Source organism: Fragaria vesca, linkage group LG2, assembly GCF_000184155.1.
Source record: "Fragaria vesca subsp. vesca linkage group LG2, FraVesHawaii_1.0, whole genome shotgun sequence".
Lineage (NCBI taxonomy): Eukaryota > Viridiplantae > Streptophyta > Magnoliopsida > Rosales > Rosaceae > Fragaria > Fragaria vesca.
In genome coordinates this window covers 33,185,525-33,237,702 of record NC_020492.1, presented here as the reverse complement: position 1 = coordinate 33,237,702, position 52,178 = coordinate 33,185,525, and the positions used below count along the sequence as shown (strand labels likewise).

Sequence of the window (52,178 nt, the reverse complement as noted above, 5' to 3'; positions counted from 1 at the left end):
AGAGAGAGAGAGAGAGAGACCTCTGGTGGAGGGGCTGCAGGTTGATGCTGGTAGTAGAGAGTTGAGTTGAAGAAGGTGGGTTTTCGTTGTATCTGCTGGTGTTTCTGTCAAGCGCAAAGCGAAGCCCTTGTCCAAAGATGAGAGAATATCAAGGCATACAAATACACAAACTAAAATGAAGTACTTGTTCGCGATGAAGGCGGGAGTTGCCATGGTAGTCTACTCCGGCTTCACTCAGTACGAAGAGTTTTTACTGGGTATGAATGTATGATACAAGTTGCCGGCTCTGCAAGAAGCAAGCACGCTCTTATAAGCTAATTGGACCTCAGTTCTCACACGTCACCCATTACATGACACCAAATGTTATGCACCTTCCATAACATTATCTTCCATAATTACATTATTATTAAGAGAGAATGCACAAAACGACGCCACCCATCGATTCAGCTATTAATCTATTAGACAAACATATAAGCTCAACATACATTGACCCCCACATAAGAATCCACGGGAACCTATTCAAAAAAGATAGAAAGAAGCCATGGGAAAAGAGATGAAATGAAAATATTAAAATTTGAAAATTGATTTATGGTGGTGATGAAAAAAATTGTTCAACCATATACATCATGTGATCAGAAATGACGATAGTATGGCATTTCATTGATTTCAAAGTTCACATCTCAGAGGACTAGAAATGACCAGGGGCCCATCGGCCCAGCAATAATCAGAATGAGTTTTATACTAGGTTGCTGTCAAAGACAAAGACGAGATTTCTGGGTATTTGTTTCACACTGGACTGGAAGAGATTATTCCGCACTTGAGCACAAGTGGAGACATGCTGGAATGAAAATGGAGAGGGCATCATGTCAAATCTCCCATGCTTTTACTGCTAGCTCCAATGGAGAGAGGTCCGAAGAAAAACATTAGTTTTTAAGTGGTTACCCGCCAACCCAACCCCACCTACCCACTAGTCGATCACTACAAACGTACTCAACAAGTCAAGGTCCACTCTAACAAGGGAACCCTAGAAAAGCAATACAACTGTATTATTGTTTTCTCCAGTACTGTAAAACAAATAATACAAGAGCGCAGGGAAATTTATCACTGAAGAGAAAACAAAAAAATCAGATGGTCGAATTAAGACATCATCGTGATAGTGGTGTGTTTGCCTGGCCCAAATGCATGTGGGCAAGCTTGGTCCAGCAAAACGTATATATGTATGTATGTGTTGCATGTCGCTCTCTGTTTAATTAGTTGTACAACGGACTCGGCTTCTCTGCTTGGAGAAGCAATGCTTGGATCTGCTTGGACATGGCTCTTCATCTATCAGCAATCCAAAGGACAATAATCAAATCACCCTAAAATAAAATTTTTAGAGCATCTCCAACAGCTTCCCCAAAATTTCTCTAAAATGGGGAAACAAAAGCTAAATTCTCTAAAAAAATTATGATCAAAATCCAACAGCTTCTCCATTTTGGAGATTTCGGCATTTAATACAACAATAAAATATAATATATCATCATGAATTATAACAAAAAAACATTATATATTTCATTGTAACAATAAACTACCCAATCAAATATTTTATTGTTGTTTTAAATTTGTTGAAGTACATGAAGAATTTAATTTTGGGGAAGGAAGGCTTTGCTGCAAATTTGGGGAATGAAGACTTTTTTTTCTTCTCCATCCCCATTTTGGAGAATGGGATGGGGAATCTGTTGGACCTAAAAAAAGCTCTATATTCCCCAAAATTGAGAAGTTCAAGAAAATGGGAAAGCTGTTGGAGATGCTCTTACACCATACATAGTATATCATTCTCTCTCTTCTCTCTTTCTGGTGTTGCTTCTGTTGAGTCCATCTGCGGATGTGCGCGGTGGTGATTGTACGACGCCGGCGAGAGGGCAAGTCTCTGACTTTGAAAACAAGAGAGAGCCGCACGCTGGAGGAGCTTCGACGCAAGCCTTGACGAGTTCTAAGGATACCAGATGTTGTGTTGCAATATGGAGATATGATCTGGGTTTCACTGAAATTGGGTGGCTGTTGCTTGATTCAAATCAGAACGGAAGCTACAAAAAGCAGATGATGATTGATGATGATAATTATCATTTCCACCAAATTTAGAACTTACACACACGATCATGCATCTAGAACCAAATCAGAAACCACAAATCCCAAAACCCCTAAATAAAGCTCATTCACAAAACACCCAAAGCCATATATTCCATTTCAACCAAAACCCAGAAAAATTCCAACTCTTTCAAACATACCCAGATCACAAACATCATAAAAATCCAAACTTTCCAAGTAATTCACAGAGATTGATACAGAATAACCCACCTCAGGCCTCCCTGCGTTGACTCTTTGAGAACATACCCACGATTTGTGAGAGGTAAATTTGGATCACTAATAACTTTACCGAAGCAAAAATCACAGAAGAATTTGGATCCCGGTAAACAAAAAAGGAGGATCCTTTGATTAGAATTGTGTTTACAATGATTAGATTCGGTGTGGCAATGCAAAATTGTGTTTTGAAGTCTTTTGATTATTATCCGTTGGATTAGTTCTAGATGACGTGTCAGTTTTGGAGCTGTGTCCAAGCAGATCCAAGCTACTGCTTGTCCAAGCAGACTAGCCGAATCCTTGTACAACACCGTCGATCACGAATTGAAAAACTCTTGCAGCGATCATAATCGAGCATAATTAAAAACTAGCAGCTGGAATCTTTATCGGAAAGCGAGCGATGATGCATGATTAGAATCTAGTTTGGGTGTGGGGCGCACATAAGTTCTAGTGATTGATTGATTGGAATGATATATTTCACCCACAAGAGGATTATGATGGGTTAACGTACTGGCAATCAGCGACAACAAGCAATACCGAAATTTGATAGACTTCTTTTCTTGTTTGTTACCCAACTTTTGATCGAATTGGTTTCATTTCCCATTTCACTCTCACGCATGCCTAAATAATTTTTCATTCTTGATCACCACTTACTTAGTGCAGTGTGCACCCCATTAGAAGAAGAAAAAAAACCGTGGCCATTACACATACAGGTTTCAAGTACAAGATTGAATTAGAGTACTTTGGATTCGACTTTTTTAAATCAGCGATGCTAACTAAGATTTGATTCCCCATCGTTAGGGTTGGGGGTTAGATAAGATTGATTAATAGTCATGTTGATTGATCTGATCCCGACTTTGTGAGAGCTAATTCTAGATTGATCGAAAGTTCAATTATGCGAGATATAAAATTGTTATATCAAAAGAATTTATACAACTACGTTAAATAGAGGCATAGCCTATAAATATATAAACGAGACGAAACTATTGATACAAGGGAATCAACTTTGCACAACTCATAACAGAGCTCAAAACTATTTTTGGATACTTTTGCCCTACCTATAGCTCAAAAGTATATTCACTCTCTCCTGAGTTCCGGGGCCACTGTAGCCCACTCTGATGAGATTTGGAGGCTTTGAACCTGAAAGCAAATGATGTCGAGACCTCAGTGGTCTGTCCGCAGAAAGATTTGAAAACTCAGGATGCTTGAGAGCAACAAAAAAATATACCAAATAATGTGGCCTATGCCACATCACTGTTTTTATTTTATTATTCTAATGATGTGGATTTATTTGTGATTTCTAAAAATAAATACAAAGAAATTAAAATAATAAATCTCTATTGTTCCTCAATTCGCAGCTGAGCTTCTCAATCCAATGGCCAATGGCCACAACTTGTACTCTTGTAGGATGAATGGATTATTCCTTTCTCTTAATAAAAATGGTATTTGGCTGCCCTAGCATTGTTTGTGTGTGTGTAAGATTAAGAGATTGTCAATCTGATGCTATCAATTAACAAGAGATTCACTTGTTGTTGGCAACTCAAAACTTTAGATCAAGAACAAGGTATATGATTTCTTAAGAAGATTTATATAAACTGACTTCACAAATAGATGATTCCATTGCCTAAGAGCTTTGTTTTGATATTATTTTTTTTGTACTAGTAGGGCAGTAGATTGAAAAATTTACAGATTTGCATGGACATTTGAAGAGCTGATAAAACACTTGATTTGGAGAGGAGAAGAAATTTGTGAAGATCCTTTTGTTATTTAAAATAAAATAAGTAAATAAAAAATCCACATCATATGAGCAATGTTAAATTGAAATTTATGTGGCATACGCCACATCATTTGGTATTGATTTTTGGTATAATCTTTTGGTGTACGTAGCACTACTCCATAATAAAATCTAAAAGTAAAAAAAAAAAACAAATCTAAAAGTTCAGATAAAAACTGATTTAAAAATATAAAAAAACCGAAGCCATACCAAAGCATAGCTTTTTTTTTTTTTGCTTAATAAAAAAGAAAAAGAAAAAAGTATAGCTTATTTATCAAAAGAAAAAGGAAAAAAAAACATATCTTATTTCCGAAGATAGTTTTACCCTACCAAATGAGAGGGAAAAAGAGAAAAAGGACCAATACAATCTCTCTGGTCTTGCGAAAGGAGTGCCAGAAAAGAAAACGCAGAGAAACCCTTCTAATGGACAATACCATCTAACCATACGCATGTCGAAACCTGATTCATGTATTAGCTGTTGCACAAAACGTTCGAATTTCCCCTTCATCACCTGTCTTAACATGAGTGCTAGTAAGCTTCAAGAAGGACTGAACCCAACTCTCAAAAAAATTAACTTGGTCTTCTGCAAAATTCTCCACTTGCTGGCTTGATCTACTGTCGGTGAACAGTACAGAATCTGATTGAAACAGCCCTCTATGGGCCAACAGATTGCGGTAGTATTGATTATCAAACACAAAGGATGTTCCAGGATCATTTTTTACTGTTGTAGATGGGTTTGCGCCTGCAGGGCACTGTTTCATGAGTTTCTCTGCATAACCATTGTCTAAAGATGTGTCAATGAGTCTGAATTTTCCTTTCGAGTCTTGTTGGAATCGGTCACTGAATGCACTGCAGTGAGCGGCTCCTATAGTGTGAGCTCCTGTAATGTCAAGGCATCAGCTTGTATGAACTATGAACTAATAACAGAATACAACTTGTTAATGGTTGGCGTAAACAGCAGCCAAGTATTAACACTTCAAGAGACTGGGTCACATATTAGTTTTTTTTTTTTTTTTTTTTCAACGGAAAATGATTGATTTTTTCATGTACACTAAAACTGCGAGATTCCATAAGTAAATATTGCAGAAAATGACTATACGGTATAATGTACGCTATGCAGCAATATTCCCCCAATTTAGTCTTCGAGTTTAAGGTTTAAGAAGTACCTACCTGAGAGGGTTACAAGGTCATGCAAAGACAACCCTTTAGAAGAGAAGAGCTTTATCATCTCATTCATTGTAAAGCTTGTATCTACAATATTTGGCCTGACATTTGAAGCTGATGAAACCTTCCCATCTCGCCTACCAGTTGGAATATGAACCAGGGGCCCTCCAGTCTGTTGGTCATCACAATTAAATCCAATTAGCAAAAGATTGATTGAGAAATATAGCAATGAAATGATTCAACAGAACACCTAATTAGTGAGGGGGAGATCTAACAATTTCAACTGCGTCTCTAGCAGCCAAAGCAACAATGTCAGCACAAGAAACAGTTCTTGGACATAAAATTTCAAGCAGTCTCTTTGCTGTATCAATAACTGAAAATCCTGCCAAAGATTGGTTCGCTGGATCACTTCTCTCAGTTCCATTTCCTTGTAGAAGCACAGAGGCATCACAACCCTGTAATTGAATTCCATTAATCAATTAGTCAAGCATAAATCAATACTAAGATAAAATAATTCAGATCAAGGACATCTAAAAGCTAGGAGAAGCTCTATGTTAGCACATGACTGTTTACCTCCACAAAGCAGTCATGGAAGAGCAACCGTAAGAGCTTCCCTGGGACAGTAGGGTCAATGTTTGAAGCTGATCTGACTGTGCCTCTGACCATGAGTTCAGCAGAAGGGCATGAAGTTGAGTAGAAGTTCAATGTGAGGTGTGCACTTGCACAGGAAGCCTGACATAACCACACTAACAAGAGGATTTTATGTGTAAAGGAGAAGGTTGTTTGTCTTTCCTCCATAGAGGGTTACCTTTCATGGAGTCTAATACCATTCCAGAGATGAATCATATCAGGGCCTCAGGGTAGATAGAGAACTAACTAAATAAGGGAGATGCTCAATAATGATGTACAAGTCCATTAAAAGCTGCATTAATGTGGTTTGGTAGTGTCAGGAGGTAGACGGTTGACCAAGGAAAAGAAAATGAATAGGATTTTGTTGAGCTCAATGAACGCAGCATTCAAGACATCTCAACTCTGTGACTTGTGAGTTGTGACTGTAAACCAACTGTAAGAACTCATTTCCTCTTTTAAATGGAAAATTTGAGATTACATCTCTTAATATTGTAGAGGCATAGGTTTATCCCCTATGTTTAGTATGCTTCTTGTTCTTACGGGACAAATATAGTATTAGATTTACTCGCTCAAGAAAGAAAGAAAGAAAGAAACTAGAGACTGAACAAAAGATATTTTACAATCAACAGAAGAAGAAGAAAAGAAAAGAAAGAAGGGCACAAAGCTGGAAAGGGACGAGTAAAAGGTCTAAACAACCTATCCAGGCATTTACATTAAATTAGAATACATACACCTTAACTCAGTGAGAGACTAACCGCATTGGTCAGACACACTCAGACCCAAATGTTTTGAAACTAACAAAAGCTAGATGTTCCACTTCCACAGAAAAAAGAAAAAAGAAAAAGAAAAAAAAAATGCTAAACTCTTTTAGAGCAAGAAGGATGTCTCTAACCAAGGATGACCGCCACACTGGATCTTCAAACATCTCCAGCCTCTTCAGCAAGCTCTTCTAACTCATCCACATCATCAATGGGAATCTCTTCGCTGTCATCTTCAAGAAATTCACAGAAACCTTTATGATTGTTTTAAAGGTAACAGCGTTGTTTAACAACAAGCCGCAGAGACTCAAATACAATATTCTAAGAGAACCTCATCAAAGTTTAAACTATCATTTCGAGGACTGAGAACAAATGTTTACCTCTATCGCTTGATGGAAAAGGACCCTTGAATACTTCTGACGATTCTGATGTGTCATCAAGAAGATAAGGGAGTTCCAGAAACTGCAATAAAGATTCTGTTTGAGGATTCCGAGTATATCCTGCCAAAAGAAAAACACATTAAGACAAAATGTTGTGGTTTTAGCAGCACTTAACATGATATTAGAATAAGGAGACATGAATCCCATTGTAAACTCCTACCAGGCAAAGAAGCATATGAGACAGAATTAGAGGGATTATAAGATGGAGCTGTCTGGCTGAATTCAAAAGGTCGGGCTCCTCTTGCTTGTAGCTTACTCCTTACCCATTGACGATAATCTTGCTTGTCAATATGTACACCCCTAGATTAACAAATACAAATAAACTTAGCAGTTACTTTTAACAAGTAGAAACGACTAGAGAGTTTGGAAGTCAGCACAACTCAAAATCTTTTAGGTAACATGCTCGTTACATTCATAGTAAGCACTCACCCAAAATTTGCACTCCTGATTGTGAGAGGGAAAACAGGGTTAAATCTTCGAGTAATTTCTAGCCATTCTTCATCATACTGAATTTCATACGGCCCTGGCTCTGAGTCAACATCAAGAACCTTAAAACCATGCCACAAAGGAAACCATTAGCTGACTGAAAGGGACATCCTATAAACAACATCCAAAGAATCAAAGCAAACCAAACACCTGCAAAAATTTCTTTCCTGGAAGACACTTATCAAGAGCAAGAAAATTCGTCACGGGACCATCTTGCCCATGTTGAACACGAGCAGCAAATTTGCAGTGTAGGTGAGCTGAAAACCAATAGGGTGGTTTCAATTTTTCTAGCAATTGAGCAGCAGCTTTACTTCCCAGAGTTCTTTCCCGAACCTGATTACATTTTAAACTACATAAGTAACAAAATACCAATCACATTAACAAACTGATGCAGGAGAAGACGCCGCAAATACCTCGGTCTCAAAATGAGGTTTGTATCGGACAAGTTGCTTCCAGTCCCCACAATCAGTGATACCAAGAGGCCAATCATGTGAAAGAAAAATATGGATTGGTTCCTCAACTTGCATGAGTTTGTGGACATCATACTCACGGACATGATATACAGACTTGATGGTATTCTCATTATAAGGAGGCCTCTCATAGTGTCCTGCTCAGGAAGAGACGACATGAATACTCAAAAGCTAATAAGAAGGTGCAAAAACATGAAGAGCTGAAACTAACCAGAACGATAGTCTCGCGATTTATAAATCCCGGAGAGGCCACCAATGCGAATGTTACCGAACTTGACAACCCCAGCAAACCCCAAGAAGTAGATATTAGGGGCCGCCCACCCTCCGTAGTACCTATACACACAAAAATAAACAAGCCGCCTTTGCGTGCATAGATTATCTGAAACTGAAATTGGATACGAACACTCACAATTCCCACAGATAATTAGAAGCTTCGTGATTGCCTCCGATGAATATGGTCGGATACGGAGCAATCTCCTCGCCGGAGTAGTACTTCCAGAACGAGTTCATGGCACGGTACTTTGGGGGCACGCTTAAGCTCTCCAAATCCTTCTCATTCCTCACAGCCTGATAATTCGTCTAATTCAGTTTCAGAAAAAAAAAACAAGAGAATTTGGGGAAGATTGTGAAACCTGAAAGTCCCCGCAGCAGAGGAGGAGGTCGATTTTGATGTTTTGAACTTTTTCGATGTGTTGGAGCGTTCTGTAGACATTGTCGAGGTCACCGTGCATACAACCTTCAACTGCAAATTTCATTCTCAAGGACAGATCGGACTACTCAGTCCTCAATAATACTGTGGGTTTAAGCCCGCATTGCGCCACTATATGAGTACTGGAAAAATGAATAAAGATAAAAACATTTGGCCCATGCAGGTCTCGAACCTGCGACCTTCGCGTTATTAGCACGACGCTCTAACCAGCTGAGCTAATAGGCCACTTGATTGTGGAAAAATTAAATTTCAAAACCAAAAAAGAGACGATAGTGGGTCTGGTTGACTGAGAATTGAGATTGTGTGGCCAGGAGTGGTGCAACAAGCTCACAAGCAACACCCAACCCGTTCTCTGGTATCAATCACACATTCACATGCCTTGTTCCGTCGTCAGCTCAGCTGTGTGGGATCATCTTGTTCCTCTATTAGTTCCTCCATCCATCTCTTAAGCTATTCAACATGGCTTTGTTTCAACCATTTCTTTCACATTATTCCAGCTCTCTCCTAACCTCGTCTGCGCAACCGCTTAAACTAGTCCCGGTTGCACGCAGACCACCACTCAACGTCGTCCCAACACGAAAGATCAAGTGCGGTGCAGTCGCAGACATCAAGCCTGCAGCAGCACTAGACGACGATGACGAAGATCACAAGGTCCTCCTGGTTGGTCCTACCAGCGAGCAGGAGCGGAGAAGAGAGCGGATCGTGGCGGACTATGATTGGACGGAGGAATGGTACCCTCTGTACCTCACCCAGGACCTTCCAGAGGATGCACCTCTCGGTCTAACTGTCTTCGATAAGCAACTTGTTCTCTACAGAGACGCCAAGGGTGTGCTTCAGTGCTACCAGGATCGCTGCCCCCACAGGTAAACTCGGTCTCGTCTTTATTTCATCTCTATTATTAATTCTAGCTACAACTTAGACCCTGATCTCTTCTCTTAGCTAGGTTGGCGAAATTATCAGAAGGCCAACTGGTTGATGGAAGGCTGGAATGTTTATACCATGGTTGGCAATTTGAAGGTGCAGCAGGAAAATGTGTCAAGATCCCTCAGGTCTGTCGTCATCTTAATTAAGGATCATTAATTGAACTGTATGAACTAATTAATATTTCAATGATGATGATGTTTGATGTCCATGCATGTCTTTATTAATTACAGCTTCCGGCTGATGCCAAAATTCCCAGATCGGCCTGTGTGAAAACATACGAGGTGAGGGACTCGCAAGGTGTTGTGTGGGTTTGGATGTCCCATAAGACACCACCAAACCCTGCTAAGCTTCCTTGGTTTGAGAACTTTGACAGGCCAGGGTTCCAAGATACTTCAACAACCCATGAGCTTCCATATGATCACTCCATACTTTTGGAGAACCTCATGGATCCAGCCCATGTTCCAATCTCACATGACCGGACAGACTGGAGTGCTAAAAGGGAAGATGCTCAACCACTGCGTTTTGAGGTCACCGAACGCACCGATCGAGGATTTGCAGGCTGGTGGGGGAAGACAATTGGTGATCAGTCCGCAACCGCCTCCAGCTTCTTGCGCTTTGAAGCACCTTGTTCTCTTCAAAACAATCGAGAAATTGTTGACGACAAGACTGGGGAAACACACTACTTCTCAGGTCTCTTTCTTTGTAGACCAACCGGACAAGGGAAATCCATGCTCATTGTGCGGTTTGGAGGAACAAAAAGGTCTCCTCTTGCAAAATTGTTTCCCAAATGGTACTTCCATCAGAATGCAGGGAAGGTGTTTGAACAGGACATGGGATTTCTATCATCTCAAAATGAGATACTTATGAAAGAAAAAGTGCCCACCAAAGACCTCTACATTAACTTGAAATCCTCAGATACATGGGTTGCTGAATACAGAAAATGGATGGACAAAGTCGGGCATGGGATGCCTTACCACTTTGGCCACAGCACAATATCATTGCCCAAAGAGCCTGCTGTGGTCGAACATGCTCCTGCTGGACTTGTTGCAGGTGTGTCGGCATCTATGCCTGCCAAGGGAGGCATTGGAACCATGCATGCTCCAAATTTGGCCAACCGGTATTTCCGGCATGTGGTTCATTGCAAAGAGTGCAGAAATGTTGTCAAAGCCTTCCAAGCTTGGAAAAATGCCCTTTCTGCTATTGCTGTTGCATTGACCGCATTGGCGATTCTAATCTCCGGAAGACAATGGAAAGCTCTTCTGTTACTATCAGCAGCCGTTTGCTCTGGCGGAGCTTATGCATGTTCTTTTGCTGTTGCGTTGAACACAACAAATTTCATAAGGACACATAGGAGATTGTGAGCCCTAAAGGTGTTACCCCTTTGGGTAATGACTATGTTGCTTGTATCTTATACATTTCTAGATTCAAGTTTCTCTTTACTGTGAGAACAAGGATAGGTTATTCCTTCTGCTAGATAAAACAGTCGCTAGTTAAAACGGAGATTACATTTTTTTTTTCTCGACATTTTCCCTATTGTTGGATCTATATGTAAAAGTAATCGATGACAAACACCAAATAGAAGTTTACATCTCAACTTGCATCACAAGGCAACAATCCTCAGTTAATGCAATTCAAGGTATACATCAAAACTCCCAAGGGCAACTAACTTCAGCTTTTTTGTTAAATACTCATCATACAAATGAATCAGTAACTAGAAAAGGGAATTCGCTGTACCGCCTGGTAATCACCGAGGAAAATGGCCAGTTATAGTCTAGCAAATCCAAAACCGTTCGAGTTAATTCACAACGCCTGTTCTTGCTAAATTGATCTTCAAGCTGTAGAGTTGGTAACAAATGATCTGGAGTGCGAACGGTATCTAAATTGACTTATCTCACCATTGGGTGGTGAAGTTCTTGTAATTCTTGGAAGTTCAGTGGAAGCTTCAAATATCAAACTTGACGTACGGGAAGAGACATCAGATTCAACTTTCTCCAGTGTCTAGAAGAAAGAAACATGGTAAAATAAAACCAAAAGAAAATTAGATATTTCACATAATGCATTTCTACAGGCTAAAGAACGATGTGTGTAATATAAATTCTTCCTGGAAGGAGGTACAAGGGTGCTCCCCTTGAAAGTTCTACTATTGAAAATATAAAGAAGCAATCTACTGTCTAAAACAGTAAAACTACCTGCACAGATTGTTCCAAAACTCGGAGCAATTCTTGGTTACGCTTTCTTTTCAAAACAAGTGCATCCTGCTCCTGCAACAGTTCTTCAAATAGGTTTTCTCTGCATAATAGCAAGATAAACCATCATCATAAGTTTTTAAACTAATCATCTTTCTCATCTTTATACTGTGAACATATTCGTGTGATTCGAGAAGTGCTCTCTTTGTGAAAGCTTCTCAAGAGAGCTTGAGAATAAGATTTGGAGTAATACATCCTTTACAATGGAAACCTTATTCTATCCTCACAAAAACATCAATCCCATCATCCAATTCAACAAAGTATCTTATAAAGGCTTCCTTGGGCTATCAAGTATTTTCCACAAACACACACACACACACTTTGAATACGGGTAGGGCATGATACATCCACTCTATGATTCGTGTTTTCTATTTGGTAAAGTGTCTTCAAGTATCACAAAATACATGGCAAGGACGCACTTGGACAAGGATTATTTGAAGCTCAATCAAGAAATGAATAGATTATACATCAATGAGGATGACCGGTTAGAAGAAAACAATGACCGGCTTATAAAATAATGACCAATGGCCCATAAAAGAAAACAAACCTATTAGTAATAAACATACCTGTACAAATTTTGAATGAAGGTTCGATGAAGGGTCCGTTTTGTAAGATTGACCTAAAGTATATTAAAATGATGCATGTCAATCAACATTTAGGAAGTCAAAAGGAAAACAGAAAAGAAAATCAAGGATGCTTGAAGTAGTATGAAGATATCAACAAATGTAAGAATATAGGTGTACCAGAAAGTGCATAATTGCTTTTGGAACAAGATCTTGAATGTTTTTTCGGACTATATCATAATATGACCTCAAGAGTAATTTGGTTACAATAATTTCCACTGCTTTATGCTCTGTCACTTCAACTGGCCTTAAGACGGACGGGGGCTGAAATCAGCAAGAACAGAGAGAAATAAGGAAGCATTTAAATCATCAAAGAAAGAAATAGATGACATGAAGAAGAACCTAAAAATAAGAAATAAAACCCAGTTAACCACACTATTACCTCTCTCAATTGGATTACAGAGGGCATCGATTGTGAATGATTTTGTTCACCAATAGATCTGCTATCCAGGGAGTCTCCAGACGATCTCCAATTCCCAAATAATAATGGAAGCGCCCAAGTCCTTGTGGAACTTCCTAAATTAGATATAAAAGAATTATTTTAGACATTGCAGAAAAGAGGGAAGATGGCTGTACCATTTATCCTAAATCTATGCACAGGAAAAATGTTAATGAAATAAGGCAACTTAGTATTAGCATTTTAATGGAAGTATGCTTTGCAATAATGGAAACATGACTTACCAGATATAGGTTGATCGTTATCCAGCTGTGCACGACTTCCCTGTAAGGAATCCATTTCCCAAAAAAAAAATCATATCAGTGAGGTCATCCAAATACTAGAAAATCTTTCAGATTGGAACAAAGCTGGTTTAAAAGGAAAATAAAGGACCATAACCATGGAAGAGTCGAAATCTGAATTTCTTTTTGCATAAGAGTGGACTTTTCATTTTTGTAAATTCATTTTAGAATTACTTTTGGGGCCCAGGCTTTTACCCCTACGAAACAGTTTACTAGCTCATGCTTATGGGACAGGAAAAGTTCTTAGAAAGTACAGATGCACATCAGTAGCAAGCACCTCCAACTGCATGGGGTGAAGTCATCTGTCCTACAGACTATTGGCTCTTTTTTTTCCGTTCCCTATATTTTTTTTTTCTGATCAAACATCAAACAACAAAATTCACTTCCTACAATACTGATAACCAACTGAACAAAATACATACCTTATTTGGTATTTGTACATTCTTTGCCCGAACCACTCGAGAAGTTTGGGCTTCAGAATCCGTTATGCCCAGAGATATCTAAAGTATAATAATACACCCTTATATTATTAGATCTCGCTCATTCCAGAAAAAAATGCAAAGAAGCAATAGAATACAATATACTACCACTCAGAATCTATTGATATGAAGTCCAAGAGGCTCAGAATAAACCCTAAGACTAATAAACACACTCAACAGATGATAAAACAGAGTATAAAATATCCTTCTCTAAGATATACGATTAGATCAAATCTGAATTTCCCAAAATCAGATTGACTTAGATAAAACTAATAGGAAAGTCTAAGTTAGACAATACATAAAATTACCAAACATAAAACAAAACAAAAGGCAATTGACACGATTAATCCATCATGTCCAAAATATAGCTGCTTGATAAAAAGTATAAACGTCTTTTGCACTAGTGTTGTAGCATTTACCTGTGGTGATTTCAACTGATGCATAGCAAGCTCAGCAGCTCTGTTCCCACCTAAAAAATTTGGGTGTGAGGTGTTTATATAATCTACCTGTGTGAAAGAAAGTACATCTGTCAGCATAGGTTCAAATCAGCATCAGAACAATCATTTGATATGAAACACAAAGCAGTTCTAACAGAAGCACAATTTCTCTTCTGATGACAAGACCAATAGATCGAAGAAAAGAACATTACTGGTAGAGAGATACCTCCATCTCAATAAGATTCTCTATCATTCTCTCAGCAGGCTCTGCACCTCCACGCAAAAAGTTTACCATGACTTCATCCAAACGCGTTCTTAATACTGGAAACCTTTGCAACTCAGTTACCTCACAAGTGCGACTAATCTGCAGAGAAAATTTCAGTTATAAACATTACTTGATTCAAGGAAACGTACAATTATAATTCTATAAGTACCACATAGATGTGTGTCTATAATTTACCTTAACCAGTTCCTCATAAACAAAACGTAGGCACTGAAGGCTTGGGTCCAACAAGCGTGCAATCTGTCTTCTAACTAAAACTTCAAATGGGACCTGAAAACAATCAAACACAACGCTTATCAGCCACTGCGTGCAAACCCTGCAACTGGTTTAAAACTTTTACTTTTAAACAAGGGAATGAAATGTAGGATACCATATGGCATCAGCATTGTAGTCACTTAAACTCACCTCGGGCACAAATAAAGCATTTCTTGCACCAGATGCATTTTGAATGGCCGTTTGAATATCATCATCAGTTACATCGTCACAGGGATCTACTTCCTACAATTATGGATAGTTCGTAGGCATCAAATGATAGCATATAACTATGAAAGTATTAGAGTTCAAAGCATGCTCGCATTATGCAGGAAGGGAGAACATAGTAATACCACATTCATATTTTTAGTAAGAAACAGGCCTTTTCATTTAAGTATGTAGAAAACAGACAACATAAAAATAGTAAAATACACATAACAAACATCGAGAAAACCTGTAACTGTGTAATAAAACATGGTACCTGCAAGCTCTTTACAAAAATTGACTGGAAAATGTACTGGATCCTGGCTCCTCCTGTCAATTCTTTAGTTGACATGTCCGGATTTTTTCCATCCAACATACTAGTAAAAGCTGTCAATTAGTGAAAAAGAAACAGGAACGTTACTATCGTTAAGAAGAGTGACATCAACTCAAACAGAAAAAGTTAGTAACATGACACTAAATACCAAGAAGTGAAAACGATAAACAAAACACAAAATAATACAGATATCAGGGCATCAGGCTCATAAAAATTACAAGAGATGAAAGAATACTAGAAGAATTGACACAAATTTTTTCAGTTTTAGCACTTGATGCCATTATTGATCCCTATGGATGCAGAGTCTCTCACATACACACAATAGCACAATAGCACCAGGAAATTAAAATAACTTTCAAATTTAATCCTCTCCGAGTGTCTTAGTCTTGCTTAATTTTCTTTAGGTGATCATTTGAGTAATAAAATGTCCACTACCAGGAAATTAAAATAAAACCATACCAACTCTGCCATGAAACTGAAGTCTCACCTTCACAGTATTTTGACAAAATACTTAACATAGTTGCTCCCAGATCTGTCTGGTTCAAAGAAAGGGACAACATACTTAGAGCAAACTATAAAGTCAAATACAATATATTTCACATGTGTATGTGTGGGTGTATAGACAGAAAAAGCATAGTGGAACATTTTGATCATGAATGCATGTTCTCTACATCTATCTACATACAAGATCAGTAGTAGCAATAAGTTGTAAGATAATGACAAACAATTGCTTATACAGACTTATAACTACTCCATCATCATATTGTAGCAAAATATCTTAAATGATGATGTTTAACAACTAAAAGGAGAATGTAAATGGTTCTTGATAATATGGGTCGTATAGAGGATAAAAGGAATGCAGTGATATCCCTATTTACAAGGCTAGAACCTACATATCATGTTCTTAAGGTATACCAAATATCAAGAAAATACAATGACCCCAACTGAAAATTGAGTTGTAGAGATAAGTAATTGAAGGTTTATACAACATATATGGGAAACCTAACTGTCCACATGCAGTAAAAGCAACAGAGAACTTAAAAACCTCATCTAAGTAACTGAAACTTACTTTAGATTCCATAACTTTTCCATAGGTTTGTAGTTCCTTATAAACAGCATTCATCTGAGAATTCAACTCAGCCTTCAAACCAGGGAGAACAATCCTGATATGGTGCTCCAGAATCTAACACAGAAGAACAACATTGACAATAATTGAAATAAGAAGTACCAAGCACAGAAGAGGCTAAAGCACCAAAAAATTGTAGGATGCATACCAACCTGATTCAGTTTCCTTGCTAACTTGGGAATGCCACAACGATCAGAGAGACTGCTATATACCTTTATCATGCATGGCACACAAAAATTACATTAAGTACCAATACACCATTAACATTATTTTCTCAATAGTCAATAATACAAAAGGAATGTGAAAATTACTGGATTATCACGAAATAATTTCTCCTCATAAGCAAGTGCTGCAGCAATGCTACGGTTTTTATTTATGTCCTGTGACAAAGAGAAGAGTAAAAATGCTAGGTGAGTACTAAAGAGATGAACTATTTTTTAAACAGCAGCATAACTCTTGAACAGATTTCACACTTGCAACCAACTAAAAGGTCATACCAGTTCCTCAAATCATTAGAAAATAGCCAATGAAGTAGCCAATTAATATTACCATGTAATTGGTGGCAATGTGGTATACAGATTAACTAGTTGAATGATTTTTACCTCTTGACAACGGTTGACAACACCAACGTAGCCAAGCTTAAGGGGAACAACTTTCCCAAGTAGAAAGTTGCTGGCATCGGTGCCCCTGTCCATTATATCAAGTTTGGTGATGACACCAATGGTACGAAAACCAGTAGGGTCAGCTTCTCGAGCCAGTTGAAGTGCATCAGAGGTGGCTAAATCAGCGTTGGCAGGAGTAACAGCCAATATGATGCAATTTGGTTGGCGAATATGGGACATTATCATCTTCCTGATCCTTGATTCTATATCACTAGGTTGATCTCCCACGGGAACCTTAGTGATGCCAGGCAAATCAACAAGAGTCATATTAAGGACATTGGGAGAGGAAATCTTGAGCCGAATTTGTTTATCCGAAACCCCTTTGTTCAATCCTGCCTCTCTATCAGTCTCAGCCTGAAGTAGCATTCAACAAACAAACAATGCTATTGTCAAAACAAGAAAGAAGAGAAAAAAACAAGAAGCGGTGGTACAGTAAGTACCTGAATCTCTCGGCGGATCATGGTGAAGTCGTAGAAGCGCTTTCCAGGCAAATGACGGAACTCGGCCCAGTCGGAATCTCCGGCGGGGCGGTTCTCGAGCATCAAGACGAGGGGTCTACGAGTGCAGATATCGCAGCCGCGAGGGAGAAAGTCACGGCCGACGAGGGCCTCGAGGACGCTGGATTTGCCGCTGCTCTGGCTTCCCACAACCGCCACTTGCGGCAGCGATATCTCGCTGCCTACGGCTACCGGAGCCAGAATGTCCTGCAGCTTGTTTATTATCGGTATCAGCGACGAACCGATCGTCACTGAACTACTCGCTTCACAATCCACTGCCTCTCCCATTGATCTTTTTTTGTTTTGAATTTGAAGAAGAAGAAGAAGAAGAGACAGGGTTTTAAAAGTTACGCAAGTTTATTTAGAGAGGGAGGAATGGAATTGTCACACTGACAGTTGCTACTTCGTGGAGAAGAAGCAAACACTTTCATTGGGAATGGGTTTATTCGGTCTTTATTTCCGGACCAAGCAAGGACTGACTTCGGCTTTTTGGGCCTGGCCCATTCACGAGTTGTACGGCCCGAGTAGGTTGCTCCGAGTGTTGATCCATACTCGAATATTAATTTTAACTTAAGGCACAACATTACAACAATATCCCTGTGATCACATACCAATCGTGACCTACAAACCCTTTCATAGTTCCACAAAGTTAGCATATTTGTGTGCCTATGCCTGCAAATGATATACAGATGCTGATCCTAAAACTTAAGCCATCTCTTCTCTTTTTCTCTACTGACAACCGCATTTGATGCCGAAGCCTGAGCTGTCTCCGCCTCTGCTAAGACTTTGCGAGTTTCAATCAATTTTCTCATTGCAGCTTCATAAACCACCTTCTCTTTTTTGTTTCTACTCACCATCTCTTCAAGTTTTCCTACTCGCATCTTCAGCTCCTTCACTTCATCCTCGTAGGCCACCAAATCCCGCCTATCAACTTTCTTCCCCTCCCCTGACCCTTTGTTCTGCTTCTTTGATGTTCCACCGTTTGAAGCTTCACCATGAATAGCAAGTTGGCTATTAATAAAACTAAACATATCAGGTGTTGACTCCACTTCTTTCGCTGCTCTTGTCAATGCAGCAAACTTCTTGTCACGTTTTCTTTTACCACCTCTGCTACGCTTCTTTCCTTGAGTCCCTTCACCCTCTTCCTTTTCACAAGATTCCACTGCATGATCAAGAGATTGCTTTGGTGGAAGGACCTTCACAGAGATGGGATCTACAATACCCTGCCCAGATGCGCCTAGACCTGTCCCTTCAAGGTAACCCATATTGGCCATCATCTTGGATGCAATACCACGGGTGTGGTTCTCCCACTTAGCAAATATGCTCGTTTCAGTCTGAATGCCCCTCTGTAGTAGGGTGCTTTCAAGAAATCCTACACCCTGAGGGGCCTCATCTTCATACTCACTATAATCAGAGTTTTCTGAGCTAGAATCTTCTTCATCACTCATTTGAGCAAACTCAGATAATGTTATAGATTCTTCCCCAAGATTTGCAGAGCTTCCATCATCTTGGAAAACAACTCTTCCAACCCCAAGTAAACCATCCCATGATTCAAGTTCAGCTTTCCTCCAAACACCATCTTCACCGTCTGAGGCCGCCCAAATACTTGACCCTACTAGTGACTCCTCCCACATAGTTGGGGTATACATCTTCAGAGAGGAGAGTGGCACATCAACTCCTGTAGGCAATAAATATAGGTGAGAAGATATAACTACTGCAAAGAATTGTTTCAGATAAACAAAGGTATCGTCAGCAGTTTTCATAAGCATGCATTATATTAGTATAACAGAAAGAAATCAAATAAAGCTAAATAAAACATCATGCCCAAGCTGGATAATACATATTTCCAATCGCTAAAAAAAATAGAACTAAATAAACATATGAATAAAAAAGTTAATGACCAACAATCAGCTCAAATGAAGATTTAAAGATGGAATACACCAAAGCATACACAGCCTGGTAATGCCCGTGAACCTAACCTAAAGTAAAGTTTGCCTATGCTCACCAACCTAAAATATAGCCAACCAATCTATGTCATAACCAATAAATTTCTTTGAATGCTAATAACGATGCGAAAATGGTAGCAAGGAGACTTTAGAGAGTACAGACTAATCAATTAATAGACAAGAGTACGACATACCATGTGATAAGCGGCAGTTGCTAGCAAATCGACATCGTTGTTGTAGAAAGAATTTGCAAATCTGCACTTTGGTGGTGTAGCATTAGTATATGGAAGTAGTATTTGTATATTGAAGTGGTTATGTAGCATTAATATATTGAAACAGTTAGATAGAGCAGTACTTTGAAGTGAATCTATAGCAGTAGTAATATTGACAGGACACACATCATCATCAGGCTCAACTTTACAAGAAATCATATAACCATGGATTATATATTAAAATGAAATATTTCACCCAGGGGATAGTTTTGCGCTCACAGTCACTAAAAATAGAACATAGAAATGAAAATTATAATTGACAAGAAAAACATAGGATGAGTGAATTGTACGCACCAGCATATTTTCAGAAGTAGGAGTGAGGAAAGCAATCTTTGCATTGTTAGAAGCATCCAGTCCTATAACTTGACCATTGTACCAACGTCCATCAGAGTGACGGAACCTACACTTTGATCCAACACTGTAGCTTGGTTCCTCAAGAGGCTGCGTTGGATCAAGAGTCTCTGCCTTAGCATCCTTACTGGCATGATGAGAAGGAGCCAGAGCTGAATCGACTTCTCGTAATAACCTTGCACGTTTTAGGTGCAGAAGCCCTTCCTCAGCATCTTTGATTGCCTGAATAACCTCCTCTTGAAGCTGATAAAATGTAAGCGCAATAGCAAGTTATGAAGAGCTTATAATATAAAAGCTGATCCCTATGCCATGACATTACCACAATCTCACTTGCTGCTAATAGAGATGATTACTTTGCAAAATGAAATCATATTTCAAGTACACAAAAACCTAGCTAGGCGTTGAAAGGGGAAAAGCGTACGTACAGCGCGGAGCTCGGGATTGGTGGGGTCGGAGGCTAAGGCGTCGTTGAGGGTTGCAAGAGAGTCTCTTTGCTCCTGCAACTGAATCTCTAGCAGGTTCTCCAGAACCCTCTCGTCCTCGCTTCCCATCGCTGCCTCTCTCCCCTCCGCATTCGGCAACCTTGTGTTTGTTTGTTTTGTTGGAAGATACTTGGGCTCAGCATGTTTATGGGCCTCCCCGGCCCATTCAGGTTTTTCTCTCTTTTTTTATGAGTCGAAAAGGAAAATCTTTATTCGACCGGAAAATGGGACAAGAGCATCATGAAGCGACGGAGGGGTTGGTGAGGCTGCTGACGAAAGCGAACCACGATCTGACAGCGGTTCAACACAGGCTCGACAAGGAGTTTCAACAAATCTATCCCCAGAATGCAAACCCGATGAAGCTGGTTTCCAGAATAAAGAAAATTCAGCAAGACTTGTCCACTTTGGAAGACCAGTGCCGTCACCTTCTAACAGCCAAGCAGGTATCTCTCTCTCTCTCTCTCTTCTCTGTAGCTGGGAATGGGATGGACTTTTTGTTTTTTGAATAGGCTTTGGCTTTTGGGTTCTGCAGGATTTGATTGACAAGGCTAGGACCACTCTCGTCGGTAACAGAAATCTAGTGCAGAGGATGGAGGCTTCCATGGGCATTTCCCCCACTACTGATTCTCATGATTCTGCTTTTGCCAACTTCAATCAGGTAATCTTTTTGTTATTTGCACTACCAAACTAGAGTATTTGGCCACTATGTAGTTCTACGACTCATAGTTATATACTAAACAAAAATCTAAATGTTTGCAATTTCCAAAGTTTTTTATAGTCCTTGTGATTATTGGATGTAGCCTGCAATATTTCGCATGGTTTCTATCCTTATGGTAATCAAAAAGAGTGTCTTGTACTCTGTGTTCTAATCTTGCTCAGTGTTGCCATACCTGCATTGTGCTCGGTTGTCTAGTTTCCAGATGGTGTCTCAAGTATTTGCACCATTTGCCAGCAAGCAACCAATATCAACCTAGCTTTTGGCAGGGCTAAGATAATGACCTTTTAACTGCGGGTAGCTTTGTTCTTCTGTTAAATCAAAATTTAGCCTTGCTACATTGCCCCCAGCAACTTCACATGTGTTACAGTTTTGCTGATTTCATGTACAAAAAGGGTCTATAACACAATCTTAAGTGATTGATTCAGCATCGATGAATGTGCTATATTGATTCCTTTTGCAGATCATCGATGAGTGGAAGGTCCAAGCTAGAACAAAAGCAGGTAATGATTTACAGTCCAGTCAACTCTATTTTCATATGATCAGTAGCAACATTTTGAGGCAATTGATGCTTCTACCAGTATGAGTCACCACTTTTCACTAATAATCAAAGAGGTATATGTAACGAGGCTCATATTATCTACTAATTAAATGATTGGGAGTTTCATTTTTCATGTGAGATTGATGTTCAGATATAACTCAGCTTTGTCACAGATTGCACATTATCACTGAGTAGACATTTTTAAATGAGTTCATTTGAATAAAAAAAAATATGTTTCCGCAAGTGAATTCTGTATTAGGCGGGTTTGGAAAAGGAGGAATTTTTTATAGCTTCTGAGCAATTTTTAGTTTTTCCCCCATTTTATTTCCTCCATCTGTTGCGTACTTCTCCATCACCTCTCTGTTTTTTTTTTTAGAAGAAACGTAAAACTATCACCTCTCTGTTACTGTTGCAGAAAACCTCCATAACCTATATCGAGCAATAGTTTAGGTAGAGTCAAAATACTGACATAGAGTTGGTGATGCAGGTGATGAGATGGAAACAGATGTGGACGATATTAATACATTACTATTTTCAACTATAGTTTCAAGCAACTGAAGATGCTGAGCAACTTTCATGATCAAAGACTCTGGGCATCACATTATCTCAAGCTCCTTCTCAATTTCAGTACCTTACCATATTGTGTTGTAGTCGGAGAAACAACTTATTTTCTTATGGCAAGCTGTACAAGTGTACGACAGCGATTCTAAAGCCCCAAAAACATGTTGATTTCAGACATATTTCATTGTAACATTGTGTCAAGTGTGAATCTGCCTGGAATTATCACTGCAATTTTTTATCAAATACATTGTTGATGGAATACAAGATACAGCATCTGTATTATGAGCACTCTGCAGGCAAAGAGAGAAGGAAAGAATGGCATAGCACACAAAACACAATTTCACTGCATCTTGAGATTTAAGATGAACATGTGAAGGTGACTTTAAGTCTAAAACTACAGACTTGTTAACTATCGACTATAAAAAAATACAGGATGTGACTTTTATTGTGCTGTAAAGAATATGAAATTTGAACAACTAACAGAATGTATGTTACAACATGAATTCAATGTTAATACAATTCCTATTTGAGCTTTGATACTTGAAGCTTCACGGTATCAGAAAGACAGCAATCTCTATCAAGCAAAGCTGCTACTTGGAAATAGGAGGCTGTCCTAACCACTTGGCACGAAAACCTGTTCCCTTACAATCTGAGCATCGCATTGATCCCTGGATGAACATAAGATATGGGGGCTTTAATTATATGTTACATGTAGCATGTGCATTAGGAAACTGAGGGATGGTACCAAAAGATATTGAATGGTATTAGCAAATTATAATTCGATATACCTTCCCAGTACATATGACACAACTAGTACTTTTTGAAGGGACTTGACAAAGCATGTTATCGCCAAGAACAAAGAAGCCTGTGCCAGCACACCATTTGCATTCAATATGCCCATTTGAGTTGCAAGAAGAACAGGCAACAGGCCTTGGTTGCTGTAAGTGATAAACAAGGAAGATATTAGAATACAACAAGAGGCCCTCATCAGTTCATGGTCAATGGCTGAAACCGGCTACACCCATGGTTCTAAAAAACGCCGCCCAGGGCCGCCGCCTAGGCGCTGGGCGGCAGGGGACCGTTCCAATTTTGCCCAAATCGTCTAAGCTGGGCGCCAGCTCAAAAAACGGCCGCCTAGGCGGGCTAGGCGGCGCCTGGGCGGGCTGGGCGGCCCAATTATGCTTTTTTCTTTTCTTTTTTTTTTCTATTTTTAACCTATCGGATGAAGAGGAAGAAGATGAAATAGACTTTGAGTTTGAGACCGACACAGAAGAAGTGCAAGAGGGATATGGAGAAGAAGAATTTGAGGCATAGGCTAGTAAGAATCTAATTTGTTTCTTTCAAATTGTTTTTTTTTATAATTTCTAAGAACCTTGTTGTTGAACATTTTGTCTATTTTTGAAGTATTTTGCTATTTTAGAACATAATAATGATTTTATAAATTTTATTTATATAATTATTTGAATTAAATAAATAAAAGTTATAGAAAATAAAAAACCGCCTAGGCGCCTGATTAATCCTCTAGGCGCTAGGCGCTGGCTGTCCGCCCGACTAGCGCCTAGCGTTTTTTAGAACCTTGGCTACACCTTAGCATTCACTAAGAACCTTGCCAGTCTATGCCGGAAAGTATTATCTAGACATTACCTTGTAGCACCAAAGAAATCTGAAATCTGTACTTAAGCACAGGTAAAAGCCTAAAATAATTCTGTACTTCCTAATATTAAGACTCCTGCATCTTCTTCGGCAATAGCAAAGGCATATGAACAATAGCCCATCAAAATACGACAAACCAAACCATCCAACAAATCAAAACTCGAAGTCGCCTCAATTGAACCTACTATAAATTAAGAACTGGATTGATACTTAAACCAAAACCCACTTAGTAGCTGCACATCGCACAATCGAATCATATAACATCTCAGAAAGAACATAAAAGTACCTTGGAGATTAACCAGGCTTTTTCCATGCGATTAACGAAATTAGAGGAGCCTTCATAGGATTCCACAGCGGAAGCTCGCACGCCACTAACCCTTGAATTGCGGAGAGGCCTGGTTCTTGAACCATAAGGTACAGACACTCTGACACGATTTAGCGCGGTGCTCAACGATACAAAACCATCGCTGTGAATCGGATTGGCCACAATCGATGTCCTGCAACACATACGGCTAATAGTCATTTTCGAGTTCTACGAGTCGTCGAGGGGAAAAGAAGGAAAGGATTTTGATCTCCTCAGGCCGGTGATTTTATAATCACAATTTTATATATGTTCCCCTGTGGGCTAATCGAAATTATTTCCCCCTTTCTCCAATTCCTCCAAAGTCCAAACGTATCGAACCCACCACCCCTGTTTGGACCTGGCACCTTTAATATTGAGCAAAACCAGCCCACTCGATTTTTTGTTTACCGATAACTACAATGAGCTTTAACTTAGGGTACCCTTAACTTTTTTTTTTTTGACAATAATGAATAATTCATTAAAGAAGAAGGAAACCCAAATTACAGAACTTGCAAACGCAAGGCCGAAAAACTAATAATAAAGAGCATAAGTCTCCAACTCAATCAACATAGAAAGAGTAAAGGGAAACCAACAACTCACTAATCTATGAACCGAAAGTCCTACAACAAAAAGAATAAACACAATAATACTAACAAATCTACCACACACACCACTCATGCACGCCGACATTGTCATCGCCATCGCCGCCAGCAGTTGTGAGTAAGTGAGGAGTGCTAAATCAGAGCATAGCTGCCCGAGTACCCGATGCTTACCTAATCTCAATGCATAAATCATATGGAAACCCATGACCAAGAGGAAGAACTCCCTCAAAACAACACCATGCAATCCACCATCTAATCCAAAGCCATGATAAAGCTGAGGCTGCCGAGAGAAGACCGAAAACCATATCTAAGAACCAAAACCAGAACCAAAGAAAATGGGGGGTGGTAAACCCAAGGATTAAAATCTCTGTGATATATCCGATATATCCTCCGATATCTCCCTTTTTTGAAGGACCGATATATCTTTAGGGGTCAATATCTTATCTTCCACCGTATCTACGATATTTCCTCGATATTTAGGAAATATCCTCAAATATCACCGATATTTAGGAAATATCTCCGATATTGAGGAAATATCTCCGACATTTATGATATTTTCGATATATCACTGACATATTAAAAAAATATCTGTAAAAAATTGAAATGTTATCCGGAAGAGAAGTAACTAATTCCCTCGAGGTATATCCCAATGACGAGTGGTGGTCTCGACTTGAACTGTAACTGCCAATGGAATCAACGTACAAAGGGTATTATCTGAAGAAGTTGTGGAAACCCAGAAGATAAATTTAGAACAGTGATGATGCATGGGCGGCATAACAATCCGGATAGTTCAGATGATGATGAAGATGGTGGAAGCGGAAAAGGTGGTGGAAATACTGGCACCGGGTTTGTATATGGACAATCTTCTACAGTTGGTGGATTGAACAATTTTTCATCTGAAGAAAATTACGATCATGCCTCCCATGATCATGGCTATAGAAGTACTAGGTATGGAGCGCAAGAGGATACCATGTATGGGAGGAGGACTAGAGGTCCAAATGATGATCAAGATGTTGCTTCAGTTGCGCTAAGTTTTAATTATATCAGTTTAGGTAGTGGGACTGGAACCTCAAATGAATCTCAAGAAGGCAACAATCAATATGGCTATAATGTTTATGGCTATAATCAATGTGCGGAAGTCAGTGATCAGTCATCCAGTTTCCATCATTCTTACTATCCACTTATAGGGGAAACAATCGGCAGCTCCAAAGACATATATGATTATCATATTCAACACTACAATTTGTACTATACGAGTCATATGTCTTGGTCTAATTATTGTACTTTGTGGATCAGCGTGTGTCTTATGACTCTTATTAACAACCTAGATTCTTATTCTGGATGTAGATGAAGTTGATATTTGTAATATTTATATATAAATCCAATAAATTAAATATTTCAGAAAAAAAAAAATCTTCCCAAAATACCGATATTTTTTTCTGGGTTTCCCCGATATATCCCCGATATATCCGAAATCTCCCTTTTTTAACGGACCGATATATCTACCCATACCGATATTTTAATCCTTGGGTAAACCCATGCATGAGCACCCATAATCAGACAGGTAAGTGCCAAACTGCACTTTAAGCGTACAGACACACAAGCTCTCATGACGGTTTACAATGGTAGTTGACGAGTTGTTTTGGTGTTGGGTGACCAAGTATCTAGAAAGAGTTGAGATTGGTTGACATCGGTATGAGGAACCGAGTCCTCCCGATCTGGACAGAGCCAGTATAATCCACAATACACCTCAAGGGTGATATGGGCTCATAAACTAGAGCTGAAACTTAAAATAGTAAATAAAAAAGCAATTGAACATAGGTACCTCATGAGGGTCACAAACCCAGACCCAAGCCAAGGCCCAGGTCCAGACACAAGTCCACTGATCATGAGGCCAAAGCTCAAACCCACTGGCCCAAAATGGGTATGTCCAGGCCCAAAATGGGTACCCTTAACGTATAACAAACAAGTTCATAATGATTCTTACGGTTGTCGGATGAGGTGAGGTTCAACAACATGTTGATGGTCCTGCACTATAAATGTTAAAATAGCTTCAGAATTTCATTAAAGCTATTCGTATGATTCATATGTTAATTTTTGACTCTCTATTTTAATTTTCTTAGGTCTGCTTAATTTGATTGAATCTGAGGATGTGTGTGATAATCTTATAAGTGATCGCTTAGTTCAAATAGTATACGTTTATCGTGTGTCATTATGATTTTCACCACGAATCCTTGATATAATCTCTACTCGTCAGCGGGAAGGTATATGATGGTCCACTTGACATGAATTCTAGCAATTGAATTATGATATGTTCATCAAAACGAAAAAAATATTATGAATGGTTCAAATAATTCTTCTATACTAACAGACACATACGAAGGACTTAATCTTTGCGAAACTATAATTTACAATAATTTCCCTCTTGGAGACGGCCGCTACCATTTTTTTTGCCTCGTCCGACAGTACGCCACCACGACGTCATCGTCAAACGAGCTCTTTTGCCTCATCATTGATCTTCTAATCTTAGAATAGGAGGTGAGTGGTGGGAGAATAAGTGCTTCAGCGCCAGTTTTTGTTTTGTATTTTTTGTTTTCTACAGAAGATTTTGTAGATCGAGGTTCATGAGATGGTGACTATGGTGAGGTTGAGCATGAGACATGGTGGATGGGGGATCTCTCAGGTACGTATGGTGTGCTTTTCCTTGGTCCTACTTGCTTCCTCTGGACGGCGATGCGGTGTGTGTTGTGGTGAGGTGGTGTGCGGTGGCATGCTACTTTGACATCCTCATTGCATGGCGGAGGGCTGTATATTTGGTCCGGTTCCAAGTCGATCCGATCTGAACCGATCCGATCTGAACCGATCCAAATAAGGTGGTTTGGATCGGATCTTGATTATTAAAAATGCAGCTTTTCATGGATCTAATCTGTTTAAGGAAATTCAAATCTGATCAAATCCTAAAATAAAAAAATGCAAAAATCCGAATAACTGTTAGATTGAACTAGATCTATTGTAGGCCGTTAGATTGTTAGGGTAATGAAAAGATAAAACACAAAACTGACTGAGATTGTTAGGCCGTTAGATTGTTGATGGAGTTTTGGACGTTTGAGGAGTTTGTTTACGTAGTTATTTGCTTGTTGCCGCTTGTTACTGTCGAGACTTGCATTACCTAGCTAGTTTGCTTTTTATTTGTCAATACCTTGCTAAGTATGAAATTTTGAATTGCCTTAATGCTTAATGTTATTTTGCGTCCAAGTTTTTTTTTTTTATTTTTATCAAATGCACAATTAATGTGCTACAATATTATGAGTCGAACTCACGACTTCTCATTTATAAAGAAAGACTTATGTCACAAAACCAAACTGTACTGGGCATTTTGTGTCCAAGTGGGTATGAAATTTTGGAAACTTGAAATCTTGGAAATGTCTTTTTAGACTTAACAAAGTGTTGTGGAAAATTAAAAATGGTATTATGTATCCGAATGAAAAACCAAAATCTGAACAGGTTTTTTTGAATCCGGATCCATTCGGAGCATGTGTTTAAAAATATATGATATGAACCGTATAAATTAAACAGTTCGGATTGCGGATCCTATTTTTAAAAAATAGATCGATCCGAACGCAACCCTAATGGCGGTGGCCGGTGGTGACTGGCTACTGCGGCGTTTGGTGTCCAGGTGGGATTGCCGGTGACTGGCTAAACGATTTAACTTTTTATGGATTGACACCTAATTCTCAAAATAAAATGGACGGTGTTGTTGACTTGTTGACTACTGGACGGTTCTCGGAGTCCATTTATAATAATAGGGCTCCAAATATACCACATGGGCGGCACACACTGAAGACGTTGTTGTGAGTGGTTTGATCACAGAAACTAAAAATTGCATGAAAGTCGCACGGTTTTCGCTTGTGCAGCGAACATGCACTAAACGTGATGGGTGATATATCCATTAAAACCGCTCAACCCAGCCCGGCCCAGTAATACCCGTTTTGTCCTCTTTTATTATTCTCAGAATCTTTTTGTACTCTCTTTCAGTCTCTCTCCCTCACGCGCGCTTCAGGCTCAGAGCGCACACCAAAATCCTCGCTCTGTGGCCACAAACCCCCTCGAAGATTTCCCCCAAAACCCAGAGACTCTCTCTATCTGTCTACTTTGATTAGTGTTGGTCAAAACGCATTTGTGCTTGATGGCTTAATAATTCTTGACCCAAAGTGGAGCGATGCATAATTCTTCGATTACAACCACGCAGGAACCCGGTCCTGTTTATGACCTTGTACCCCAGTTGAGTTGTAGGTTTCACGGCCTGCGCTCCGAGGGCCCCTCCGCCCTTTTATCTAGTTTCCTCTACTTTGATGGCCCCAGAAACCCCAAGGTCACTGCTTCTCTCAGCTTGAGTAGCAGAGGCGGCCGTTCCAGCAGCATTCGCACATTTGTTACCGAGTTCAATAGAGCTATTAAGTTCCACTGTCACAAATTCCCTATTGGCTTCGCTTCTCTTGGGTTTGGTGGTGGGGATAGCAATGGCGCCGGCGCAGGAGGGGACGACAGTATTAATGGCCTGAGGGATAATGGCTGCGCTCTTAGTGATAATGGAGTAGCCTCCAACGATGCCGTGGCAGGCAACTCCAAGAAGGTGCTGATTTTGATGAGTGACACCGGTGGCGGTCATCGAGCTTCTGCAGAAGCTATTAAGGCAGCCTTCAATCAAGAATATGGAGATGAATATCAGGTCAGTTAGATTCCTTGGCTAATTTGGAGATGAATACCATTTTCATTTTTTTATTCATTCCAGATCTTCTTAGCATCACGGACCATGATGAACTAGCAATATTGTTTGTCTGGAATTATACACCACTGTTATCAAGTAATACCATCGGATGTAACACTCAAATATACAATTTCATTAGACTTAAAATTGAAAATCCCTATCTTCAGTGAAACATAATACTAGGGGGAAAAACTAAATGGATGTAGTATAAATTTGTTGATCATGTTTTGTGTTAAGAGTGCGTGTCGCAGGTGTTTGTTACAGACTTATGGTCGGATCATACGCCTTGGCCATTTAATCAACTTCCCCGGAGCTATAATTTCTTGGTGAAACACGGACCATTATGGAAAATGACATATTATGGAACTGCTCCACGCCTGGTGCATCAATCCAATTTTGCTGCCACTTCTACATTTATAGCTCGGTAATACTCGGTCATTGCTCAATCCATTTAGTCTGTTTTCTGTCGAGTATCGTCCATGCCTTTTCTTCTCAGAAAGTTTCCATCAGTATCATTCTCATAACTTAAACAAATTTTGGAATTATGGTATAGGATAATGTATGAGGAAAGTACTGACCTTGAAGACTTGGTGTCATTTTACAGTACTTATTTTATTTTTTCTGATTTTTCTTTGTATTTTTTTCGTAGGGAGGTTGCCAAAGGGCTAATGAAATACCAGCCAGATATTATTATCAGTGTGCATCCCCTGATGCAACATGTACCACTTCGTGTACTGAGGCAAAAGGGTCTGTTGGAGAAGATAGTTTTTACTACAGTTATCACGGATTTAAGCACTTGTCATCCTACATGGTTGGTTATTCACAAAACCTTCCCTAATGTTGTCCTTTCATAGGTGTAGTTTCAATATTTATTATATGTCTTTATTCTCAGGTTTCATAAGCTTGTAACTAGATGTTATTGTCCGACATCTGAGGTTGCGAATAGGGCATCAAAAGCTGGGCTCAAGCCTTCGCAAATCAGAGTTTATGGCCTCCCCGTGCGGCCTTCTTTTGTTAAGCCTGTCCGACCAAAGGTTAGTTTCTTTGTTGTTGTGTAACTCTTTGGACCTCCAGAATAAGTGTTTGTGTGACTGAAAGAAAATGGTTGTGACTTTACGACGCAGTTCAAATCGTTATTGCCTCTTTATGTGATGATAATGCATGTAATCATATAAGCAGCAGGCTGATACATAGGATTATAAATCTGAAGTTTAGGCTTGGAAACCATCAAATTGTTACCATTTTTTGTTTGGTTAAAGCAAAATTATTTTTCGTGGAAAAAATAATAATAGTAAAGATGATGTAGTAGGTCTGGAAATCTAGTGGAATTTAGTAGAGTTGAGATAAATGCTTTACCTATGTGCTACTGTAGGCTGAACTTCGGAGAGAATTAGGTATGGAAGAGCATCTTCCTGCTGTGTTGCTAATGGGAGGAGGAGAAGGGATGGGTCCTATTGAGGCAACAGCTCGAGCACTTGGGGATGCATTATATGATGAGAATTTAGGTGAGCCTATGGGTCAGGTCCTTGTGGTATGTGGCCGCAACAAAAAGCTTGCAGAAAAGTTGCGTGCAATCAATTGGAAGGTTCCTGTCCAGGTATATTTTTACAACCTGAAGTGAAGTTCCAAGCTCAGCATGTGTGTTGTATGCCTTTCGTTTTCTACCAGATTTGTGGCCTAGGAATTCCTTGGAAATACTCGTTTGTGATTTCTTTTCTCCTGCAATTCAATTCTTTCACGACATCTCTCTAGGAACAAATCACCTACGCAAGCTTTTTGACTATGCAACATTCATACAGATGCATGCTTATATATCTATGTATAGAAGTCAATGGCCGAAACTGTGATATTAGAGGGATTAGAGGGTAATGGTTTGTCAATGATATGTACGAATGCATGGGAACAGAAGTTGATATCTGAAGTTACTTGGTATTTAGGTGAAGGGATTTGTATCTAAAATGGAGGAATGCATGGGAGCTTGTGATTGCATAATTACAAAGGTAAGTTCCTCAGCTCTTACCATCATGAACATTATCCTGGCAATCTCTGCTGTTGTATTATCAGCTAATATAGTAATAACTATCTTCTTAATAGGCGGGCCCAGGGACAATTGCAGAAGCAATGATAAGAGGCTTGCCAATTATTCTGAATGATTACATTGCCGGGCAGGTAACGACGGTCTTAATTTTCACAACAATCTTATTCCATTGATAAACAATTTTATTATTCCTTTTAAATTTCATTTCTTATAATAAAAGAACGTCCTTACTGGAAAATATAGTAAACTATTGTTTTCTTGTGGGTAATAGGAAGTTGGAAATGTCCCATATGTTGTCGATAACGGGTGTGGGAAATATTCTAAATCTCCAAAAGAGATAGCAAGGATTGTTTCCGAGTGGTTTGGTCCAAAAGCTGATGAGCTCCAGGCCATGTCGCAAAACGCATTGAAGCTGTCAAGGCCTGATTCTGTGTTCAAGATTGTTCATGATATGCATGAGCTTGTTCGACAACGAAGCTGTGTACCCCAGTATTCCTAGACCCCCTCCCGACCAATTTTGTCATTAGGCTTGTAATGTTGCAAAAATTATTATATACGCTGATTCTTCCCTCGTGTAATTTTTACATGCTTCTGCTCGAATAATGAAAAGATGTTGCCCTATCGTAGTTAGCTTTTCAATATGCAATTGCTTTGTTTATATGAACTCTGGTAGAAGGTAGTGCATCTCGGAGAAGCAGGTCTTTTATGGCTTGAACTGATCGGCCTGGAGAATCATGAAGACATGTGTACGAGTTTAACGAGGTCGGTTGTTTGTCATTAATTATCAAATCAAGATGTGATCCAAGGTCTATGATTTTAACAGGGTAAACATCCATTATGTTGTGTACATGAAAATAATACGTAATATCCATTATGTCGCGCTTACGAAAGTGAGACATTTGATGTAATTTGATGTTTTTGTTTTGGAACAAGTAACTTGATGCATTAACGAAATAAAGATTTTAATAATATTTATTTTAATTAGAGTGAGATAGGAAGGCATATCGGTTATGTTAAAAAATTAGTAACACATCTACTCAATCAGTATTCAGACCGAGGTCCAAAAAAGTATCCAACAAAACTAGACTAATCTCTTGTCGTTGAGACACAAACCTAGAGACCCCTCTAACTTGCTAGTCACAAACTAGTAGGAGTTGAGACTCAAACTTTTAACAAGAGAGTTTCATACTAAACAGCTCGACCAACTATACTACAGTAAATGGTTAATAATGAATAAAGGTTGATGTTATTAACACACCCTCTCAAATTTTCTATCTACACATTTTTATTTTATTTACAATTTCACCGCTTGAATATGTTTCATGATTGGTTCTTATCATAGATGAAGTGTGTGAATAACACAAAAAGGTGTGTTAACAAGTGTACAACACCAACCTAAATAAAATATTTGAATACATAAGTTTAATAAGAAATATGGGGTGAAAATCTTTCAACGCTAGGTGGCTACTCAAAATTTTTCCAAGCCAACATCAAAAGGAAAATTCACTTATCTCTATCAAAAAACAGGTCACAAGCCCCGTGTGATGACATTTTCGTAATTATACACCTTAAACCAAAGAGTAAAATATCGACGATTATGGAAATTTCGATAGTTCGAAAAAAGAAATCTCGATAGATATATTGAGATAATATCGAATATTGATGAAAATTTTATCAAATTTTATCTAAAAATTGTATATTCAACTAAAAATAGACTAAATATAAAATATCAGAAATATATGAAAATTAATATCGATAATTGTAAAAAAAAAAATTTCAAAGAAATATCGATGATATTTTAGATATTTTACTCCTTGCCCTAGACCCATCAACAGGAAAATTCACTCAAGTCTCTCCCAAAACCCGCTCCTTTCTTCTTCTTCTTCACTCTGAAACCATCGGAGCCAGAGAGAGGACCCCGCCTTCTTTCTCCTCTATACTCTACTCTCTCAGCACAGCTCAGCTTAACAATGGCGCACAGAATCGGCTCCGCGGCAAAGCTGGATCTCTCCGTCGGCAAGCTCCCGCCCTCTCCCTCCCCCGGATCCGCCCTCCGCCGCAGTGTCCAGTCCGGCGGCTCCGCTCAGGGAGGTCAGTCGGTTCTAAAACCTTGTTCTTATTGAAATTAGTGAGGAAAAAATGTAGGATTGTAATTTTGGTTGTTGTTGTGTTGAATAGTCCCAGATAGGGTAAGAGTGGCCCTCAGACTGAGGCCCAGAAATGCGGAGGAGTCGGCCGCCGACACCGACTTTGCGAACTGTGTGGAGTTGGAGCCGGAGGTGAGATAGCTTTGATTTTTTTTAGGGTTTAGGGTTGTGTGTGAGTAAAGTGACGATGGTTTGGCTTTTGTGTGCAGCTCATGAAGAACAATTGTGACACCGATACATATGAGTTTGATGACGTGCTTAGTGAACATGCGTCCCAAAAACGGGTTTGTGAGGCTGTTGCTAAGCCTGTTGTGGAGGTTTGTCCATTATCTTTCATTATTGGGTCTGTAACAAGTGTTAATGTGTTAAGTGATATTTTCCTACCTCTTATGTGACATTGTGCAGCAAACTCAGTACGTTTTGATTTTTATCTTGTAGAGTGTTTTAAATGGTTACAATGGGACCATGATAGCTTATGGTCAGACGGGTACACGGTTAAAACATTTACCCTGGGACAACTAGGAGACGAAGAAACATCTGATCGCGGAATCATAGTTCGTGCAATGGAGGACATTTTGGCTGGTATATCTTTGGAGACTGATTATGTCTCTGTCTTGTATCTACATGTCTGCTTTTTTTTTACTTTCAACAGATTTAGTTTTCTATATTCAAAGTTTATTTTTATTGTTCAGAAAATTTAACGTTAATTCCCAGCCCAAATTGTGTAGCTTTATATGGATAACCTCCAAGACCTGCTGAAGGCAGCAAATGATGATATTCCTATTTGTTGAAGATCCAAAAACCGGAGATGTTTCAGTCAGTACTAGGGCAACTGTTGTAGATATCAAGAACTAGTTAAGTTTCCTGGAGCTGCTAAGAGTTGGTGAAACTCATTGAGTGACCGCCAACTCAAAGTTGAATACTTAATCTTCTCGCAGTCATGCAATTCTGATGGTAAATAAATGACTAGTTATTCTTGTACATATCTTTTACTTTTTAATCTGATGGACGAAAAAGTTATAGCTTCTTGCGAGTGAACTGTTTGAATGTCTTTGAACTTAATTCTTAGAACATGCTTATACTTTCATTAGTGCAGGTAAATGTTAAGAGGTGTGTTATGGGAAATGAAGATAACGTTTCGATTGAAAATGATGATTCTTCTCACTTGACCAAGTCTTCTAGACCAATTGTCCGAAATAGTAAACTTGTGGTTGTTGATTTAGCTGGTTCAGAACGCGTAAAAAAATCAGGTGGATATCCAACTTGTGATCTTCTATTAGTCTTTTAAAAATTTTGAAGATATTTGGTGCTTGTCAATCTGGGTACATTGCATGTGTAATTCATGGTGATCAATTAAGGAAGACACACATACACATACACATGTAATATACCCAGATTGACAAGCACCACATATTTTTAAAAGATAATAGAAGATCACAAGTTGGATATCCACCTGATTTTTTTACGCGTTCTGAACCAGCTAAATCAACAACCACAAGTTTACTATTCTGGACAGTTGGTCTAGAAGACTTGGTTAAGTGAGAAGAATCACCATTTTCAATCGAAACGTTATCTTCACTTCCCATAACACACCTCTTAACATTTACCTGCACTAATGAAAGTATAAGGCATCAATGTTCTAAGAATTGAGTTCAAAGACATTCAAACAGTTCACTCGCAAGAAGCTATGACTTTTCCGTCCATCAGATTAAAAAGTAAAAGATATATACAAAAATAACTAGTCATTTATTTACCATCAGAATTGCATGACTGCGAGAAGATTAAGTATTCAACTTTGAGTTGGCGGTCACTTGATGAGTTTCACCAACTCTTAGCAGCTCCAGGAAACTTAACTAGTTCTTGATATCTACAACAGTACTGACATCTCCGGTTTTTGGATCTTCAACAATGGGAATATCATCATTTGATGTTGAGGTTATCCATATAAAGCTACACAATTTGGGCTCGGAATCAACGTTAAATTTTCTGAACAATAAAAATAAACTTTGAATATAGAAAACTAAATCTGTTGAAAAGTAAAAAAAAGCAGACATGTAGATACAAGACAGAGACAGAATCAGTCTCCAAAGATATACCAGCGAAAATGTCCTCCATTGCACGAACTATGATTTCACGATCAGATGTTTCTTTGTCTCCTAGTTGTCCTAAGGTAAATGTTTTACCAGTACCCGTCTGACCATAAGTCATCACGGTCCCATTGTAACCATTTAAAACTCTCTACAAGATAAAAATCAAAACGTACTGAGGTTGCTGCACAATGTCACATAAGAGGTAGGAAAATATCACTTAACACTTGTTACATACCCAATAATGAAGGATAATGGATAACAAACCTCCACAACAGGCTTATTAACACTCCAAAATAAGGAAGCTGTTGGAGTTAGACCAAATCTCTTTTTGGAGATTTTGATTTTTGCTTTTACGTATCATTTTCATGTACAAGAATGGATGCTTACCCTATTAAAATCATAAACCTCATCTTGAGTTCATAATTAATGACAAACGACCGACCTCGTTAAACTCGTAAACATGTAAAATCATTATTGAAAATTATGAATGCTAAATTGTACTATATACTAAACCATGGTTAACTGTTCATATCATAAGCATATGAACAGTGAAAAGTTTTTTTTGTTTTTTTGTTTTTTCTGAAACAGGTAATTTAAATATTTTTAGATAGGCTCTCTCTCGGCAAAGATTTTTTTGCCCTCCATTGACTTTTCTTCTACATCCTGAATCTTATAAATCAAAATAATTAGAGCATTTATATTTTGGGTAGAATACAAGATTAGATGTTTTATTGTATAAAAATTATTTTTGTGATAGCTCTTATACATATGTAGAATATGCATAATGTGGATATTACACCGCGCCAAAAGGCGGGTATACTAACCATTTTGCCTCTGTTATTTTTAAGAAACCACAATATTGTCATTAACCTTAGATATATAATCAGTATAACAGCTGGGTATAATGTGTATTAATAATATGCTATGAAGTATATATCAGAAACATTTCTATCAATCAATTACCTCATTGACCAGCTTTATAACGTTGTTTTTGAATAAAGTAATTTTAATGTCCATAAAAATTTTAAAATTATGGGAATTACAATTTCATGAAATTTGTGATAGCTCTTATACATATGTGGAATATGCATAATGTGGATACTACACTACGCCAAGACGCTGGTTTACTAACCCTTTTGCCTCTGTTATTTTTAAGAAACCACAATATTGTCATTAACCCTAAATATATAATCAATATAACAGCTGGGTATAATTTGCATGTATAACATTCTATGAAGTACATATCAAAAACATTTCTATCAATCAATTAACCCATTGACCAACTTCATAACGTTGTTTTTGGATAAAGTAGAAATTTCAAAATCATGGGAATTACAATTCTATGAATTTAAATCCTATTAATTGAGAATTTCATTATTTGAATTTCATGATGTGTCCGTAGAAATTTTAAAACCATTAGAATTACAATTCCATGAATTTAAATTCTATTAATTAAGAATTTCATTATTTTGGATTTCATGATGTAGAGTTTTAAAATGACAAGAATTTGTATTCAGACTAACCTTAGTTAAGGGAATTGACAAATGACGCTTATTTTGTGAGGAATTCAAGTCGGGAATTTAAACTCTTAAATTTCACGATTATTTTCCCGTGAAAATTGCTAATTCCACGGGATAAGTATCTAAACGAGGGAAACCGTCCTAAGAAATTGAGAATTCATTATGTTTAATTAAATTCTCAAAAATTCACCCACATCCAAACACACCGTAAATATATACACCGCGCATAATTCTAGTATACCACACATTTCGATTATTCAAGCAGTATAATATAGTTGTTTCAAAAAAGCAGTATAATATAGCAATCAACGAAAAATATCACTCTCGAATTCTCAAAGAGTATGAAACTTTATGTTATTTTTTGTGTGTATCACATACCACGCTGTCACCTCTAGAGCCACCTGTCACTATCATTGACTCTCCATGGCTCACACTGACGTCCTACAAAACAACTAAGCTGGAAACTTGAATCGTACTCTTCCCGAGATGAACCATTTTGATGCCTTGAAGCTTGCCAGAAGCCAGAGATGTTGATTTAGAGATAATACAGTAGCAATTCCGTTGATCTTGGTGATGGGTTTGGGTTGGAAGTACAACGCAGGATTGGGGTTGATTGGTACCGTCGTCTTCATATGGGTCGCCTCTGCAGAGGTTACTCAGGTTTGGCTTCATTTACTCATTCTTCCGCCTTTCTTTTACATTTAGTGATGTGTTCTGTTCGTAGGAGGGAAGAAAGTTACGCTGCCAAATACAGTATCCTCCCATTTCTATGATTAATTATTTATTTTGGGATATATCTACAGAATCTTTAGGGTTTAAATTTTGTTTGAGCACTTATTTGGGGAGAGCATTAAGCATTTCATTCTCTGCTGAAATATTCCTCCATCAAACTTCTCTGCTGATTTTGTTTGTTACTGTCGGATCAAAGCAGATATATGAAGGTTGTTTGCTTATTATGATTTGACACTGCAGAGAATTTTCACAGAGTACAAACAGCCATTTTCACTCACCTATCTCGGGGTGTCTCTGATGGTCGTCTATCTACCTATAGCAGCCTTTAAGGACTGGATCTGCAGCTTCCTGAGCTTTTCAAACCCTCTTCCAACAAATGAATTTCATCACAGTGCAGAAAAAGATATCACAAGTTCCTTAATTACTGATAAAGACCTCAGCGATAGGGAAGAAGGGTTCCCTGAAAAGGATAAGAATCAAGTAGATGAGCCTCTGTTTCTTGCACAAAGAAATCAACTTGGTCCATTGGAAATTGCAAAATGTGGCTTAATTCTTACTCCAGCATGGTTTATCACAGAGGTAACATGACGTATTTGAGACTTCACTTGCCACTTCTTTGCAGTGCTCGATAGTTAAAATTGCTCAAGCACATTATTATATTGCATTAACAGATCTAGAAATCTATTGCAGTACTGTAGATATAGTTGTATGATTTTGGTCAATGTCTCAATGTGCCTTAAGAGAACCATGAGTGACTTGGTGAGATCTCTTTGATTTCGTGCAGTATTTGTCGAACTCTGCACTGGCAAATACTAGTGTTGCAAGTACAACTGTGCTAACTTCTACATCGGGGCTCTTTACACTTTTGTTCGGAGCACTTCTTCGTCAGGACTCCATAAACATTCCAAAGATGGTTGCTGTTTTCATCAGCATGGCTGGTGTTGCCATGACCACAGCTGGAAAAACTTGGGCACCTGATGAACCGCTCAGCATATCTGAGTAAGTCTTATTGTTTCTTAAACCAGCAGTTGTAATTTGATGTTTGAGGATAGTCTTCCTTTATCTTGTTTGCCTGTCTCATGGGTTTCAAGTACCACTATATGTATTCTACTTCCACCTTGGCTTTCCTACCGTTTGTGAAAGCTGTAGCTTATACAGCCTTTTAAGGGTTTTAAAAAGGGGGGGGGGGGGGGTGGTTGGTGGGGCGTGGGGCGGGGCAGATAGGTGAAAGCCTTCTTTGGTAAGAAGCACATCCAAGTTTCAATATTAAGTGCTAACCATCTTTAGTTGGAGTTTATGTGATGGATATAGTCATAGATTCTTCTATAGCTAGATCAACTAAGTTCCTTAATGTTATGCTTGTTTTTTACTCGCATATTCTTTACTGAAATCTGTTTCTTTCCTCTTGCCAAGGACTAGAAAGCACTCAATAATAGGAGACATTTTGGGTCTTCTGTCAGCAGCATCATATGGATTATTCACAGGTATGGCTATTTCATCCACAAATCCAGTGTCACTGGAATTTTACAACATAACTCGTAACTGAGATATATAACTGATATGCAATCAAAATATTTAAATACTGAGTTGTGTTATTCAGTGTTACTCAAGAAATATGCTGGATCAGAAGAGGAAGGGGATAAGGCTGATGTGCAAAAGCTATTTGGATATATTGGTCTCTTCACTCTTCTTGGTCTGTGGTGGCTTGGTGAGTGGAATAGTACTTCCATGATCTATTTTAATTTCTACATCATTTCAAATATTTTGGCTGAATTAGATTACATTGGCTTCATTTTAAGTGAAACTTCTGATAGCTTGCACTTTGTTCTGGATTAAGGTTGGTTATATGCATATTGCTCTGATAATTTCTAGAGCTAGTTAGTTCAAAATCATTTTATTAAGGAGGTTGTGAGAAGAAAAGAGAATAATTTTCTCCTTTTAAGGTCTTACAACTGGAGAGGAATTATAATGAAGATATACCACAGGTTCGTTACTGGCATTTTATTCCCTGGAGTGAAACTCTCACAGCAATGTTGTCACATGCAGTCTGGCCGCTGAGTGCTATGGGGATTGAACCTTCTTTTGAATTTCCACCATCAGGATCTGTTGGGGAAGCTGTGCTGTTAAATGGCTTTGTGGGGAGTGTTCTTTCAGATTATTTTTGGTATGAATTGTATGAATTGTAAAGCAGCCTTCACATGCATTGTGGTGCGCATACAATTTACCAAATTCTTGTTAACACCGACTCAAATTTGGACAGGGCTCTTTCTGTTGTTTGGACATCTCCATTAGTTGCAACGTTGGGCATGTCCTTGACAATTCCCTTTGCTATGGTTGCTGACATGGTGATTCACCGCCGTCGTTTCTCTGCAATCTACATCTTTGGTTGCATTCAGGTATGTTGTACCCAGTGACTATTGTATCGCAACCATAATGCAGATGAGAATAACTAGCTTTTATTGGACTCAGGTTTTTGCAGGATTTGTCATGGCAAACCTTTCGGACAAGTTTTCTAAGCAGGAAGTTGTAATAGAATGAACAAATCTCAAAAGTTTTGTAGTTTGTATATACGCTACATGTGTAAGATATAGGACACCTCTACTACGTACTTACCTTAAATTGTACTTGTAGTGCAAATGTTCATATTGTGGTATGGATTTTGGTGGCTTCTCTTATGAGTTATGACAATTGGCTTCCCCCTTTTGCATTCAGTAATGTCACTGAGAAATAACTAGGCCTCTGTCATTGTTTGATGTCTGGTTGTTTGTCTTACTCAAACCATGTATCTCATCGTTCTGGTCTGGCTTGTTGAAGTTCCTTTCTTTTGTCAGAATATATGAAGGAACAGAAAACTAAGCACTTGTTGCAGTTGTTGGGGGGCATAAGCGTCATTGCAGGGAGCGATAAGTAATAAAAAATTGTTGGGTGATTAATAATTGTGGTGGGTGCGGAAGGAAGGAAACGCAAAAAGAAAAAGAATCCGGTGGCGATGGAGCTAACAGCGGAGGAGCTGATACAATACAACGGCACGGACCCATCGAAGCCCATATACGTGGCAGTCAAGGGCCGCGTCTTCGACGTGAGCAACGGCAAGTCGTTTTACGGTCCTGGAGGTCCCTACGCCATGTTTGCCGGCAAGGACGCCAGCCGAGCTCTGGCCAAGATGACCAAGAACGAAGAAGACATCACCGCCGACCTCCAGGGCCTCTCCGACAAGGAGATCGGCGTCCTCACCGACTGGGAGAACAAGTTCGTAGCTAAGTACCCTGTTGTTGGCCGTGTTGTTTCTTGAATCCAATTTTAGTTTAATTTCAATCCCAATAAGGGCCTTTTGCTTCTGGCTCCAACCATGAGATCTTGGATGTTTACTATGCTTATAAGTGGATGAATTCTATTTGCTTTTGTGTATTCTAATCAAAATACTACTGAAATGTGTAAAATGCTGTACCTTTGCTATCTGGTTTGGGTGTGTCTACAGTTCAGACCCTTTCGTTTTTGGTATAATTTACTAGAACCAGTTTGAGCCCTGTGGCTCTGGCTGTTCCTAGTGTTGCGACTGGTGATGGATCTAGGCATAGCCGCATAGATGATTATCTGATGCATATACATAATACAGTATATGCTTATGATTGTGGTCGCTTCTCAAATGCCTGTACTGCAATCTCCTCTCTTTCCCCATCTGGAGATTGGCAGAGCATCAGTGGACCAAATGAACCTAGATATACATCCAACTATGAAAACAAAACAAGTATACTTAAAAATACTTATTTTCATCGAGCAGAATTTCTTAATCAAGTAGTGATTGGGTGAACAAGAGTGGCCATAGATCACTACTTTACTCTATAGTAAAGTACGAACAGACCGACGTTCTGTTCACAAGGGACCCCTGGAACTTACCTCTTCCTCCCTGATTCCAGTTCAATCACAGATTTGCCATCGCTGCTCCACTTTTTTTCCCCTTTCTGTCTCAAATCTACCCTCTTATTTCTAGATATGTTTCTATGTTTTGTTTATTGAGGTTGATTGAGGTTCAATGGGTTGCGCGCCTTTTCTAGATTTAGTCTTCATTTGGTGTTGCTATCCCCCATCTACTGTTTTGGATCTGGAATGGGGATCCCTGATTCCAGTTTGGGTTTTTGTCTGAGTTTCAGCTAACTAAAGAGGATTAGCGCTCTCATGGAACTTAGCAGATTCAAAGGTGGATGTTTTCTTCTTTGCTTTCCTATTGTAATATTTTTTTTTTCAGGTTGCTATTTTCCTTCATGTTTCTTCTATCAATTTCATATTTCACTAAGTAGTTGCTGTTCATTTTCTTATTTGTCTTATGTTGTCCGATATTTTTTTCCAGGTTGCGATTGAGCTCGCTTATAGTATTTCCCAAACAATTCTCTCTTTCTTCGGAGCCTAGAACAGTAGAATGTACTCATTTTCTCATACTACAATTCTTAATTTGGGCTACTTGCAAGGAAATATATCCAGCCTATAAAACTGAGCATTTCTGGAATGTTATGGTCTTTAATTTGCTCATTTGGTATGTTGGTGTTGAAACGAGATTGAATAATGGTGTTGGAACACTATAATGGGTATAAAGTATTTAAATGGAATTGTTGTCTTATTCTCAAGTTAGGATCTTGAGTACCATGATATTTCTCCACCTTTAGGCGTTGATCACGCCGTTTCTTCTTGCCGAACGGACACCAAACCTTGATATGGAGCTTCTTCTCGCCAGTGGACTCGTCGGCTACAAATTTGCAGCCAGCCTTGATCGATCTTGAAGTTTTGGGTGAGGTTGTTGCCCAGACCTTCAATCTCGATCTTCTTTTTCATGAGAACAATTAATGGTAAGTGAATAGCAGTTCAGAGGCAATAATTCCTACCTATTATTATGTTCTTCTCAATTTCATTGATCTTCATCTGCAAATTGATTGTCTTTGCAATTTTTCTTCTTCCTTTGTTTTTATTGATGTGCAAGGTGAATTGGATTTACATGTGTTCTTAATCAGGTTTATAACCATTGTTCTTTGACATTGAAAGCTTATCCGAATGATCCAAGTCTGGGTGCTCAGGTTTGTACTGGTAATCAAGCAAAAATAAATATATGTATCGTTTTTATTTCTCTCATTAATTACTGGAATACTGCAACGAAAACTTATCAAAGAGGGGTATTGGTTTTTCTTTTGATTAGAACTAATCCAATCCTTTATTTCAAGAAACTGGGAGAAATATAAAGACAAATATATGATCTAAGTTTCGCTATTCAGGGTAGTACTGGTGATGAGCTTTTGTGAATTATAATCGAGCTAGCTTTTATTATTGCAGTTTGTGAATTATAAAATCTGATGTGAAATATAAAATAATAGAGATATGTATTAAAAGATTAGAAATGTGTATTTAAATTTCTCAAATACAAAATATAATAAGGAAAAAAAACAAAAACAAAAAGTGCCCATAAGAGGACATTAAAAGCCTAATAAGATATTCCATCACACAGTTATTAAACAATCAAACATGACCCGTAAAATCCAAGTAAGATGCATTGAATCCTTGAATTCTTTTGAAGCCCCGGTTCCATCAAATGCTTCATTTAGCACTGGCAAGCTGAGTGCGGAGTTGCTTGGCAGCAGCAACCATAGCACTAAGAGCTGGTTTCACCTCAGCGTACTTGCGAGTCTTTAGCCCACAGTCAGGGTTGACCCACAAGATATTTGTCTCGAGGACCGCAAGCATCTTGTTAATCCGGTCAGCAATCTCCTCAGTTGATGGTATTCTTGGAGAGTGGATGTCATAAACACCAGGACCAATACCAGCACCATACTTCACTCCCTCTCGGAAGACTGACAGGAGCTTCTCATCAGAGCGAGAATTCTCAATGGTGATCACATCAGCATCCATGTCGATGATTGAGTGGATGATATCGTTGAAGTTGGAGTAGCACATGTGAGTGTGAATCTGCGTGATTTGTTTAAAAACAAGCAGTTAAGACAACAAGGCAAACAAAATACTAGAATACAAAAATACATGTCAAGTGGGAAAAAGACCTGAGTAGTGTCCTGGACACCAACGTTAGTGATCCTGAATGAGTGGACAGCCCAGTCCAAGTAGTGAGCTTGCTCAGACTTCCTGAGAGGCAACCCTTCTCTTAATGCAGCCTCATCAATTTGAATAACATTGATACCGGCTTTCTCAAGATCCTCCACTTCATCCTTGATGGCCAAAGCAATCTGGTAGGTAGTCTCAGACCTGGGCTGGTCATTTCTAACAAAGGACCAGTTGAGGATGGTAACAGGGCCTGTAAGCATTCCCTTCATTGGGCGAGCAGTCATACTCTGAGCAGTAGATGACCAGAATACAGTCATTGGCTTTGGGCGGCTCACATCACCATAGATGATTGGTGGTTTCACACATCGAGATCCATAAGATTGCACCCACCCATTGACAGTAAAGGCAAACCCTGATAATTGCTCTCCAAAGTACTCAACCATGTCGTTTCTCTGCCATGAGAATAAACAATAATGAATCGCAGTCTCACATACAAAAGGAAAACCAACGGTTCAACATCCAATAGTAGAACAGATTTCTCTGTATCCAGTTTGATAAATGAAAACTCACCTCAGGCTCCCCATGAACAAGGACATCAATGTCAAGCTCCTCCTGAAGCTTAACAACTTTGCTAATTTCCTCCTTAATGGCCTTGACATACTCCTCCTCAGAAATCCTAAAGTTCAAAAAAATAAAGCGCATTTATCAGCAACAGTTTCTACAATTTGATATTTTGTTAAGATAATAAAACATTCGACTTTATTACTTTTTGGCCTTGTATTCACGGCGGACCCTTCTGAGTTCAATGGTCTGAGGGAATGATCCAATGGTGGTAGTTGGGAGAACTGGAAGATTAAGCTTCTTCTGTTGAGCATCAAGTCTGGCACTTACATTAGTAGCACGACGGTGGTCAGAACCCTTCAAAGCCGCAGCCTGAAAATACCCAGAAAAATAAAATAAATAAATAATAATAATAACAAGTATCAAAGAAAAAAATCTGACTGCAAATACAGAACAAACTTAGCATATCATAAAAGGGGCAAGAAAGGCAATAAGCACTCACAGCCTTTTGCACAGCCTCATTGGTCACCCTTGGGGACGACTTCCTTGAAGCCTGAGCTGCAGCATTGCTTGAGAAAAATGCCTGACGATGCAGGCAGCACAAAAGATGAGCAATCAAATTAAAACGGCAAGTGAATCATATAAGCACTGTTGTAAACTATTATAAATATAGCATAAGCCAGTTGCATTCAAGGAGGTATAAGCACTGCTGTAAACTATTGAACCAAGATTCAGCAATACATCCAACTTTTCTATCTTTATGGACATCACACTCGGTAATGGCCCCAATCTCTTTCTTTATCAGTACCACCAATTTTAATAGAAAACCTAGACAAGAAATTTGCTTTATAGACAAATTAGGATTAGCGTAACAAAAGAATACAAGGTTATACCTCATCCTTTTGACCGGCCAATGCCTTTGCCAAAGCATTAACTTCAACAATTTTCTGGGCAGCAAAGGCAAGCCACGATTTGATTTCATTGTCCAGCTTAGTCTCATTAACAAGATCAACAGCAGTGTGAAGAAGAGAGCAGGAGGTAGAGACGACAAGGTGGTCTGCACAAAACAGATAAAGAATTAATGAAATGCAATTGCTTGTCATCATTTACCAAAAACTGCAGAAATATCGTATACCTTTGCCAACAATGCCTTCAAGAGCCTGCAATGTACTGAGGGAAGCAGAAAGATCATTTGCCCAAATGTTCCTTCCATCAACCAATCCAGCAAAGAGGTACTTGCCTTTAGGGAAGTCACTCTTAATCAAGTCAAGGGTCTTAGTACCACGAACTAAATCAAAACCATAGGCAGTGACACCCTTCAAAGAAGTAAGAGTCTTGAATGCCTCAGCAGGTACATCAGCAAAGTAAGTCTCAATAAGAACATTCAAGCCGGATAGAGTTGACTCTAACTGAGAGTAAGCATCAGTAAATGCGTGCAACTTGTGAGAATCAAGATCCATGACAAGTGTGGGCTCATCAAACTGAATCCATGAAGCTCCAGCTGCCTTGAGCTCAGATATAACCTCCCTAAAGAGTAAATAAAATTAGAACAATACATAAAGGATAAGTCGCATACGATCCGGAATCTGAGATAGAAGGACAATGGGATATATTACTTGTAAATAGGAATGATCTTTCCTAGAAGAGAGAGAAGCGAAAATGTCTTTTCAACACCCTTCGCTGGTTTGGACAGCAACAAGTAGGACACTGGGCCGACAAGTACCGGGACTGTATCCACTCCAAGCTGCAAAAGATGGAAATTACAAACAGTTCTGAAAAAAAGTATAAATGAAATGCAACGTAGCATATACATCGAAGCAAAACCCAAGACTGCCTATCAGGCTATCATACATCAACCAACATAATTCACTTGACCACATGCAGAACAATGAAATAAAATATAAACATCATAAACACACCGCTTTAGCCTCCTTGTATTCCTTAACGGCCTTGTGAGAAGCATATGAGAATTTGACGTCAGGACCCAACTCAGGGACAATGAAATGGCTGTATCAACGCATTAGACAAAGTCAGCATTGATCATTCCCATTCATAATATTAGAAGAATAAAATTTCAAAAGTGTAGAAAAGGATAAGGTCACATACTAGTTGGTGTCGAACCACTTGGTCATTTCCATAGCAGGAACAGAGGCATTTCCTCTGGCCATGGAGAAGTAAGTGTCAAATCCAATCTCACCACCATTCCAACCATATCTTGGTGGAACAGCCCCTAGCAATGCGGTGGTGTCAAGCACCTGATCGTAGTGAGAGAAGGTGTTGCTGGGAATGTGCTTGATCCCGGCATCAGCCATCTGCTTCCAGATGGAACACCTGAGATCAGCAGACACCTTTTGCAAATCTTCGGCACTGCTCTTGCCATCCCAGAAAGATTCCAAGGCAAACTTGAGCTCTCTCTTGGGGCCCATACGAGGGTATCCAACAATGTGAGACGCCATTTCTCTGTAGGATCAGATCAACAAGAACCACATTAGTTTCCTTAATCAACACTATAATCTGTGATAGAAACTGCTCAATATTTTCATGACATATCTGCAAAGTAAAATCAGAAACGGTATCTGTGCATTGAGGTTGATGAAGGTTGATGAATCAACGAAAATTTTCTAAACAAGTTTTGAAAGCCCACAAAGAGTAAGTGATTTGTATTCAATCGCAATAATAATCTAAAATCACACAAGAGTTATTACGGAATGTCATTATTTATGACATTGTAACGAAATCAGATAATCATGCAAAACAAAAGATGTCATACTAAGATGTCCGGATAGAGCCTAAGTTAATGAAATACAATCAGAGAACACATGACCTCGAATGAAAAAACTTGGCACTAATAGATCTAATACTTAGAGCACTGAATTTCATCATAATTTGTAACAGAGGTTCAACGAGAAGCTGTAGATCTAATGTTTAAAGGGAGGAAAAGGAGTTCCAAGAGAAATGGAGCGTCACTTAAACACTCCACAGAAGCCAGTGAACTCAGATCTACTACAAAAACCATACAAAGTACCAAAATCAGTTCTGCAACAGAAAATGCAGCGCAAAACAAAAGCCTAATGGCGGGGCAGTATACTCGAGGGCAAACAAGTAGAAACACAAAACCGAAGCGGGAGTTGGAGACTGACCAGTACAGATCATGGGCGGATACATGTGAAAGGCTTTATAGGCTCAAGCCTAGAGAGAATTTTTGGCCAAAAAGGATCAAGTAGGGGTATATATATTACAGCATACAATACCACTAGGTGAATTCAAAGTAAACTATTCATGATCAATCCAGTAAAACCAAACCCACCAACACTCGTGATCTCTTTTGTACACATCCAGCTAGCTAGCTTCTTCAGATATCAAACCCCCATCCACGAACAATTAACACCTTTTAACTAATTAATCAAACATAAAATTTCTTTTATAGAAGAAAAGAAATGAGAAAAGAAAAGGCTGTTTAATTTGAATGAAAAGAAGGTTAAGAAAAGATGAATTTCTTGATGATTTGATGGTTCTCTACGTTGAAATAGAATATGTTGACAAAAAATGAATATGTGATTGATGAATTTGAAGTGAGCGGGCTTAAAACACGTTTATGTTTGTTATTTTTGATTCACGAGGTTTGGTTTTATGTCTTCCAGGCCACACACACTAGATTCCAAACCTCCACACTAGATTCCAAACCTCCAAAAAATATTCATCGTGCACACAAAAAATCAGTCTGGTACAGATCTCAGTGAAAAAGGATGAAAATCTTAAGAGAAATGGAAAACAAAGAGTGAAAGATGAAGGAAAGGAGTAGATCACGTAGGCATTGGGAAATTGGGCCAGAGCGAGAGAGGGAGAGCAGCAGCATAATAAGGAAGAGAACGAAAGGGAGGTCGTACCTTTTCGGAGGTAGAGGACTTGACTGGTTCTGTGTGACGGGGTTCTCTTCTACTTCTCTGTTATCGAAGATGAGAGAAGAGAATGGAGCGAGTTCGAATGCCTCACCCTTTCGCCTTATTTATAGCCAAAATTACGTGCTCCTGAATCTGGGCTTGTTTTGGGTGGTGTGGATCATATTGGAGTTTGCGGTAGGTGAATACCCCGGGGTCCCACACCTATTCATACAGCACAGTATCTGGGAGTGGGTGAGGACTGAGGAGTGGAGACCGGAGATGGGATTCTACGATTTCTACCTGTTTTTACCCGAAATTTTTTTATAACAACTAATAAGCAGTATTTTAATTCAGTCATTTACGTCGTACTACATATATATATATATACACTAATACTGTTAACAAAATTAAACTCTAAGAATTTTCATCTTTGATCACATCTTTAACTTTTACATAAAGTTAAACCCCTTCTAAAGGTGGGAGAAAACAAATACCACCGAATCAAGTTTACGAGATTATGATAAATTGTAAATCGTAGAATTTGCTATGAAAAGTTAAATTGAACGGTTTTTTTCTACATTTTTTGTTGGTTTGTATGTTTATTATTCTGCTCCTTGTTAAATTAAAATTGTGCTCTTGAAATTCGTCCACCCAATATTAAGGAAAAGTAATAATGGTGTGTATGTATTTTAACATGATAGTCCTGCCGTTTTAGCAGTAGTGGCCACCATTACGAAGCAGGTTGGATATCAAACACTACCTACTCTTGACCTACAAAAAAAAAAAAAAAGGTACACCATCAACTCGAAAGACAGCGATGTGGTAGTGAAAAACTTTGCATGACAAAAACTGCACAGAATCATAGGCCAAAGTGCACAGAATATTATGCACATCACCACGTGCCTCAAAATGCCTAACATAGTACATGTGTTGTTTTCTCTTGATCAGAACAGAAGAGTAAAAAGAAATATATTATGGAAAAGTTTACACTAATCGGAGAGAAAAATGAATTAGGATATTTCAATTTTGTTTGATGGTGAAAAATTAGGAGAGTTGGTGAATTAAGTTTGTTGTGTGTGTGTGTGTGTGGGGGGTGTTTGGGTTGGTGGTGAGAGGCCACTTGTTCTAGCATGGTTGGGGAAGCAACATTTATAGGTTGATATTTTAGAAAATTTCAAATGTACCATTTGGTTAGTAGGAAACATAGTGCCTAATACATGTTATGTGTTGTTGAGAGTAGGTGGGAGTGGGATGGGGCCATATTTCTTTTCTTTTTTACTTGAAACAGACGATAATGGCATCGATGTGGCAATTTTTTAGTTTCTCTATTATTTTATATTTTCCCACTTCATCAAGCTCTCTCTCCTCACCTAAAAAATAAAAAATAAAAAAATAAAAAAAACTCTCCCTCTCACATCTTTGATGGAGCTTAATTCCCATTGGAGCGGCCACCCATGTTAGTGAGAGATTAACCAATTCACGTCACTTCATGACTCTTAATAGTAGTGAGGTGGTGGTGGTCCCACATATCTGAATCTAATATTTGCTTAATTGAGCTTTTAGGCGGGGATGAAGATCGACCTCGAGGCTCGAGCTTCTGATTGGACTTCTGATAACTAGGCCGGAGGGAGATAGTGAAATCAAGTTGGAGATTAATGTCGATGCCAAATTGAATGTGTAACGGAAACCCGGTCACATTCAGCAGGAAACGGTTCGATTTTGGCAAGCAGAGCGTGTGAGAGTGTCGGTGGTCCTCATCTCTCTCTGCCCACACCACACATCCTTAAATTGAGACTTGACCAAGATGGTTTAATTATCCTGCTAAGCAAAAATCAAAGGTTTAAAAATAAATTTAAAAAACAAAAGAGTTTATAAGATGCGGCGATTGACACCTCTATTATCTTAATACACGCTAATGCATGTGTTAATTTGTATTTTTACTTATTATTTTGTTAAATAATATATTTACAAAATATTTGATTTTTTTATCAATATCTTGTGACATTTAAAATTTGATAAATTATTATAATGTCAGACTCTATTAAGAAATATATTTAATAAAATTCATGTAAGGTAACTAAATCAACTCTATAAAAAGGGGCTCCAAATCTTCTATCACTAAAACTCTGTCTCCTTCCCTGCACTCCTATAAAATTTTGACATGTACACCTGGCCCAACACAACAATTAACGTCGTATTAACGTATGCTCCTACCGTTTCTGGAAACAAAAACAAGTCCTCGTTTTGTCATTCTTTATTTATATTCAAAGACCCGGTGCTCATCCTTTCCATTTGATTTTGGTTTTTCGTTCCATCATCACTAACAAGAGAAATCGTGAAATTAACCCACAACTTGGTAATATAGCTTCATTTTGTGGAGACCGAAATCATGATTTGTTAGCATGGGATGAAATTTTCTATTCAATTCCAGAAGATCAAATGAAGAACAGTAGAACCCAGTATAACCAGATTCAAGTCAAAACCTTTTAGCATGCAAAACCTAGAAACTTTGCCATTCAAACATTGACCCAAACCTTCTTAAACAAAAAGCTATCAGCACCAGTCGTAGATTCCAAATTCGTTAGGTACGTAAAATACAGATAAGCTAGCTAGAATAGATTCCTCAAAATTCCAATTATAATGAATACCAAATAAGAAAAATGGACGAACCCATATTTTAGTTTATGATCAAATGAATCAAAACCCAATTACAAGATTGAATGTGTCTCAGGTATCTTCAAGCTTTACTGCGAATGAATTAAAACCCAATTACAAAAAGAATTAGTTGAATGTTTCTAGAGTATCTTCAAGCAAGGGATTTTCAAACCTGGCCAAAGAGTTGAGAACTTGAACCCCTTGCTTTGATTATGTTTAAATCAAATTGAAATTGTAAGTGTATTTTATTTGGGAGAAATTTTAAATACACACCCCTGATATCTTAATACACACCCCTTACTTAATACACCACCTATCAAGTTTTTCATTTCAGTATTATACTTAATACACATCCCAAACTGCCTAAAATGCCCTTAATTTATGAAATATTCTATCATTTAATATAATTAATGTATATTTACCATTTGGTACCTCTTTTTACATATTATTTCGTCTAATTTTTGCTATAAATTTTTTGTTATCATCATTCAATTTATAATCAAATGATTATTGTTATATCCCAACTCCAAATCACCAATACAAGTTTTCAAAATTCACAAGCTAGTAGAACTGTAGAAGTACAGTAGCTATTGAACATAGATAGCTAGTTATTCGATAAAACATGTCATGATAAAAATGCAGCACTTGACAATATGATATGTAAGATCAAACTAAAGCTGATACATATAAAAAATAAAAATAAAA

The 52,178-nt window shown here is 38.5% G+C and overlaps 11 protein-coding genes and 1 non-coding gene across 12 annotated transcripts in view; 5 read left to right on the top strand and 7 right to left on the bottom strand.

The window, feature by feature from the left end:
* The window catches only part of LOC101305822 (protein ASPARTIC PROTEASE IN GUARD CELL 2-like), a 3,110-nt gene extending 2,828 nt beyond the window's left edge, over positions 1-282 (bottom strand). Inside the window, exon 1 of the mRNA XM_004291936.1 lies at positions 21-282. Within this exon, the coding sequence (XP_004291984.1) occupies positions 21-213 (193 nt within the window). The 5' untranslated portion in view covers positions 214-282. The remainder of the gene's footprint in view (positions 1-20) is intronic.
* A 4,296-nt stretch (positions 283-4,578) lies between these two features.
* On the bottom strand, positions 4,579-8,928 carry LOC101295396 (lariat debranching enzyme-like). Its single transcript, XM_004293201.1, has 13 exons — positions 8,695-8,928; positions 8,472-8,629; positions 8,274-8,395; positions 8,006-8,199; positions 7,743-7,925; positions 7,536-7,654; positions 7,267-7,406; positions 7,047-7,166; positions 6,832-6,899; positions 5,852-6,070; positions 5,554-5,733; positions 5,285-5,450; positions 4,579-4,994 (listed from the first exon to the last, which is right to left on the bottom strand). The coding sequence occupies exons 1-13, from the start codon at positions 8,815-8,817 to the stop codon at positions 4,579-4,581; spliced, it is 2,208 nt and encodes a 735-aa protein (XP_004293249.1). The 5' UTR covers positions 8,818-8,928.
* On the bottom strand, positions 8,923-8,996 carry TRNAI-AAU. The gene has a single exon. It is a non-coding gene; the product is annotated as a tRNA-Ile (tRNA).
* LOC101305533 (protein TIC 55, chloroplastic-like) lies at positions 8,992-11,297 on the top strand. The gene is made up of 3 exons (XM_004291935.1): positions 8,992-9,634; positions 9,715-9,820; positions 9,926-11,297. Exons 1-3 carry the CDS (start codon positions 9,231-9,233, stop codon positions 11,054-11,056), a joined length of 1,641 nt encoding a protein of 546 aa, XP_004291983.1. The 5' UTR covers positions 8,992-9,230; the 3' UTR covers positions 11,057-11,297.
* Positions 11,298-11,421: 124 nt separating this feature from the next.
* On the bottom strand, positions 11,422-17,943 carry LOC101305238 (dynamin-related protein 3A-like). The gene is made up of 18 exons (XM_004291934.1): positions 17,520-17,943; positions 17,020-17,433; positions 16,729-16,797; positions 16,570-16,629; positions 16,361-16,474; positions 15,779-15,827; positions 15,235-15,344; positions 14,907-14,999; positions 14,679-14,771; positions 14,445-14,582; positions 14,201-14,287; positions 13,725-13,802; positions 13,246-13,285; positions 12,947-13,080; positions 12,685-12,828; positions 12,508-12,560; positions 11,885-11,984; positions 11,422-11,693 (listed from the first exon to the last, which is right to left on the bottom strand). The coding sequence occupies exons 1-18, from the start codon at positions 17,862-17,864 to the stop codon at positions 11,526-11,528; spliced, it is 2,289 nt and encodes a 762-aa protein (XP_004291982.1). The 5' UTR covers positions 17,865-17,943; the 3' UTR covers positions 11,422-11,525.
* A 172-nt stretch (positions 17,944-18,115) lies between these two features.
* On the bottom strand, positions 18,116-20,709 carry LOC101304647 (zinc finger CCCH domain-containing protein 18-like). The gene is made up of 4 exons (XM_004291932.1): positions 20,571-20,709; positions 20,089-20,388; positions 19,717-19,777; positions 18,116-19,254 (listed from the first exon to the last, which is right to left on the bottom strand). The coding sequence occupies exons 1-4, from the start codon at positions 20,694-20,696 to the stop codon at positions 18,275-18,277; spliced, it is 1,467 nt and encodes a 488-aa protein (XP_004291980.1). The 5' UTR covers positions 20,697-20,709; the 3' UTR covers positions 18,116-18,274.
* LOC101304938 lies at positions 20,531-22,717 on the top strand. The gene is made up of 4 exons (XM_004291933.1): positions 20,531-21,070; positions 21,160-21,285; positions 21,806-21,845; positions 22,371-22,717. The coding sequence occupies exons 1-4, from the start codon at positions 20,816-20,818 to the stop codon at positions 22,439-22,441; spliced, it is 492 nt and encodes a 163-aa protein (XP_004291981.1). The 5' UTR covers positions 20,531-20,815; the 3' UTR covers positions 22,442-22,717.
* A 94-nt stretch (positions 22,718-22,811) lies between these two features.
* LOC101304355 lies at positions 22,812-24,675 on the bottom strand. The gene is made up of 3 exons (XM_004291931.1): positions 24,384-24,675; positions 23,233-23,382; positions 22,812-23,112 (listed from the first exon to the last, which is right to left on the bottom strand). Exons 1-3 carry the CDS (start codon positions 24,618-24,620, stop codon positions 23,035-23,037), a joined length of 465 nt encoding a protein of 154 aa, XP_004291979.1. The 5' UTR covers positions 24,621-24,675; the 3' UTR covers positions 22,812-23,034.
* Positions 24,676-29,261: 4,586 nt separating this feature from the next.
* Positions 29,262-32,598, top strand: LOC101295108 (monogalactosyldiacylglycerol synthase 1, chloroplastic-like). The gene is made up of 8 exons (XM_004293200.1): positions 29,262-29,771; positions 30,062-30,234; positions 30,460-30,621; positions 30,703-30,844; positions 31,183-31,407; positions 31,748-31,810; positions 31,905-31,979; positions 32,120-32,598. Exons 1-8 carry the CDS (start codon positions 29,262-29,264, stop codon positions 32,345-32,347), a joined length of 1,578 nt encoding a protein of 525 aa, XP_004293248.1. The 3' UTR covers positions 32,348-32,598.
* Positions 32,599-38,077: 5,479 nt separating this feature from the next.
* LOC101304065 (uncharacterized vacuolar membrane protein YML018C-like) lies at positions 38,078-41,276 on the top strand. The gene is made up of 8 exons (XM_004291930.1): positions 38,078-38,265; positions 38,578-38,916; positions 39,122-39,336; positions 39,751-39,821; positions 39,938-40,045; positions 40,384-40,501; positions 40,598-40,733; positions 40,807-41,276. Exons 1-8 carry the CDS (start codon positions 38,179-38,181, stop codon positions 40,873-40,875), a joined length of 1,143 nt encoding a protein of 380 aa, XP_004291978.1. The 5' UTR covers positions 38,078-38,178; the 3' UTR covers positions 40,876-41,276.
* Positions 41,277-41,281: 5 nt separating this feature from the next.
* LOC101303774 (probable steroid-binding protein 3-like) lies at positions 41,282-41,797 on the top strand. The gene has a single exon (XM_004291929.1). The coding sequence runs from the start codon at positions 41,327-41,329 to the stop codon at positions 41,627-41,629; it is 303 nt and encodes a 100-aa protein (XP_004291977.1). The 5' UTR covers positions 41,282-41,326; the 3' UTR covers positions 41,630-41,797.
* Positions 41,798-43,692: 1,895 nt separating this feature from the next.
* LOC101303482 (5-methyltetrahydropteroyltriglutamate--homocysteine methyltransferase-like) lies at positions 43,693-48,907 on the bottom strand. Its single transcript, XM_004291928.1, has 11 exons — positions 48,825-48,907; positions 47,044-47,397; positions 46,857-46,944; positions 46,554-46,681; positions 46,073-46,464; positions 45,831-45,994; positions 45,440-45,520; positions 45,143-45,309; positions 44,947-45,052; positions 44,376-44,828; positions 43,693-44,286 (listed from the first exon to the last, which is right to left on the bottom strand). The coding sequence occupies exons 2-11, from the start codon at positions 47,391-47,393 to the stop codon at positions 43,918-43,920; spliced, it is 2,298 nt and encodes a 765-aa protein (XP_004291976.1). The 5' UTR covers positions 47,394-47,397; positions 48,825-48,907; the 3' UTR covers positions 43,693-43,917.
* Positions 48,908-52,178: the final 3,271 nt, after the last annotated feature.

Excerpts from the sequence above, each read along its gene's own strand:
- LOC101303774 (XM_004291929.1), top strand. The coding sequence starts at position 41,327 with ATGGAGCTAACAGCGGAGGAGCTGATACAATACAACGGCACGGACCCA.
- LOC101305533 (XM_004291935.1), top strand. The coding sequence starts at position 9,231 with ATGGCTTTGTTTCAACCATTTCTTTCACATTATTCCAGCTCTCTCCTA. Across the intron at positions 9,635-9,714 it reads CAGGATCGCTGCCCCCACAG|GTTGGCGAAATTATCAGAAG; the intron begins GTAAACTCGGTC and ends TCTCTTAGCTAG. Across the intron at positions 9,821-9,925 it reads AATGTGTCAAGATCCCTCAG|CTTCCGGCTGATGCCAAAAT; the intron begins GTCTGTCGTCAT and ends TATTAATTACAG.
- LOC101304065 (XM_004291930.1), top strand. The coding sequence starts at position 38,179 with ATGGGTTTGGGTTGGAAGTACAACGCAGGATTGGGGTTGATTGGTACC. Across the intron at positions 39,337-39,750 it reads GAACCGCTCAGCATATCTGA|GACTAGAAAGCACTCAATAA; the intron begins GTAAGTCTTATT and ends CCTCTTGCCAAG. Across the intron at positions 40,046-40,383 it reads TCTTGGTCTGTGGTGGCTTG|TCTGGCCGCTGAGTGCTATG; the intron begins GTGAGTGGAATA and ends TGTCACATGCAG.
- LOC101304647 (XM_004291932.1), bottom strand. The coding sequence starts at position 20,696 with ATGGGAAGCGAGGACGAGAGGGTTCTGGAGAACCTGCTAGAGATTCAG. Across the intron at positions 19,778-20,088 it reads CTACTTCTGAAAATATGCTG|ATTTGCAAATTCTTTCTACA; the intron begins GTGCGTACAATT and ends ACCAAAGTGCAG. Across the intron at positions 19,255-19,716 it reads CAACTGCCGCTTATCACATG|GAGTTGATGTGCCACTCTCC; the intron begins GTATGTCGTACT and ends TATTGCCTACAG.
- LOC101295108 (XM_004293200.1), top strand. The coding sequence starts at position 29,262 with ATGCATAATTCTTCGATTACAACCACGCAGGAACCCGGTCCTGTTTAT. Across the intron at positions 30,235-30,459 it reads ACTTCTACATTTATAGCTCG|GGAGGTTGCCAAAGGGCTAA; the intron begins GTAATACTCGGT and ends TTTTTTTCGTAG. Across the intron at positions 30,845-31,182 it reads TTAAGCCTGTCCGACCAAAG|GCTGAACTTCGGAGAGAATT; the intron begins GTTAGTTTCTTT and ends GTGCTACTGTAG.
- LOC101305238 (XM_004291934.1), bottom strand. The coding sequence starts at position 17,864 with ATGGGAGAGGCAGTGGATTGTGAAGCGAGTAGTTCAGTGACGATCGGT. Across the intron at positions 14,772-14,906 it reads ATGCTTTATTTGTGCCCGAG|GTCCCATTTGAAGTTTTAGT; the intron begins GTGAGTTTAAGT and ends GATTGTTTTCAG. Across the intron at positions 13,286-13,724 it reads ATGTACAAATACCAAATAAG|GGAAGTCGTGCACAGCTGGA; the intron begins GTATGTATTTTG and ends GATTCCTTACAG.
- LOC101304355 (XM_004291931.1), bottom strand. The coding sequence starts at position 24,620 with ATGACTATTAGCCGTATGTGTTGCAGGACATCGATTGTGGCCAATCCG. Across the intron at positions 23,383-24,383 it reads AAGCCTGGTTAATCTCCAAG|CAACCAAGGCCTGTTGCCTG; the intron begins GTACTTTTATGT and ends TATCACTTACAG. Across the intron at positions 23,113-23,232 it reads GTGTCATATGTACTGGGAAG|GGATCAATGCGATGCTCAGA; the intron begins GTATATCGAATT and ends ATGTTCATCCAG.
- LOC101295396 (XM_004293201.1), bottom strand. The coding sequence starts at position 8,817 with ATGAAATTTGCAGTTGAAGGTTGTATGCACGGTGACCTCGACAATGTC. Across the intron at positions 6,900-7,046 it reads TTTTCCATCAAGCGATAGAG|ATGACAGCGAAGAGATTCCC; the intron begins GTAAACATTTGT and ends AATTTCTTGAAG. Across the intron at positions 5,451-5,553 it reads CTAGAGACGCAGTTGAAATT|ACTGGAGGGCCCCTGGTTCA; the intron begins GTTAGATCTCCC and ends GATGACCAACAG.
- LOC101304938 (XM_004291933.1), top strand. The coding sequence starts at position 20,816 with ATGAGTCGAAAAGGAAAATCTTTATTCGACCGGAAAATGGGACAAGAG. Across the intron at positions 21,286-21,805 it reads CTTTTGCCAACTTCAATCAG|ATCATCGATGAGTGGAAGGT; the intron begins GTAATCTTTTTG and ends TTCCTTTTGCAG. Across the intron at positions 21,846-22,370 it reads CCAAGCTAGAACAAAAGCAG|GTGATGAGATGGAAACAGAT; the intron begins GTAATGATTTAC and ends TTGGTGATGCAG.
- LOC101303482 (XM_004291928.1), bottom strand. The coding sequence starts at position 47,393 with ATGGCGTCTCACATTGTTGGATACCCTCGTATGGGCCCCAAGAGAGAG. Across the intron at positions 46,465-46,553 it reads AAGATCATTCCTATTTACAA|GGAGGTTATATCTGAGCTCA; the intron begins GTAATATATCCC and ends TTTACTCTTTAG. Across the intron at positions 45,053-45,142 it reads CGTGAATACAAGGCCAAAAA|GATTTCTGAGGAGGAGTATG; the intron begins GTAATAAAGTCG and ends TTTGAACTTTAG.